Raw genomic sequence first — 72,089 nt, forward strand, 5'->3', positions numbered from 1 at the left:
AAATCAACCCAACCCAACCCAACCCAACCCAACCCAAAGAAGCCGGTTTGTTTCAGTTCTTTGGTTCACTGGTAATTTAAACATCCTTAGACACATCTCTATGACATATAATATATTAAAAAAAAAAAAAAAGAGACACAACTTGAAGGGGCGGACCTCTTTTTAGATCTGTCATTACTTCAAGTTGTGTTCCTACATTATGAAAATATATTCTGAATGGGCTAACTTCTCTCCGGTTCGTAATAGACTGGAGAGGTATTGTTGGGTTTATTGGGTCTACTTTTGGGTTCCATTTTAATAATTTAAATTGTTCATATTTTATGATTCGTTGAGTATATCATTCCTACAAAAAAACTAATTGATCGGATAACGGTAACCATGTGTTCGGATCAATTTTGTATAAAAAAAATGAATGATGAGAAAATAAACGATTCATACAAAATTGATTCAAATATGTGATTTTTGTCATCCAATTGATTTATTATTTGCAAGGATGACGTACTCAATGAATTTTAAAATATGAACACACGACATAAAATCAGCCCATTAGGCCAAACTAGATTGTCTAGTTCGATTTGGAATTAGAGACAGCCCAGGTCCATTCTAAATAATCTCTTATTAATTGAAAATATATATATTCTAAGATTTACATATTTTCAAACTAAATCACACTAATAGAAATATAAATTTTCACGCTTGACAACCAACGCTTCAGTCAGTAATCCCCCAAAAAGAATATTCCAGATCTCACATTTCCATTCTCATCCTAAAAACAAATTAAAAATTTGAAAAAATGAATCACAAAAGGACATTAATGTAAACTCAAATTAATGGCACCAAATCAAACAAATATAACTTTCCAAAATGAAAATGACTAATTAGATCATAAATAAAAAAATAAATAAAATCTTAGGACTAAATAGATCAACATTCCCCCATATAGAATTTATGAGTAAATTTTCCTAATAAATGCTTAAAATTTATAAGCAATATCTCATAAAACTTCTAAGTTAGCTTTAATAAATGACTTTAGTTGTACGGTACCCTTTCTACTAATCAAAGATTTATGTCAAAAAATTCTAATTTTGTAAGCCTTTAATTAAATTCCAACATTTGGGACATGTCAATTATTTTATGTTTCTAAAAAATGGAATGGAATGGAATTAATGTGTGGGCAACTGCTCCCAGTGAGTTTTGGAATTTTTTTTTTTTTACTTCTGATTTTGTATTTTTTTTTTTCAAAATGACCCCATTGCAATTTTTAAAATAATATTTTTAAATATATATTTTTCTAATTTCCCTATTAAAATTATAAAAAATATTATTTTAAAAACTATTTTTCTATTTAAATAATATTGATCATCATCTTCAGACTTGAATAATTTTGATTGAAGAAAATCATTATGAGGTGCACAAGAAGTGCTTACCAATTATTCAGTTGAACATCTATATAATAATACACTAATAATTTGTAAAATAAAAGGTAATCTATATAATAATACACTAACAGATCATTGCGAACAATATTCGTGGACCAAATCATCCACAAAATCTCCTACGTGGATCCTTTATTTAAGCTAAATATGTGAGGAAATTTCCAAGAACCAAGCATCATTAGTTGAAAATTTCAAGATTAATACATTGACAATACAAGAGCTTTCAATTTTTCTTTGGGTTGCTTTTCATTTTGCCTAATGGTTATGTAGTGGTCTTATTTTTTTCTCATTATGAAAGTTGTATTATGCGATTGTTGAGTTAGGTGTAATTATTATGTAGTGATTGTTGGGTTTGGCTAATGTTAGTAAACTTTTTTGTTAGGTTTCAACCGATAGTACATTCACAATCTAAAATTTTTGTTGGCAAAACCAATTAAAGAACAACCCAGAAGACCTAAAGTTTGTATATATAATACAGTGTGTATATATATGCATTTATGTGTAATTAAAAATGTGACTAAATTATTAATTAGTTTAACAAAATTAGAAATTATGTTCTAAAAACAATGATATTTGCATTAATATGTGAATTAATTGATTAACATGTGATTAAGAAACAATTTTGTGTATAATATAAGGACGAGAAAGAGAGGGGTAATAAGGTCAATTATCACTTGTAATTAACGGAGTTAGTATTGCATTTTAATCCAAAAACATATAAGGCCTATTTGGCTATTTTTGAATGACACAAGGGTGAAATGCTCCAAGGCTAAACTTGAGGAGCTATAAATTAGATTTTGTCCTTTTTTTAAGACAAATGTAATTGAAACATATAGCTACCGATATTCAATAATTTTGATTTTTTGGATGAATATTTTACTCAACAAATTCTAAAAAGTGAACAGTTTAAATTACCAATGTTGACCCCAAAATAAGCTCACTAAGCCCAACTAGTATCTCAAGTTGAATGGCCAACTTGAAAGAATCTAACCCGGTTAATTTATTCATATATTGATTGAGAAGGGAGGGTTTACACCAATTAACATCCTATAAGTTGCACCAATGAACATCTCATAAGAAACTTCCTTCTTCAATTCTCTCATTACTCATTAATCCATCCCTTCTTCAATAATGGTGTACAATGTTTTGAAAGGTTTTCACAAAGAATAATGTTTTATATATATATATAATTTTTGTAGAAAAAATTCATATGAAATGATATGTCATTTTGTAGTCCTTTTGTTTCAAGCAAAAAATACATAATGGCAGTTTATAATTGCAAAAATATCATATTAAATTATTGATTTGTTTTATTTATAAAAATTATATTTTTGAATAACTTTATGTTTTTTATAATATAATTAAAGCTTATATAGTTTATTAATTTTTGTCTGAAGAAGGCTCGATCCATTAAGAAATCTGATTCAAAATATCACTTTGTAAATGTATTATTATGGGCAACACTATTAAATCTATTAATTTTAGAAAATCAAAAAACCCTATGAAAATTAAATGAAAAATGAGGAATCACTCGTGATGAGTAAGAATGATTTACTAGGACTTGAAATATAATAGTAGATTAAACTATTAATTATTTTATGTTGGGAAAGGTTACAGGACACACCCTTCAAAGGATGTGTATACCTTATAACTAAAAAAAAAAATGACATAACTCTATACTTTCTTTGTCATAACTAGAAAAAAGTGTCATAACCAAACACTATATGAGACATGACCAAAGATCTCACGAGTCATAACTAATATAATATCATAACAGAAGAAGAAAATTAATTATAACTAAAGAAGAAATGGTATAACTAGAGGTACATATGATACAGTTCTTTCAAGGGATGTGTATAATCGAATTTTCTATTTTATATACATTAGATTATTTCTTCATTTCAAAGTAGATTTGACAATTTTTCAAAATAAAAATAATTTTGTAAACCTTTTCTTACCACTAATTTAATCCTACCTTTCTTCTTTAGAAACTAACAAGACCTTATATATGAAATAGGGCCTTAGGTTTGTCATTTTACTCTCTGAGATTGGTAGTGTGTGTATAATGATATTATTTATATATATATATATATATATATGAAGAGATAAATAGGGCAATGTAATAATTCCAAGTTCATAGAACCGGAGATTCAACACGGATTTTGTTATTTAGTCAAGCTTGCTATGCACACAAAGCACCAAATAAGAACAATTATGGGTCAACCCTTTGTTTAGGCACTGTTTGGAAAATGCCTAAATCATTCATGAAAAATAAATCTTTTCATATCAAAATTTAATGATTTGAAAAAAAAATGAGAAAGTTGATAAAAAAATTTCGCTTCTATTTTATTCATATATATATATATATATATATATTTTGCCTTTCTCTTTTTAAATTTTGTCACCAATTAATGATTCAAATATAATTTTATTCATAATACAATGTGTTAGATTTTTATTCTTGGCAATCCCGTTTGACAAAACTCCTTTCAGTTGTATTTGTTTTCGCACTTTTTATTTCAGTGAGACTATGAGTTTTTCGATGCGAATCCAATCCAAAGTGTGCCTCGCAGAAAAGTTTGTGATGTTAATTCTTTCAAGATTGCCACTTCACTGAAGTTGCTTGTCCGCCCTTGCTCGCTCGAGCGAAGGCTGCGTCTGTAAAAAACTTGAGAAGGATGATTGTACGCTCGTGTGCAGGTAGTTTGGCTCGAGCGAAGCCACTTATGGAAAACACGCGTTTTTGATTCCTCGCTCGAGTGAGAGAGTCTTCGCTTAAGCGAGTTTCGCAGTCCTAGATTTCTATAAGTACTTGTTTTAGTCCAAAACAAGGATTACGTTTTTGAGATCTTCTTCTTGGATATTAGAGTTTATATCTGGAACTATTTTGTTAGTTTTCTTTGATATTTGATTGAGTATTCAATTCATGGTTTAAAGAGTATATATCAAAGGATTATTTGTTTATTCTATACAAAAGAGAGAGTTGTTCTTCGGTGGATTCTGAAAAATTCGAGCCTGAAGCTTTGGTGGATTCTGGAGTGGCTCATTGTCAAGACAATTTCGAGGTGAAGACGGGAGTGGAAGATGCACATACGGGTTGGTTCAATTCGGGCGTGGATTTGTTAGGTAATTGAGAGTATACCTGTGTAATTCCTTTATTTCTTTTTAGTGGATTGTTTTGTCGCTTTTGCCCGTAGTTTTTTTTATCACAATTGGAGGTGTCCGATTGTGGTTTTTTCACGTAAAATCGTTGTGTCGATTTGTTATGATTATTTGATTGGGATTGTTATATACTGCTTAAAATTGATACATAATCACAAATCAACATTTAGGAGATTTCTAGATTTTTCACAATGATGATTACATTTGTTTACCATAAATTATATATCACCTCATATGTTAGCATTATATTACTAGCAATAAAAATGAGCGAGTGTTGGGACTCATTACCTAAATAATACTATGTTGAATACTAATTACATTTATTCAATAAAAATAATTTATAATCTTATATATTATCTTTATATTAATAATAAAATTGACCGAGTGATGGAATCAATTAAACTAATACAATAATAATATGTGAGACTATACAATGACAATTTTCAGTTTATATTTTTTTATTATTGAATTATTATTAAGTTATAAAAGGGGGAGTGCATATAGAAGAAGCATCCTATCCAATTCCCTCTCTACCACCCAATACTGGTGTAAGAATGGGTTTCTTACTATCCAATTATCAACTCACAATATGTATCCTCCTGTATTCCCTAATTTTCTGCTTCTCTTCTTCTGCACATCTTTGCCATAATGATGAGAGTACTGCTTTGCTCCAATTTAAGACACTCTTTTCCTTCAATTGCTCTGCTCTCGATTGCAGCACTGTTCTTTCTAATCTATATACTAATAATTGGAAAGAGGGTACAGATTGTTGTGCATGGGATGGGGTCACATGTGATAACACCACTTCTCATGTCATTGGCCTCGACCTCAGCTGTAACTGCCTATATGGTACCATCCATCCAAACAGCAGCCTCTTCAATCTTGTTCACCTTCAACACCTCGATCTTTCTCACAACAACTTCAATCACTCTCAAATTTTACCTTCATTTGGCCGTTTCACAAATTTGACCCATCTTGACCTCATTTCCTCCCATATTTCTGGCCCAATACAATCATCATCAGAAGAAGAAGTCTGGCAAGGGAATAACTTCTACAATAGCATTTTCCACTTACAGAAATTGCAGGAGCTGTCGTTAGGGGGTAACAGAGAACTCACAGGTAAACTTCCGAGTTTTATTAATGGAACTCTGCGGCACCTTAGGCACCTTAGGTTGTTGGATCTCTCTTTTACAGGTTTCACCGGAGAGCTACCTAATTCCATCGGCCATCTTAAAAACTTGGAGGGGCTATACATCGGTGACTGCAATTTCTTTGGTACGATTCCGAGATCGCTTACAAACCTCACGCGATTAGATTCGCTTGATCTTTCATACAACAATTTTGAAGGCCCAATTCCTCAACTTTTTTCCAACTTCTCGCAACTTTATTCTATAGATTTCTCAAACAATCAACTAACAGGTCCCATTCCATCATCAACAACTGGCCTTCCACATCTACAGCATCTAAATTTAGGTAGTAACTCAATCAATGGGACAATACCTCCTTCCTTGTTTCATCTTGTGAACCTTGCCTCTCTTGATCTTTCGTCAAATAATTTAAGCGACACTGTTGAGCTGGACATGTTTGCAAAGCTTGAACATTTGTATATTTTGGATCTTTCAAACAGTGGTCTATCATTGACCACCACCAACTCCACTCCCTCCTCTTTCCGAAACTATAGGACATTACTATTGTCGTCTTGCAACTTAAGAAAAATTCCTGAATTTTTGAAAAACAGAACGGGATTTTTGGAGAGGCTAGACCTTTCGAACAACCACCTAAATGAAGAACTCAATCCACTCTGCAATTTTTCTTTTAGATATCTTGATCTGTCCCATAACCAATTTGTCGGATTAATTCCTGCCTGTTTGTTGAGCTTCAATGGAAATTTAATGTGGTTAAATTTGCAAAGAAACAATTTCAATGGTAGCATCCCTCAAACAATTGGATATCCATGCATGTTAGAGGAACTTGACATTAGCCACAATGGATTGCAAGGGGTGCTTCCACGATCATTGGCGAATTGCAAGAACCTAGAAATTTTGAATCTGGGTCATAATCGCATAGAAGATGCTTTTCCATTTTGGTTGGAGAACCTGCCCCAATTGCAGATTCTTGTCTTGCGAGATAATAAATTCCATGGTCCCATAGAGCAACCAAGGAAGAGATTAAACTTCACCAATTTACATATCATTGACATGTCTCACAATGAATTTACAGGCACTTTGCCATCAGAATACTTTGAGAGCATGCATTCAATGATGGATGATGAAGACAAATCCTCCTTAAATTATATCAGCGATGCTTATGGTTATGGTTATTATTCAGTAACCATAATGAATAAAGGACTGGATATGGAACTCACAAGGATCATCACCATCTTCAAAGCTATTGATTTCTCGCACAACAAGTTTGATGGAAATATTCCAAGATTCATTGGAAGACTTAAAGCCCTCCGTGTCCTAAATTTTTCAAGAAATAGCTTCACAGGTCCGATTCCATTGTCCTTAGTGAATCTAACTGAGCTTGAGTCCTTGGATCTATCCCAAAACAACCTCTCTGGTGAGATACCTCAACAACTAACCAGCTTGACATTCCTTGAAGTTTTTGATGTCTCGCAAAATAATCTAACTGGGATTATACCACGAGGCCAGCAGTTTGAAACATTTTCAAACACTTCATATGGGGGAAATGCAGACTTGTGTGGTTTTCCCTTGTCGAAGGAATGTAAGACTCCCAAGGTAGCAGAATCACCATCTTTACCATCTTCTTCAAGCCACAATTATAAATGCAGACTTGATGGTTTTGGATGGGAAGCAGTGTTGATGGGATATGGATGTGGAGCAGTATTTGGTTTGGTGATAGGAAGTTGCATCATTCGAAAGAAAGAAGAATGGATTGCGAGAATTTTTAGAGTGAAAATGCATCATCAGAAGAACAGATCAAATGTGGTGAGATACCAATATGGACCAAGATGACACGTTCAGAACTAAGTGGAGCTTGTTTGAAGTAAAGGTACTACCATGTTTTCCTTTTCATTAAAGCTGTTTGTTTTTAATTTGATTGTGAACCATGATATCCCTTTTCATTTCCTACTTCTATGTTTCAAATTTGACGCTCATGATTGACTGCTAGAATATATAGTTAGTTACATGCATGTATGTAAGTAGAAAGATAATAGATTACATGAAAAAAAAAAAAAACTCTTTTGTAAAATTTGAATTCACAAACTTTGTAATTCTAATCGCCTTAAATAACAAATTTAGATCCAAGTCGAGGAGAAGAAAACAAAATGGTAAAATAATTCATGCTAACAGTAGAAATTATGAACAACATGTTTTCAATACGAATTTATATACATGTTTTCAAGTCAAGTTAAATTTTCATAAATAGGTGTTCATTTTTTCTTTGTTGATTTTAGTTTTTCTTTGATTTATATACATTTTTTTTTTTCAAAATTTTAAATTTTTCTAGATTAGAAACACTTGAAAATAATTAAAATAAAAAAAAACTTCTAATACAAATTTTTTAAAGATTCACTAAAAATAAAATTTCAAAAAATGTGATTTTTTAGCATTTGCCAAACATGGATGGATTTTTTTTTTAATTTTTTTTTTATGATTTATTGTCAGCTAAATAAGTTGTAACTAAGGTGGGTGTCGTGTAGTGTTAGGTCGTAATTGTGTCATGTTATTTCGAGTTTGTGTCAAAATTAACTCAACACTAGCACATTCCACTGGTTTGTTGCATGATATTATTGTGTCATGTCATTTTCAGTTTGTGTTTGATTCATGTTGTGTTAATATGTCATATCAAAAAAATTATCCATAATCAAAAGTATCAAGTGTATGAAAAAATTAAAAGTTTTTTTTTACAAATTAAATTTAATGAAAATAATCTCTACTTGATGAAAAAATAAAAAATCTATAGATGAAATATTTAATTTTAACTCAATTCTATTTCCCTAATTTACAAAATTAAATCTATGTTGTATTTGTTCTACTTGATTACTTCTAAAATAGTTGACAAAAAATACATTATATTTTATTTTTATTTTTTTTTAAATACTAGCCTTAAAATTTTAATTTAGGTTGGATGGAGTTGCATAAAGATTCAATAATATCATGATAATCATTAGCGCCTGTTTGGGAAGGGCTATTTGGGTTAAAGTAGCCAATAAAAACAAAATAGACTAAAATAACTAATAAAATAAAATGTCACATTCAACCCATAATCATTTCATTTTTTCTTTTACAACTATCAAATCAACTACCAAAAAAAAAAAAAAAATTTCAAACGCAACTTTTTTAATCACGCTAAAATAGAAAAAAGTCATAAAACCAACTAAAATAGCTAACTTCTTAAATGAGACCTAGTAGAAATAACCTTACAATAAAATGAATTTGTACTATACATAAAAATTTTCATTGCAAATGACACATGTATTTTTGTGTTTTAAAAAAAAAAATTTGAATAAATTGTCCATGTTATGCATAATATTTTTCATAATAAGAGCTTATTTCTATAAAAATAAAAATAAACATGAGTTATTTTTTAGTATAAAGAATTCAAAAATATCATGATGTGATATATCCATGTGTATACAAACATTACCATATTGATAATAAATTATTAGATATAAATGTGTTTTGAAATTAATAATTATTGAAGCCTAGACAGTTTCTTAAGTGTTCATGAAGACGATACTTTTGTGCTAAGCTGAGTAAGATTTTAGGTTCGAATCTATGAAGAGATGTTGACCTATATTGTAATCTAACTACTAACATATTAACCGACATCTTAAAAAAAATAATTAATAACAACTCAAAAATAAATTCACTTTTCAAATTGTAGAGATATGATAATTATTACATATGAATCAAATAATCAATTATTAATTACATTTGAAATGCAATAAACCAATGATTGAATGGCATATGCATTTATGAGCTACAACTAATAATCAATTATTAGTTACAAACTTTGTAGTTCTTAGTTATAGTCATTATGGTGTTGGTTATGATTTAGTTATGATCTATTATTGTTATTTTAGTTATGTTTGAAGAGGTATTTAGCTATGCCTGAAATGATATTTGGTTATGACTCGTTATGACCTATTACGATTGGAGAAGGAAAAGAAAAAAGAAAAAAGAAAAAAACTGGCCAATCATGTTGAGAGGGGGTCAAAGGGGTTGGGGGGAAAGGCGGTCTGAAACATTTTTCTTAATTATAATCATTTTTTTAGTTCTGGCATTTGTTATACTAGCATCACAATTATGATAAATTATAATACACCCCCCAAATAGTGGTGTGTATGGTAGAGGAACCCATATGAAGCCCATCTTAAGAGTTCTCTTCGAGGCCCAAAATTTCAGGTCCGACCATGTAGCATTGCATTGCATCCAATCTTATTACCCAAAGCCAATACTTGAGAAAGCCCATACGATTTCTCATGATAGAAGAAAAATAGAAAAATAACTAATAAATTTTATTTTTCTTACACAAAAATCATTAAGACCTATTAATTTTGTATTAAGATAATTCAGTCATATTTTAAATAAATTATTTTGAAATAGTTCAACACTACAGTAATACTATAATTTTTCCCACTTTTGCCTTTTTCCATGGATATCAATTACATTTGTACTCATAATTTAATGGTCAAGTTTAGTAAAAAAAAAAAATCATAAATAGGGTCTCAAAAATTATAATTAAGATTATTCACTCTATTTGGTCCTGAATCTTTAAAAATAATTTTGAGTTTTTTATTCTGTTTTTTTACTGAATTTGTTTAATATTTTAGTTAATTTTATTTTTTATTTTTAGATGCACCTGATAGATGTACTTGAAAAGTACGTATTTGTTAAAAAATCATAAAAATTTCAAAGTATACAAAAACATACTGAATTTTTGTATTCTTTTATATTTTTTAGTGTATAGTGAATTTTTCTTGAAAAAAAAAAGTCAGAAATTTTGTATTTTTTAAGTGTATCTAAATTAAATTGATATAAAAAAAATTTAAAAATGACTAAAATTCACAAAAAAAAATATGGATGAAAAAATCAATTCTTTTTAAATAAATAAAATGATTAACATGTCGACTTTTAGATCAATACCTAATGCATCAAAAAATTAATAGTTACTTGAAAAAAATAATTCAACTGAAATTGCAGGGGTTTGGTAATATTCTATAACAATATTTGGCTTTAGCAATCACCTCATTAAGGAAAAATTAAAAAAAAAAAAACTAACAGGATCAGCAAGATAAATATTTTTCTAAATATTAACTCTCTTAAATGTCGTGAGTATAAGAGGAATATATGATAAATAAGACTTTGTGGAAGTGTTTTATGCAAAATACGACTGAATTGTTCTAATAGAAAATTGATAAAGGTTGAATAATTTTTTTTTAAGAAAAGTAAGGCTGATTTGTTATTTTTCCAAAAAAAAAATTGACCGACGAAATTAAAACCATAAGCTAGAGTTTTTTTTTTTGTTTTGTTTTATTAAAAACAAAAGGTTTTGTTTGGTATTATTTTCTTCTTTGATGTTTTCATTTCTAGTTTTTTACTTTTAAAATATTTCAATTTTTTTTTTTATGAAAATTAAAGGGAAAATAACAATTAAGTGGTAAATTTAAAAAAATAATTTCAGATATATGATAAAGTTTATAAAATTGCTTTCTAATGTTGGAAAGTTTTTCATTAATATGTAAGTATCTTTTTAAAATTATACTGAAATGAAATTCTTCCAAAATTAAACTCATTGTTTTCATATTATTTCCAGTAAATTACGTTATATACCCTTACACTTTACATCAATTTCATTTTGACTTCTCATTTTTCAATTGAAACAATTTATTCTAAAAAGTTTATAGTTTTAAAAAGATAGGGATGTTCTTGACATGGTGAATTGTGTGCTGACCAACATATCAAATTTTAAAATCATTTAACGTAGTAAATAAGAGAGTTGTGTGTTGAAAATTTTCGATGTGTGAAATAGAGAAACTCCCAAAATGAGGCCATTCATAATAAGCAAAACTAATATAAAAATGAGACAATTTTCTCAAAAAATTAAAAGTTTTTACTTTGATTCTAGTAGTTTTAATTTAAATAATTGGATCTCTATAATTTTAATTTTATTGCAATGTGGTCATTTTCTTTTTCGTTTAAATTGTTAACAACGCATAACAAATAGACCACAATACAACAAATAGAAAATGTAAGAATTAAATTGTGTAAATTAAAAATATAGGAGCTAAAATGACACTTTACTCAAATTATAAATACTAATAATATAATTTATTCTTTTATTTATTATTAAAATTGACTCAACATACCGCACAACATAATCAACTTATCACATGATCTCATGATGCTTATCACACAATGTGACCTTCCGCTCACCACTAGAACAATGATTTTACTTATCGTTAGGGGTAAGCAAAAAATCGTAAATTCATCGGTCTGATTTTTTAGTATGAGGTTCGATATTGAATCTTAAAGTAAGTGAACTGCATTCTTTGATTTTATTAACGCTGTGTTTAGTTGGAAGATTTGAGAAATGATTTAGAAAGGTAAAGGGAGAAGATAGAAGAAATGTGAATAAAATATAACTACATTTCACTTAGTTTTACACATTTTTTCTCTTTCCTTTTCCAAATTCTTCTCTAAATCTCCCAACAAAATATAGCGTTAGGGATATTCAAATTATCTAATCAATCATAGAACTAAATAATCGAACCAAATTGACCACTTTGGGCTAAGTTGGGATGGTTTTTAAGGACATTGGTTTGGTTCTGTTTTTTCAATTCATCAAACTTATAAGATTTGATTTGTTTTTTTGTTTAGGCCATGCTTAAACCAAACTAGCCCAACAATCAAACCTATATATGTATTTTTAAATTTTATTTATATTGATATGTCTTCATTTAATTGGTCTATTACGATAGACTTGATTGCGTCTAATAATTTTCTACATACAATTTTTTGTTTTTTGTTTTTTAGGTGAAAGAAGGAAATACTAGAAGCTTGAGTTGGATTTTGCAATTTATTTAATTTGTATTGATTGTATTAATGGATATGGATTTAATTTGTATCGTTATGTTTAAGTTTGAGTTGAATTTAATTTGTATTGTCTTGCATTAAATAATATTTTGCTCTTCATGTGTGTTATGTTTAAATGTTAAAGATATTAGGGAACATAGATGATTTCCCAAAAATAAATCAATTAAAAGAAAATAAAACTAATGCGAAAAATTTCAATCATCGACACAAGAATTTTACGTAGTTTTCTCAATATGAAATACGTTCAATGGATTAAAATCTAATTCAACTATCAACCAAGAGTTTGCAAATAATTACAAACGAAACACAAATGGTCTCACAAACTACCTTTAGGTGAATTTCAAATAATCACAAATAAATAAAAGAAAAATCTCACCAAAATAGATTAACAAATTGCCTTCAAAACAAATTATAAAAGACCCAAAATAATAGACCCAAATCAATCTCTATTGAAGTAGCCAAATGTGCACCAAATGCAACAGGCACGTTTTGCGAGGAAGATAACAGCACCAAGCTCCGTATATTACACAACAAGCTTAGTAAATCAAGAACTAAAAACCACCTATGGTTGCTGCACACATCCGAAGAATAACAATACAAAAAATATATTATTGATTCTTAGGTTTTTTATTAAAATCTTAACTGTCACCAAATATATTAAAAAATATTCATTAGGCCTCCAAAAGTCAGATATAATATATATAAATATATTATAATCAATACCAAATCAAATTAAAAAAAAAATTAATAAACTAATTGGGTCTCATACTCCACTAAGGAGGTATACCCAACAATTCTCTCCCTACTGACTTAGATGGACACATTAACCATACCTACCAAAGTTTGACACTTCAAATGTTTGTCTCTCGACGAAGTCTTAGTCAACATATCTGAAATATTATCATCCGTGTGAACCTTTTTGAGTTGTAACAATTTCAAATCTAACACATCACAAATCTAATGGTATTTTACATCAATGTGTTTCGATCCCCGAATGCAAAGTGAAATTTTTACTCAAGTGAATAGCACTTTGACTATCACAATAAAAGCACATACATTTCTTGCTTCAATCAAACCCAACTCTTGTAAAAATTTCTTCAACCATAACTCTTCCTTGCAAGTTTCCATAATGGCAATAAATTCAGCTTTAATAGTTAAGAGAGCAACACATCTTTGCAATTTAAATTTCCATGCCACAGCTCCCCTTGCAAAAGTCATCAAATACCCTGAAGTAGATTTCCTAGAATCAACATCACCAGCCATGTTAGAATCTGTGAACCGATCGAGCATCGATTTACCATTTTTAAAGCACAAACACACCTTCGAAGTCACTCGAAGATACCTTAGAATTTATTTCACCACTGCCCAATGTTCTTTAGCCTGATTAAAGAGAAAACGACTTACCACACCATTGATATGAGCAATATCCGGCCTTATACAAACATAGCGTACATCAAAGAATCAACCGCTGAAGTATAGGGAATTTTCAGCATGTCTTCCTTGTCTTTCTCACTTGTAGGACATTAATTCGAACTAAGTTTGAAGTGACTCGCAAGTGGACAACCAACCAGTTTTGCTTTATACATGTTGAATCTCTCAAGAACCTTCTCAATGTAACTTTCTTAAGACAACCAAATCAATCTCTTCTTTCGATCACAAATAATCTTCATACTAAGATTTTGTTTTGTCGATTCCAAATCTTTCAAAGAAAATGACTTGCTCAACTCCAATTTCAACTTGTTAATCATGGAAGAATTTTGACCCGCACTTAACATGTCATCAACTTAAAGTAAAAGAATAATAAATTTGCCATATGGAAAATATTTCACAAACACACAATAGTCCGAAGTGGTTTTAAAAAAACCATTATTCATCATGAAAGAGTTAAATTTTTTGTACCATTGTTGCGGCGCTTTCTTGAGGCCATACAAACTTTTCTTCAATTTGCAAACAAATTTCTCTTTCCCCTTTTTTCACAAAACCCTCCGGTTGCTCCATGTAAATTTCTTTTCAAGATCATAATAAAAAAATGCGGTCTTCACATCAAGTTGCTCAACTTCAAGATTCATACTTGCGGCCATGCCAAATACAACCCGAATAGAAGACATCTTCACAACCGGTGAGAAAATCTCATCAAAGTCAACACCGTTTTTTGCCCAAAGCCTTTCACAATAAGGCATGCATTGTACCTTTGATTCTTGCCATTATTCTTCAATTTGAAGACCCACTTATTTTTCAGAATTTTCCTCCTCTTAGGCAATTTCACCAAGTCGTAAGTGTGGTTTTCAATCAAAGAATTCATTTCCTCTTCCATGGCCTTTTTTCAATTACCTTTATTTGCATGCTCAATTGTTTCTTGGTAGCTCTCGGGCTCCCCTTGATCGGATATCAACACAAATTCATTGGGAAGATACTTTTTTGAAGGTTGTCGGCCCCTTGTAGATTTTCTCAACTCAAGTTGTGGTGGCGGTTCTTGAGTTGGATGCTCTTCCTCAATTTCGGGCTCAACCTTATTAGGATTAGTTTTATCCTCCATATCTTCAATAAGTGGCAGCATATCTCCCCTATTTTTGTCATCCACCGATGATAAAGGAGATGGATCCATGTCAACGAGATCTCTAGTTTTAGGCTCTAGTTGACCACCTTTGTCAAAGTCTTCAATTGTTTGGTCTTCAAGAAACACAACATCACGGCTTCGAATAATTTTCTTATCAACCGGATTCCACAATGTATAACCAAATTCATCACGCCCATAGCCAAGAAAAATTCATTGTCTTGACTTACTATCAAGCTTGAACCTTTCATCCTTTGGAATGTGAACAAGTGCCTAGCAACCAAACATTCTCAAGTGCTCATAAGACACATCTTTGCTAGTCCAAACTCTTTTGAGAACATTAGCATTGAAAGGATAGAAAGAAGACAAATTAATCAAATCAACTGATGTCCTCATTAGCTCACCCCAAAATGATCTTGGCAATTTAGCATGTGAAAGCAAACACCTTGTTCTTTCCACAATGGTGCAGTTCATCCTCTCGGCAACACAATTTTGTTAAGGAGTAGTCTTCTTAATTGTCCTTTGATGCCAAATACCTTCGCTGCGACAATACTCATCAAATGGCCCAATATATTCACCATCATTGTTCGTCTGGATACACTTCAATTTCAGCCTCGTTTCTCTTTCAACCATGGCCTGAAAATACTTAAACACATCTAAAACTTGATTTTTAGTTTTTGGTGCAAAAGCCCAAACTTTCTTTGAATAATCATCAATAAAAGTTATAAAATAAAGTGTACCACTATGTGTTCTAACTTTCAAAGGACCACAAGAAACAACATTTTTATGAAACGAAACTCTGTGTTGTTGTAGACACCCAATTTTTGACCGATCTTAAGACTCAGACGTCATCGATTGAGCGCTCGGTGATAGTGCATGTTGTGCTCGTTTCGAGGTTTCGGAGTTTTGGCTGAGAGCCTTGCCTCCGGGCCTCTGAACTCTTTGTGCTTTGGCTCAGTTTGCGGACCAGGCCTTGTTTTCCTTGCCTGAGGGAGGGAGAGGTTTTGTAGACCATCTCTTTGTGGTCGTAGACCACTTTTTGCGGTCGTAGACCACTTTTTGCGGTCGTAAACCACTTTTCCCATTTGGAGACTAGTTTCTGATTTTTGGAGCCTTCGGCTGCGCGCCTTGTCTCGAGACCGCTTAACGTTCTCCGTTTGGTGTGGTTTTTGAACCGCACCTTGTTTCCTTGGCCTAGAGGGCCACTGTGGTTTGGGAGACCACTTTTGTGGTCGTAAACCACTTTTGGTGCTTGTCAACTAGTTTTCGAGGCTCCCGGCTGCGCGCCTTGCCTCCCGAACTTTCATCTTGCATATGTTTTGGTTTGTTTTTGGTACAAACCTTGTTTTCCTTGTTTGGAAGGTGGTACAAGGGTAAGAGACCAGTATTTCCTCTTGGAGACCACTTGTCTTCCCGCCAACCAGTTTTCTGATCTGACAACTGGTCTCCTAGGTCTTTGGGCCACCTTTTCTAGTCGGCCACCTCACTCCTTGCTTGTTTTCAGTGTGCTGATCTTCTTCCACCATGGCCGACCACTTTTTGTCTTGGGAGACCACTTGTGGTGGTCGGCCAACCACTTGAAGTAGCTGGCCGACCACTTCAAGTGGTCGACTGCTTTTTGTCACCTTTTTGAAGATATTTTCCTCCAGCTAGCACAGCTATCTACCATACACGTGTATGGAGGGATTACATTGAACCTTAGCTTCCTCAAGAAGCTTTGCTTTTGGTTCTCTAGAAGAGAGAACCATCTCCTCCCTCCTCTAGGTTCAAAAAGAAAAGTTCTTGGAGTGATACATATAGCTTTGTAACTATATCTCCTTGTTTGATCTTATTTTGTGCGTAAAAGTGTCATTTTGTCTCACTTTAACACACAAACACACACTCAAACACCTTGCTTGTGTTGCTGAGGCTTCTTGAAGTTGTTTTTGGTGTTCTTGGGCTGGTTTAAGCACAAAGAGGTTGCTGGAATTGCAGTAGTAAAGAAGGTCTTCAAGGGTGAGTCTTTAACCCTTAAATCCCCCATTCTTGCTTAAGATTTTGGACCCTTTTTCATGTTTTTTTTAAGACTAACTTCCTACTATAAAAAGTTCTGTTTTTTGGTCCTTAAAATGTTTGTTTAAGGTCACTTTTTCATTGGAGGTGATCTACCCTTTCTTAGGCCTTGTTAGGCCTTGTTTTGAGCCATCCCTTTAGGCTCTGGTTGTAGCCTTTGCATGACCTTTCTACCACTGAAATCCAGAGGATTTTTAGTGGTGGAAATGTGGTTTTGGGGTCCTAAATAGGAAAGGGTCATCCCATCTCCTTGTATTTTGAATACTTGCCATATATGCCTCATGTTTGAGCATGTGTTTTAAGCTTGTGTTAGCTTGTTCTTAGCATGTATTTGTGGTTATTTTCTTGTGGCATGTCATTGTTTTTGTTTGGTTTTGTCACTCCATGCATTCCTAATACACTTGTAGTGTAAATCACACAAACTAGTCTTGTATGTTTCATGAAGTAGCATGTCATTCTAACTTGTTTTTTTTTTTTCTATTTCAGCATGTTTTTGGTGATGTCTTGCCATGTCATACCTCTGTTAGGGTTTGGTTTGGTTAGCCTTTGCATGCTCCATGCACTTGTAGTGCAATTCCATGAAATAGCCTCGTGTATATCATGCTTTGACATGTCATTCAAGCATGCTTTTGGCTTAACTTCAAGAAGCTTTTGTCCATGTTTTAACATGCTTTAGCTCTAATTTTGGTTGTTTTGGCCATGCATGACTTGTTTTGTATAGCCATGGTTCAATCTAGCTTGTTAGCTTTGTGTATCAAGTCCACTAGCATGCATTGCTTGGCCTATTTGAATGATTTGACATCATTTATAATGTGATTTCAGTCCATGTTTCATGGTCTTGCACTTGCATTTATCACTTATTCAATGCGTTGGAGGGTTTTCCCCTTTATGCCTTAACATGAGTCATTGTGTATGCCTTCACGCTTTGGCTTGCGAGCCATCATTTAAATATTTTTTTGGGGGTTATTATGCCATGATATAACTCTGATTTTTGTCAGTTAAGTCATCCCATGCTTGGTCTTAATAGGTGTAGTGTAATCCACCTTATTTACCTTGTATGCATCATGTCTTATGCCCCTCATGCTAGCATGTTTTGGCTTCCTTCCATGCATGTTTTAGACTCATTTTGACATGTTTCAGGACTGTTTTGGGTTGCCTTAGCCATATGCTTCATGTTTTGTATAGCTATAGTACAAGTGCTCTTGCTTGCTTCAAGCTTTGAGCATCATAGCATGCTTCATTTGTGTTGTGTAGATGATTTGGCATCATTTAATACTTCATTTCAAAGCATTTAGGACTGCCATGTTCCCACTTCTTTCATGCTTTGAATGCCTTTGAGTATTGTGCATTGTTGCCTAACTTGTAGCCTAGCTTGTATGCTTGCATGCCTAGGTCTTTGAGCCTCCATCTTAGCATGTTTTGGTCCATGTTTTGACCTATTTCAGCTCTATCCATGGTTGGTTCATGCATTTGTGCCATGTATTGCATGTCCCTAGAGTAATCCTCTTTGTTAGCTTTCATGCTTTAGGATTCTTGCATGCTTCACTTGCTTTGTTTGAATGATTTGGCATCATTTCTTACCTAATTTCAGTGCACTTAGTGTTGCTACACTTTCACTTTTGCCACTCTTTGAGCCTTCTTGAGGGTTGTGCTCTTTGGCCTAGTTGAATGGCCAATGCATTGTGCATGCATACATTGCCTTTTGTGCTTTAATTTTATCACCAATGGCCACTGATTTGGGCATGACTGAGGTTTACCCCCTTTTGGTTTAAGTCCATTTAGCATGTTCACTTGCATGTTGCTTGCATGCTCATCTTACTTCGCATTGTATATGCTATGTAGTCCTTTACATTGTGCATGCCAAGTTGTTCCTTGCATTGAGTATGCATGTTCCTAGCATTGCTAAGTTGCCCTTGTAGCATTGCATTGTGCATGCATGTGTTAGCATTGTTTGCATGACATTTACATTGGTAGTTTGATCATGTTGTATTGCATGTTGTTGCATGCTTGTCCCTTGCATTGTGTATGCCATGTAGTAGCATTGTGCATGCCATGTTATGTGTTGCATTGTGTTTGGAATAGGTGTCAGTCCAAACACGGAAAACGAGGGGCGTTTCATACTTGAAGTGATGAAACGTGCCTTAATTCCCGGTCGCCGACGTTCTTGATCATACATGATAGAGTTCTAGGCCTTATGTGTTTATGTGTGCATTCATTTTCATATTGAATTGTGTAACTTCGCCTCTCGGCCATCATGCATTGAAATGCGCGATTGGTGGTCTGAGGGTCGAGAACCGCACTCCCTTGAGTTCATGACATGATAGGGAGGGTGGTTGTGCACACATACCTTGCAAATACATTGCCATGCCCTTTCTTGCTTTCTGTTGCAGCAGATTGGAATTCAGCAGCAACAACTGGTCAGCCAGCTAGAAAAACTAGCTGGCCGACCACTTTTCCTGGCTTTCAATAAAGATAGGTGGTCGGCCATGACTTCAGATACCAACAACTAGTCGACTACCCTCCCACAGGTCCCCAAGATGTGTTAGAAGGTATCTAGAGCTTGGTGCAAGATTCTGAGGACAATTGAAAACAGAGGCAAATCGGGGCATCGCATTGGATTTCTGAACGAGGCGATCGGGCATGCATCCAGTCTTCTCCCTTTGAGAACCTCCTGCTTTATTACTTTCCTTAGTTGCCATGCTTAGATAGCTAGCTTATGCTTTGGTTTGTACCTTTAATAGTTAATGCGTTTAGCTAGCTTATGCTTTGGTTTGTACCTTTAATTAGTTAACTAGGATTAGTTAATTAATTTGTTGTGTGATAATTAGTTTAATTAGCTTAGATTAGCTAGTTAGCTTCTTATTCGGACTCTCCCTCGAGAGAGCCTACTGTTGTAACAAACGTACGTGTGTGTGATGCATGTCATCCAACCCCCATTTCTTTCTCCCTTTTACTTAACCGCTTACAATTGTTAGTTTTAGGGCATATTTTGTTTAGCATACCTTATGCTGTGCATGTTTGCATCATTCATCTATTTTGCATGTACCGGGCTCGGCGCATCATACAAACTGCATTGTATTTTCAATACATTTACTTGAATACATGTTCAACAGCATGCTATCAAGTTGCATTTCACATGACATTCTAGATAGCCGAGCCTATTTTAGCTGCATTCTGTATTTGTTGCATTAGCCATCATAACATGAACTAGGATCATATATGATTTCTAACTAGTTCTTTGTTTTTGCTCAGAGTACATTGTGAGTATTTACGCTTTAGCATACTGCATGTGTTATTGATTTCCATGAAAGCATGCTTGCCATGAGGCTAACTGCTTATGTGATTAACTGTCTGAATGCCTGTGGGTGAAGGTTGGATTGCTTGAATTGGAACAATTCATCAAAATCCCTAATTTAGCCTACTTGCGAGTAGCAAACTTCAAATTATTTTCACAAACGAATATGTGATGTTTTGTTCTAAATTAGGCGATCTAGTCTATACTTGTATGCTGTGCGCATCACATAGTAATTCTAGGTTTAATAACCAGAATAAGAACACATGTGTTTTCAAAAATAAAATATCATATTAGTAGCGGCCGATCTTTGATCGGAAGAGCGGGGGTGCTCATTGCATGACCTTCCCCTCTCGTACCCAAGTTCTCGAGCTGAGACAACTTTGGTGATGACGGACACGTGGCCTTAGGCACGAGTCAGGGTTTCCTAAATTTTTCAAAATAAAACATTTAGGTGGCGACTCTGTATCTGGCAAAGTAGTCCATGTTTGGCACTTTTTATAAAAATCAATTTTCTAAAACGATTTGTCGGATTTGGACTCTTTGGTGATTTATCGGTCTTACATCGCACATTGTAAGATTAGATTCAGAATCGTGACATCGAGTCCGAACTTGTAGTAGCTAAGAGAGCAAACCAGAATTTCGCGCCCTCATAGTGTGGAGCCCCGGGAGTGTTCTCCGGGCAGTCTACAGTTGTTTACTCGCCAAGCAATGAACACGAGTTTTAAGATGTGTGCCTTTCAAACCGGATAGAATCTATTTCTTGAACAAAACTTGCAACCCTTTTTTCACTAATGTACCCAAGTCGCTTGTGCCACAATTCAGTAGAGGTATTGTAACGCCCTCAAAATTAACCCATTAAATATATCATTGACATGCATTAATTAAAGAAGACAATTAATTAATTCATTCATCAGAGTATTACTAAATGAAGCATTACATGTAACATCGAATCAAACGCCCTACAGGCTTACATCTTTCCAAGCCAACACTTGGATTCAAAAATATGAGTTCTAATCTCAATACAAGAAAAGCCCTAGGCTTGAATGTTTACATGTACCAATAAATAACAACTAGTAACTAAAGGTAGTCTTCTTCAATCCAGAAGCCAAACCCTCCCAAGCTAAGTCTTTGGAGGTAGTTTATCACCTGAACCTGAAAATGATGTTCCCATAAAGGGTGAGCCACAGCCCAGTAGAAATATACTAAACCACATATAAGCAATGAATAAAGCAATAGCATTCAACAGATGGTCAACCAAAATAATCAATTACTTCATTTTACAGTCTTATGACACTATTGCCAAAGATACGTTTTACTTTCCAATTTTATCAACATGGCTCAGAACCTGGCCAAACTTACAACAGTGAATCACATATATAATATTCACATCCTTCCAATATCAACAGACAAATGAGACTCAAGCTCAAATCAAACACTTCATACTTCCTGATTGATACACATTTTAGTGCTGTATCAATAAAACACTTCTATATAAATAAGCACACATAAAAGTGATGCTAATGGAGTCCATCCCCTATCTCCTCCCAAACAAAATCCGGTTTAGAGGTCCATCCCCTATCTTCCCCTAAACCGTGGAGTACATCCCCTATCTCCTCCCACACACAAAACAATGTATGCAAATGCAATGCTCAATCAATACACGTATTTTCTGTATCAATGCCATAGTCAAAATTAATGACTTAACCAATGTGATTAGTTTCAGTTATTCCTAATCCACATGCAATGTCTACAACAATCACGACTATCCTCCACCGATAGCCCAAAACAGTTATTTCTAAACTGAAAATAATTATGCCAACAGTTCAATAGACAAATGATACCAATTACCCAATTACGCCATTTAATCAATGAATTTCATGAGTTTAACCCTCTTTTCCCAATTCCATGATTTACTTATACAAATTAATTCAGTAATACAACTAGGGTTTTTCCCAAAATTTACCACAGTATTCCCAACATATCAAAATACCAAAACTTAGGACAAAACCTATAAAATGGAGTAGGAAATCCCTACCTCAAAGAAAACAACCCAAATGATGAAGACAGAGATGAGTGCCCAAATTCCAATGTGCTCCAAATCACCAAATGTTCAGATTAGAATGAAGCCCAAGCCGCCCTCTATCTTTCTTACAAAGAACTTAGGATGGATTCACACTAGAAGTAGATGAACACCTAAAGAGAAGATGAGTTTTGAGGGAGAGAAGTCGGACCTAGGGTTTAGAACCAAAAAGAATAAGAAAAGACTGATCAAAACCCGCTGCTGAAAATATATACTGGACAGGCTCGCTCGAGCGAAGACTTGGTCGCTCGAGCGACCAGACACAGAGAAACTACGCTCGAGCCAAGGAAGCCTTGCTCGAGCCAACAACCCAAAAGCTCGCTCGAGCGAAAGAATGCTCGATCGAGCGAAGAACTCAAACCCTCAGATCTGTAACCAGACACACGCTCGAGCGAAGGAACTATAGCTCGAGCGAAGGATGAACTAACTCGCTCGAGCGAAGAAAAGCTCGCTCGAGCCAAGAATGCAAGGCTACAGGTCCAAACCAGATGCAAACTCTCGCTCGAGCAACCAAACCCCGGCTCGAGCGAAGAACCAAAAACAACAGCTCGCTCGAGCGACAAACTCCTCGCTCGAGCGAAGAACCAAAATACTGGACAGCAACACTTGATTTCTAAACCCAACCAACCTGAAACAAACCTACCCAACACATCCTATAATTCCAAATGAGAAAATAAAGGACAACAACAACCATTATACAATGACAGAATCTACGGAACCTAAGTCCGGATACAATAATCAAATGGAAAAAGACCGGGGTCGCTATAGGTATCATCTTCAAGTACATTGATAACACCTTTACAAATTTTTCTTTACTTCAAATAAAGTGTATGAGTCTTCTTGCACTTGGCCACCACCAAAGAACCCTTTGTGAGCTTCCATTCTCTATCACCAAATTTGTTGTTGTAGCTTTCATCATCTAGCTTCCCAGTAGAGATCAAATTGAAGCAAATGTCGAGAACATGCTCACATCTTTAAGCAACAATTTACAGTCCAAATTTGTTTCCAAGCAAACATCATCCATGTCAACTATCTTGGACAAACCTTCATTTCCCATTTGAACACAACCATACTCTACTTTAGTGTAAGAAGTGAAGAAATCAACTTGAGAAGTTACATGAAAAGAAGCACCGGAATCAATCACCCAATTTCTCTCTTAGCCCACAAAATTGACACAATCATCCTCAGAAACAATCATGAGATCATCATCGGTAGTAACCGCCGTTGTGTCTTCTTGCTTCTTCTCCACACTTTCATTACATCTTTTCTCCTTATTCTTGAGCTTTCGGCATTCCCGTTTCATGTGCCTTTTCTCATGGCAATAATGGCACTCAATATCTTTCTTTGGAAAAGAATCATCTCTTAATTTGTCACGGCTTTGATCATGACTATGAGGAGTTCTACTCCTTCCCCTGGTTTTGCTTTGGCCTCTCACAATGGCCTCTCACAACAAATACCTCCGAATGAGAAGAACCGGATAATTTTCTTTTAGTTTCTTCATTCAACATGCTACTAGTGACTTGGCTCATTGTGACAACTCTATCAAGTGTTGAAATACTAATCGTCACAACCAAAGTCTCCCAACTTTCAGGCAAGGAACTAAGCACCATCAAAGCCTGCAACTCATTATCAAAAATAATTTTCATAGAAGCAAGTTGCTTAACAATACTTTTCATTTAATTCAAATGTTCCAGAATGGGGCTGCCATATTTATATTTTAAATTAACCAACATTCAAAACAGAAAAATTTTATTTGTAGCTGATTTTCTATCATAAAGACCTTCTAATCTTTCTATAAATCATGTGTCGAAGTTTCAGTAGCAACATGATGAAAGACATTGCCATCAATTCATTGATGGATAACACCAACGACTTTTCGATTAAACTTCTTCCATTCATCATTTTTGATACCCTCGGGTTTGCCACTATCACCCACAATAGGCCTATACAACTCTATACAAAATAATAGGTCCTCCGTTTTAGTTTTTCAAGTTACCCAATTGCTTCGATTGAAGTTAGACATATGACCAACCACTACTAAAAATCGGAGCTTTTGCGACGGTCTTAAACGTCGCAAAAGGTTCACATATCGTCGCAAAACACTTTTTGCGACGGAGTAGCAACGGGAAATGGGGGGTGGCGAAAAGGGGCGTGACAAAAAGTATTTGCAACGGTAACAAACCGTCGCTTTCTTGTAGTGACGGCTAATCAATGGTTTTTGCGTCGGTTTAACCTGACACAAAAAAGGAGAAAAAACTTCACTTTTAGTGACGATATTGGTTGCCGTCGCTAAAACTTTTTTAGCAACGACATTTGACGTCATGAAAAGTATTATTAGTGACGGTCTAAAACGTCGCAAAAAAAGTTAAATTAAAATAATATCGTATTTGCGACAGTTTAAACCGTCGCCAAAAGTATTATTAGCGACGGTCTAAAATGTCGCAAAAAAGTTGAATTAAATTAATACCATATTTGCGACAGTTTACACCGTTGCAATAAAATTATTTTTATAAAATCAATATATATTTTATTAATTCATTCCCTGTACAAATTATTAATATTTTCTAAAATAAAATACATTCACATCCACAAAATCATACATATATATGTACCCCATAACAATTGTCAACAAAATATTCTTTACAAAAGTATATAAAACATCCTCTAACAATACTAATAATTTTTTATATTCAAGAACTTAAATTTTTGTATCTAAAGCAAAACAAAAGTATCGACAATACAAATAAAAATATATATATATTATAACTTGTTTTAATGTCAATAGTAAACTCTAATAACGATATGTGAAGATATCATCACATACTCAAAAGGGGTCGCATCTGCAAAAAGAAACCCAAAAAAAAAATCATTATTTACAATATAATTAATTTCATACCTACAGAAAATGTAAAATATTTGATATTTCAATAAATAAAAAAGATTGTAAGCTACAATATCGATATGCGAAGATATCACCACATTCAAAAAAGAGTTTATAAAAGACAAGTTTTCATAAACGGAAATTAGGCTCCAAATTCAAAACCGAGAAACGGTTTCGAGTCCCATCTTTTTCTACGAGTCATTTGGGCCTAGTTAGTCATGTGTATCAAGTTTCATTGACATCCAACGCGTTTGAGCATTTTAGTGAGTCCACCGGTTCAGAAAAAAAGTTTATAAATAACAAATTTTTATAAACGAAAATTAGGCTCTAGTTTCAAAATCGAGAATCGGTTTAGAGTTCCGTCTTCTCCTACAAGTCATTTGTGCCTAGTTAGTCGCATGTGTCAAGTTTCGTTGACACCCAACGCCGATTGAGCATTTTGGTGAGTCAACCAATTCAAAAAAGAGTTTTTAAAGAACAAGTTTTTAAAAAACAAGTTTTCATAAATGGAAATTAGGCTCTAGATTCAAAACCGAGAATCAATTTCGAGTTCTGTCTTTTCCTACTCGTCATTTGTGCCTAGTTAGTCGCGTGTGCCAAGTTTCATTGGCATCCAACACCGTTTGAGCATTTTGGTGAGTCTACCGGTTCAAAAAGAGTTTTTAAAGAACAAGTTTTCATAAATCGAAATTAGGCTCTAGATTCAAAACCGGAAATCGGTTTCAAGTTATGTCTTCTCTTACAAATCATTTGTGCCTAGTTAGTCGTGTGTGTCAAGTTTCATTGACATCCGACACCATTTGACCATATTAATGAGTCAACCGGTTCGGAAAAAAGTTTTCTAAAGAACAATTTTCATATAAACGAAAATTAACCTCTACATTCAAAACCGGGAATTAGTTTTGATTTCCGTTTTCTCCTTCAAGTTATTTGTGCCTAGTTCGTCAACATCCAACACCGTTTGACCATTTTAGTGAGTCAACTGGTTCCAAAAAAAAGTTTCTAAATGACAAGTTTTCACAAATGACAAGTTTTCAAAGTATTTGAAAGTTTTAACTCATCATCTGGTGGTGGTGGTGGTGTATGGGGGTTCTCATCGGCCTCATAATCCGTAGGTTCACGGTGGCCACTCAATGCATCCGATACCTATGATATTTATGGTATTCTTTGTTAATCGTATTTATATACAATAATAGAATTGTGCTTAAGTTAGATATTTATAAACATAATTTATACCAAACCTGTTTGTTGTGGTTTGTACTCCCTTCCTGAGACACAATAGCCAACATTTCAGCTTTCATTTGTTGTATTTGTGTCGAAAGCTCTGCTCACATCTCCTTCCTCAATTCATCTCTAATCTCATCCCTTAGCTCTTGTCTCAACTCTGTACGAACTTTTGAAGCATCCCAATTAGCTTGCTTTATGGTTGCATTTGACATTAACGAATCATAGTAATGAGGTAGAAATGAGTAGATTTTGGAATGCTAGCTACCACAATTTGAATACTAATGAACAAAATATTTCAATTAGCAATAGTAATAATGAAAGACATTGCAACTTTAAGACTGGCTACAATAACAATTCAATTATGTCAAATACACAAAGGCAGTCATTATACTATCTTGAGCAACTAAAAGAGAACAGGTTAACTGCTAAAAAATTTTGCATTAGCAAAATTAACATCATGATAAGCATCACAACACAACTGACAACACAACATCAGCAGTTGAATTATGTCAAATAAATGTACTAAAACTGGTCATTTTAATATTTGAAGAAATTGGAGGACAAGTTCAAACCCTCGCAATCTCTGGATGTGATTGGCATTTCTATTTTAAGAAGTATTCCACTGCTTTCACATCATGGTTTGTCACTCTCTATATTTTTAACTTCCTAGGCATCATTTATGGTAAATCCATCAATCAATCCTTGCAAGTAAGACTGTGCTTCCCCACTGAAGCTTGGAACCTCGGTAACTTCAGGAATTTTTTAAAGTAGCTGGAGTAGAAACTTGCTGAAGTCAGCATATACTTTCCACTCACAAATGATGACACCCTGTAGAAATTTAATGTATAAAGAGAAATAGAGAATTGTATTATTGATTGATTTATATTACAATGATTCATGATTCCTATATATAGAAGAGGGTGAGTGTGTAGTAGGTAAGGAGTAGGTGAAGTGGAGGTGGTAGTGGTGTAGTGGGTTAGGTTTAGTGGAATAGGTGAGGTGGTAGTGGTGTAGTGGGTTAGGTTTAGTGGAGTAGGTTTAAGTGGGTGAAGTAGGTGGAGAGTAGGTGGATTTTAACAGCCCCCCGCAAACTCAAGGGGGATAGGAACTAACCAACTTGAGTTTGGAGAGAGTAACAAAACAAGAAAATACATAAAAATAAAAGAGGATAGGAGACACTGTATGGTCGTGTCAGACCATTGGTGAAGACACTGGATGGTCGTGTCAGACCATTGGTGAAGACACTAGATGGTGGTGTCATAACGTTGTAGAGGACACTGTATGGGGGTGTCATAACGTTGTAGAAGACACTGTATGGTGGTGTCATAACGTTGTAGAGGACACTGTATGGGGGTGTCATAACCATGTAGAGGACACTGTATGGTGGTGTCATAACGGTGTAGAGGACACTGGATGGTTGTGTCAGACCGATGTAGAAGACAGTTTATGGGGTCATGTCGGACCGTTGTAGCAGACAATGTTATAAGAGTGGTTGTGACAGTTTACGGAGTCTTGCTGGACCCTTGTAGAAACGAACCGAAATCAATGTCGGGACAGTTTACAGAGTCTTGTCGGACCTATGAAGGAGCTAACCGGAATCAATGTCGGGACAGTTTACAGAGTCTTGTCGGACCCTTAAAAAATACACTGTATGATGGTGTATATAGGCTGCCCAAATATATATATATATATGGATATATATAGTGAGCCCTCAAAAGTCGCGCCCTCAAAAGGCGCGCCCACTTCATCAAAAGACGTGCCCGACAGAAAGCGTCGAGCCATCAAAAGGTGAGCCGGAGACGCGGCGAGGCACGTGAGCGACAGAGTGGCGTGTCGGCCGCGTCGTCAGTGTCGATATAAACCAATGCGGAGGCTGTGCTTGAGGCAGAAGCGAAGACAAAAAAAAAAACCTGGGAAAAAACTTCTGAAAAACTCTTCATTTTCTGAGAGATTGCCTCTAAGAGCTGCAAATCTTGAAACACTCCCCTTCCGAACATTATCAGTCTGAAATTGCTATTTCGCTGAAACACTCAGCAACCCAAAAAACATGGCCTCTTCTTCCCGTTCAGCTACCCAGAATATGGCATCCTCTTCCCGTGGTCTGCTCACGCTCTTTCCAGACCTGAACGAGTCCACAAGAGAAATAACTGGTGCGGTGGCACTGGAAACTCAACCAAGCGCCCCGGAGTTTGCTCCGTTGAACTTTCCTATGCGGTCTGTGGAGCAAAGAATGACAGTGCAGTCGGATGTGGAGGCCAATCAGTATACATTGAAGTCATGTGTGGAAACCATGACTGCGGTTACAAATTTGTCGAACCGGCTGCAGAGTAGGACAAATGAGGTGCAGCAGTTAAACGCCCAACTGGCTCTGCTCCAACGCATGTATAAGGATGTGCGAGCAGAGATAAGTGTGCTAAAGGCGGAAAACAAGGAGCTGAAACGGAAGGCCACCGTTATGTTCCGATTTGGAGGTCCGCCATATGCTGTAGTGGAGGAGCAGGGTGGAGTGATCGTGCCCAGTGGAGTGGGAAACACGGAGGCAACACCGTCAAGGGCCGCCCAGGACGGAGGCAAGAAGAAAAAACCGGCGGAATAGGCGAAAAAGTGAGGTCGGTGGGTGGCCGTCTGCAGAAAAGAAAACAAATCTTGTGGTGTTGTGGTTTGTGTTGTTGTGGTTTTTTTTTTTTTTTTTGTTAAAATTGTGATCGGGGTTGATCCCTGAGATGAATAAAAGATGGTTTGGTGTGCAAAGCTATATGGTATGAATGGAATTTGAAAAAAATTAAAAAATAATGTGAAAGAAAAATAAAGAAAGAAATAATAAAAATATATTTGAAATCAAAATGAAAGATGGGGGAAATAAGGAAAGTGATTTGGAGAAAATAAATAAAAATAATGGATTTTGAAATCAAACGGAGGAGAGAGAGGGGACAAGCCCATGTGAGAGAAAGAGGGGAAAAATGATAGCCGATGCACCCAAAAATAATCTAGCTGCTATCCACAGGCGCTTAGGGGAAGGAAATGGTAGCAAGAGACGGCCAACACCGTATATGGCTATAGCAAAGAAATGGAGTATCAAGCTCAATGGGCTAGGATTTAGACTAGAGAGTAAAGCCACTGGTCCTGTTGAACACACACCTCCAAGGCTCAAATAATCAAAACATGCTTCACGCATTTCCTTCCTTGCTTGATCAGGAGATGCACAAAACACCTCATACAGGGCTCCAGTCATTCCTCCACCAGTTAAAGGATGACGCATGTTGAAAGCATCACCTATTAATAGTGCTCCAGGAGTAGGGTAAGGAGCAGCTGGCATACTTCTATTGGGCATTGTTCTAATACTTCCCTTATCAATTGCAGCTATAAATGAATCATGCAGCTCAGGTGGAACCTGGGGAGCCACCAGAGGGAAGCAAAGCTGAAGGCTGCTGCAAAGCCGAAGGCTGTAAAAGCGAAAAAGGAAAAGAAGGCTCCGGCTAAGACAAAAGCTGCTGCGCCAAAAGCTAAAGCCGCTGTGAAGCCAAAGCCAGCGGCAAAGGCCAAGCCAGCTGCGAAGCCAAAAGCTGCTGTGAAACCGAAGGCTGCCGTGAAGCTGAAAGCTGCAGTGAAGCTCAAGGCTGTGGCGAAGCCCAAACCAAAGCTGAAGGCGAAGGATCCTAACAAGAGGCAAATGAGCATGGAGGAGAAGCATAGATTGAGTGTTGGGTTGCAGAGTTTGCACCAGGAAAAGATGCCACAGTTAGTGCAGATTATGAAGAAGAGGAATTCACATTGGCCTCAAGAGAGGATTTAGGCAGTGATGGGAAGGTATGTGTAGAAAATAAGCGGAATAGGTTGAGATCCGGCGGGCGGCCAAGGCGAGGTTGCCGCCCGCCGGTGAAACGAAAAATACTAAGTGCTTAACCTTGCTCTGATACCATGTAGAAATTTAATGTATAAAGAGAAATAGAGAATTGTATTATTGATTGATTTATATTACAATGATTCATGATTCCTATATATAGAAGAGGGTGAGTGTGTAGTAGGTAAGGAGTAGGTGAAGTGGAGGTGGTAGTGGTGTAGTGGGTTAGGTTTAGTGGAGTAGGTGAGGTGGTAATGGTGTAGTGGGTTAGGTTTAGTGGAGTAGGTTTAAGTGGGTGAAGTAGGTGGAGAGTAGGTGGATTTTAACACACCCCAAAGTTTGTATTAGGACAAAAAGGGATTTCCTAGTCCCAAAAATTGTTTGCTTTATGTTTTCAGAGTCTAAATCCTTCAAAAAGTCTGCCCTTATAGCCACTGAAGAACTCAATCCAAATATCTAAGTCAAATCAAAGTGCAATTAGTCAATTGACTTTACACGTAAATTTGTAAGATCCAAAATCAATCAAGCAATGGGTCAAGTACAGTGACATCATCTAAAAAATGATCAAATCTTGTTTGAATCAGCATAGCCAATTAGTCAAGTTACCACACTCCAGTGGATAGCTCAACTAGAGAGAAATTCTAAGTCTATGCTTATAAGCTGCTGCAGAATAATTCATCATAGCAGCAACAGCAGCATCCACACTTTTTGAATTGCATACAGCTCACTAGTTATTATTCATAAACTTGTAGCATTCATCTGTCTATCCGCCAATCAATCCACCATCTTTCTCTCTACACAGACATAGAAAGAGACACACAGACACACATACACTCTGCAATGTTTTGCAGCAAGGATCACTTGACAGTTATCTGTTGCATACTAGTTCTATATCAAAATGATGCAGTGTCTTGTAATTTTCTTGATGTATTATCAGCTAATTCAGCCTATATACCAATCTCAAAAAAACATTCTGAATTGATGCGTAGCATGCCAAGAAGAATAAGGTCAAATTAGCAATTTCACACAAGCCTACCTTATGTAATCAAGTTTCAAGTTATTTTGAGTCTTCATTTTATGTTTTTATGAATAAGTATGTTTCTCAACAGATTTGGTGGTAATTAATTCAATAGTGCTAAATTTCCTAACATATAAATATGATTATGAAGCTCACTGAAAATATTCTCAGAGACAAACTTGCCTAAATGATTTGAGCATGGTTTAGAATGTGATGTTTTCTAACAACAAAATGCCGTAAAAACCATCAAAGGACAGATGAATTTTATATAAAATTTCAATCATGGGCATCTGAAAACTCCTCAAAAAGGATTCCCATCAATTTTGGCCATCCAAATGATATCAATCCTCATTCGAGGATTCCAAAACCAAGTTATCAAGACTCATTGACTATTTATTAATATACATGGTTGAACAATGCTAGAGTTTAGCTTTAAAAAAACACAATTTACAATATTTTAGCTGAACCAAAATTTTTGCACAAGCACAAATGATTTGAATTTAAGCACAGTCCGGTTCCAAGCAATTGTGGAGATACTTTTTTCCAATAAGCTGCACAGTGATCTTAATAGTATATAACATTCAATAAATTTCAAGCTCAAGTTTATTAACTTGAGAGCCAAGCTAGATAACTTTGTCAAGACCACCACACAACACTAATTATCAACCACAGTTTTCCAATTTGTACAATCAAGCATATATGCAAAATAATTCAAGAAGAGCTAGTAGCACAGTTAACAGGTTTATTGTCATTTGAAAAAAGGGATAATTGTATTGCAAATAAGCAAATGCATTGCCAAGCGTTTGAGAATTTAGGAATTTGCCTATCTTTTTTTGCAGGAGGGTGGTTTGTGCAAGAGAAAACTGACACTTCATAACTATTTCATAGAACACGACAGAGAATATTAGCGTGGCCAGAAAGGCTAATGACCATAATGCATAAGTTGCATACCAAATTGAGAGAGAGAGAGAGAGAGAGAGAGAGAGATGACCACAAACTCAATGTAGTCTCAACATGTGCAAGCTTAATGGTCTGTTAAAAAGTAAACAAACAGTTATTTATACCAAAAATCAGCTAAAATAAGAAGAAGAAAAAAATCCCCCTCCATACATGCATGTGTGAGACTGTCAATGTCTGATTTGAGCGCATATTCATGAACTAGAACTAAAGAGGTAGCTTACCCCAAAAAAAAAACAACAAACAGAAGATGCCTCTGAGAATGTTCAACTGCATTGAAAAGTACTCTTATAAACCTCCTGCTCCAGCTCTACTGGATAAAACTGCACAACTCCTCTCTGACTCCAGTGTAATGAATTCCATGGAGAAAAGGTTCAATTTAAATAGTGGATCATGCCATATCTTCATTCCAATTACACTGAGAATTTATAAATTTTTCTATGAACTATCACATAATAATAAATATGATGCAGCTAAGTTGGGCATCTCTTCCACTATTGTGATTTATTAGAAGTTAAAATCAGTTCAAGTTTTTACAACCTTCAAAAGATTTGGTATACGTTACTAGAACCTAGAAAGCTAAGTGAAAATTTGACAGAAGGATCATCTTTTATGTCTCCATTTCAACCAAGTGGTTAACTACTACTTACTTACCACAATACTAAAATCTAACAGGGAGTTACACAAAAACTAAACTTTTTAAAATGCTTTAAATAGTTTTTCTATGGTCAGTTACTAATACAGAAAGCACTCATGGTCATGGAGACTTGCTCAAAATCACAATCAGTAGCATGTATCCAAATTATTCAAGCCCTTTAAAAGGCTATCAACAAGCCCCAAAAACAAAGCTTCTGTTTAGAAATTATTCAAATTATGTAAGCATATGAGGCAACTCAGCAACAATGACATATAGATATCATTACTAGCAATTTTCAAATTAATTTTTGTGCCACCAAGATTAGTAATTGAGATTGTAACTTGTAACAGAGTAAGAATTTAGTATTAAGGGACTGAGGCAACACACATTGATTGAAACAGAGAGCAAGAATTTCTAATGGATTTTCACTAGCTTGTGGAAATTGGCATACTTTCATCTCTAATCGAATGTTGCTAGAGTTAAAAGAAAATTGAAAAAACAGGGAGGAAGAAAAATAGCTCATATAGTGATATATAGTCTACAAATTTTTATTTTTATTTTTTTTAAAAAAAAGGGTAATAAAACAGCATCAATTTAAGGAACACCAACTTGGCCCATTTTACAAGACTACATATTCCATGACAAAAATAGACATGATTGGCAAACCATATATTCAGATAAATAAGATTTTCGAGAACAAAATTAAACAAAAAATGATATTTACAAAAATAGGTTCTTGAATAGCAAGTTTTTTCCTTCTTATTTTGAATTTTTGGTAAACAAAACACAATAACCTTTTATATTATGTACACATTTCCAATTTAATTTACGGGCACTAGAGTTTCTATACAGAATATATACATATAATTCGAAACATGGTAATCTGATTCTGATCCACAAAATAGCCAGTACAGCAACCAAGGTAACATGAAGAGGCCATAAATGTTGTGGAGAAGATACTGTGAAATGGCAACAACCAAATATAAAACTGAAATTCAGGATCATAAAGAGAAGAAAGTTTCCATTGCTCGGAATATCATATTAGTGTCAAACCAAAAATTTCTTTATCAAATCAACCTTGCATAGATTAACATGTTCCAAAGTGCCCATGTACAACACACACAGAGAATCGATATTAAGGTACATAGCCAACTTCATTCATAGAAACATTAATTCCATCCATCCTTAATTTTTGATATTTTACAAAGATTATTTACTTCTAGTAATTCTTAACAAATCATGGAGATTTTCCTGCTTGCATTGATATACAGAACTCCAAACATAATAAAAATATACATCAAAACATTCTCCCCAAACTATAATCTATTTACTCAGCACCTTCTAGAAACCCCATCAAAATGGCATGGGGACATGAGGGCTGCCCTCATTGGGGATTGGAGTGGAGAGAGGAGCTCTAGTAAAAAAATGTTTTACAAATAGTATAGTTTCTTAACAAACAACAAAGAATTAGATTTGATTGAATAAACAAAATTAGAAAATTAGATTTGATTAGATCACAAAATTGGAAAGAAAAGTGATGAAGCAGACCATGTATGTAAAAAAAGATAAGGACAGACAAAGATCTCAGTCAGAACCTTGGATTTTGCTGGATTTATATGTGAATCGATGAACGAAACGACATCAACTGTGATAGATATGAATGTTTATAATTTGGATTTTGAGCCAAAAACTTGCGTATAGAACATCAAATGTGATAGATATGAATGCTTATAATTTGGGTTTGAGCCAAAAACCTACGTATAGATCTCTTTAACTCCGTCATCATCGTCTCTATGACTTGGCTAAAGGGCTGAAGACAAAACCAAAAGAAATTTTAAAAAAACTGGAAATCGAATATATGGAATGGAAAGAAAACAGAGAGAGATACAGAGATCTGACTTTAGAGGGCTAAATCGTTGAACAAACCTGCACATAGATCTCCTCCTTTATTTCAACATCATCAAGTCTATCAATCAATTACGGTGATGAAGATATAAACAAAGAAAACAAAACAAACAAACAAAAAAAGAAAAGAAAAAAAAGATCAAAGATATGAAACTGAATCAAAAAACAGAAAAAGGAAAACTAAGTTGCTTCTAGCACAAATGTTCAAAGGTCAAAAAGATCACACACAAAAAACAGATCAATAAAGAGAAAAACTGAGATTGCTTTATTTTTATAGATATACTACAAAAATTCAGACAAAAACATATCAATAAATGACTAAACAGAACAACAAATACAGAAGGGTTATTATTCTACGATGATTTTAATCTGTAATACAAATTTCGAATGCAGAGAGAAAACCCTTACCCTTCAAGCTCTAGGTTTTTATAAATTTCAAATTCGTAGTACAAATATCGAATGCAAAATTCCTAAATTAAAATAGAGAGAGAGAGAGAGTCATTACCTTCAAACTCTAGGGTTTTTGAATGAATTAAAAGAGAGATGAAAACAGATGAGTGCAAACTGCAAATAAAAATGCAAATTTTGGATTTGTAAGACCATTGAGAGAGGTACCAATTGAACGTTGATGACTTCTAAAGCTTTGAGAGAGGTGATATCCATGTACTGACCGAGATCAATGGTGAGATCAAGAGAGGGTGGGCGGCGATGTCAGCTTGGTGAAGGTGGATCAACAAACTGATGTCGGCGGGAGTGAACTCGTAGATGAAAGAGAGAGAGAGAGAGAGAGAGAGAGAGAAAGTGAACTCGAAGATGGAAGATGGAAAGAGAGAGAGAGTGTGAGAGAGAGAGAGAGCGAGAAAGAGAGAAAGTTGTGGGAAAAATGAAAATGTCAAAGGCGCCAAGCGTTTGACAATTTGGGAAATTTGGGTGTTTTGTGGCTATTAGCGACGGCACAATGATGCCCATCGAAAAAAAAAATTAAAAATATATATTTACGTCGGGCGAGAAGAACCATCGCAAAAAATGAGCCTTTTGCGACGTATATAGGTTTGCTGTCGCAAAAATCATTGAACATATGCTTCCTTCTATTTGAGGCAGAAATTACCATTGCAATAAGTGACGACAATATATACCGTCGCAAAAATCTCCGTGTCATATACCCCTTTTTCTAGTGGTGTACATTTTTTTCTATTGATTTACACAAATAAATAAACCGTAAGCTCTGACACCAATTGTTAGGAAAAATTAATCAAAAGAAAATAAAACTAACGTAGAAAAATTCAATCAACAATGACACAAGAATTTTACATGGTTCCTCAATGTGAGGTACGTCCACGGGACCAAAAATTCGATTCCATTATCAACAAAGAGTTTTCAAATTATTACAAACGAGATATGAATGGTCTCACAAACCACCCTTAGGTGAATTCCAAATAATCACAAATAGATAGATGAAAGATCTCACCACAATAGATGAACAAATTGCCTTTGAAACAAATTGTAAAAGACCCAAAAAAATAGACCCAAATCAATTTCCACTAAAGCAGCCAAACATGCACCCAATGCACCAAACACGTTTTGCGAGGAACAAAAACAACCCTAAGCTCTGTATATTACACAATAAGCTTGTAAATCAAAAGCTAAAAACCACCTACGACTACTACACACATCTAAAGAATAACAATACAAAAAAGATATTGTTAATTCTTGGGCTTTTTATCAAAACCATAGTTGTCGCCAAATAGGTTAAAAAATACCCATTGGGCCTCCAAAAATCGGATATAATATATATAAAAATATATTATAATCATCACCAAACCAAATTAAAAAATTTTTAATAAACCAATTGGATCTCATACTCCACTAAGGAGGTATACCCAACAAAAAATTTGTTTATTTAATTAATTATTCATTATTGATTGATTCTCACATATGTTTAATACAGTAGAACCATGGTTTCCACCCAAGCTACATTGGGCTGGGTTCAATGATGGATCTAGGGGTAACATATTATTCAATGCTCCTGGAGCACTATTTTATCCCATTTACAAGTTGATACCTAATCAGTTGTTTCCTAAAACTCTAACACAAAAGTAGTGCATCCTATAAGTTAGACCAATAACTATTACTTTGAAGCACCACTAGGATTTGCTCTTAGAACATTGAATAACATCTCGGGTGCATGGGGGCGATCACATCCCAAAAGATTTTAAAACTCTATTTACTATAAGTAAATACTAATATAATTTTAAATTAATATATTTCATATCTCCAAAAGTTTAGTAGTTCACACTCTCAAAATTATAAAAATTCACGCCCCAAAATTATTTACATAACTAAATTTTGAAAATGATTTTTAAGTTGTCAAATATTGATAATTTCTATTTGTTATCTATGTTACTTGTTATATTTTTGCATTGTCTAGAATTATTTATATTCTTCTATTTATTCTTATTTGTTACTGATTCTTATTTTATGTTTGTATGTCATTTATGTTTTTTTTTCTTCTTTTATAAATCACACTTTAATTTTCTTATACACCTTATTTTACATTTATTCTTGTTTATTCATTATCTAGAAATGAGAATATGTCACGCCCCAATTTTTAATTACTCAGAAACATTACCAAGCCTGTAATTTAGGTCCATTTTTTTTTTTTTTTATAAGTATCCATTACCCTTGAGTAATGGGAATACAATCATACAAGTTCTCTATCTCTCAATGAATACAATAATACAATACATGCCAATCTCTTACTGAGAAGCTACAAATAAATAAAATACAAATATAAGATCCATTACATCTACAATGAAATTACATATAAAAGACACATGCACTTCTTAACCCTTCAATCACAGAATCCGCACTTTCTTCCTGTAAAAAAGGAAAAACAACAGGGGTGAGCACTAATGCCCAGTAGGAGTCTCATAGTTCTCAATCAATAACTAACACATAGATAGAAATGATCATGCATGCAGAGTAATACCATATAGTAGGGTGATATTTTATAATTTCAAAATATCATAAGTAAAGTACATTTTTCTCAAAAACTATTTAAACACTTTTAAGAAAAACCTTTAGCCATTAAAATCATCCCTTAACTTTAGAAAATCATAGATCCTTGTGAAATGAACATATTTAAGAAACAACATCATTTAAAAGTTATTAACCAATTTTCAAAATATTTCTCATTTAATTTTCATTTTTAATATTCCTCATTGTCTTTCATTCTTCCTTTCTACTCATTATATTTATTTAGAACTCCATAAATTCAAGTTCAAGTTCCCTAATTTATTTACAAAACAACACTCACAATTTACCTTTATTGCCACAACTACTTCATTAAGTTCACCATCACCAATCCAAATCCCCTTACCCATTTTTGGGTTCCATTCTTCACCAATAAAGCCTGCGTACATTTCCTCTTTAAACCAAATTACACATCAATATGCAATTTCACAAATTCATCACAAGTCACAAATAACATCATCAACTTAACACGCTTCTCAACACAATCTACCTTTTGCCAACTTACTACGGCGGGATAGCGGTCACCCAATTCATAACACTTTCCACCTTTCGCCGGCTACTATACGGCGGGAAGTGAACTCCCAAAAACCATTTTCTTCCAAAAATCATATTTTTCCAAAAAAACATTTTTCAACTTTCTAAAACCATCCGTTTTTCCACTTTTGCCAGCTACAATACGGTAGGACTATGTGGGCACCCAAAAATCATTTTCCACTTTCGCCGGCTACTATACGGCGGGACTGTGTGGACACCCAAAAACATTTTCCCACATTCGTCCAGCGATAAGCCTAGATAGGGCAATTGGGCACCTTTAGTTCAAACCACCCCCACATTTGTCGGCTACTAGATGGCGGGACGTGGGCTCCCAAAAACCTTTTTCTTCAATTTTTAAAATCATCCCCCACATTTGTCGACTATTATACGGACAGTCGTGGGCATCGAAAAACCATTTTTTTCAACTCCCCACGCGGGTACCAACACAACACCACCCAACACAACTCAATTCAAACTCAACATGATTCAAACACAATTCATCATAGTCCAACACAATTTGATTCAACATTATTCAACACAACTCAACATCATCAACACAATTCAACCTAATCAACACTATTCAACATAATCAACACAGTTCAACATAATTCAAGGTGAACTCTTAAACCTTTATTTCATCATTTCACCCCAAGGCCCATGTCATCCATATCATTAATAAATCATTTCCCCAATCTTCCTTTCCTATTATAGCATGATTTACGATGTCCATAATAAAGGTTCAATCGCTAATTTTTAACATAATTTTCAAACACTTCCGAAATTCAATTAAACTTATATATATATATATATATATATATATAATTCAATACCTCAATTTCATGATTTTGCATTCAATTTGGGCAAAATCATTATTTATCAACATCAATCAACTTAGGGTTTTCAAGAAAAATCAAGAATTTCAAGAAAAATTCAAACTTCTTAAACCATTACTTTTTATTCCAATTTTCCCATTGATTATACACCTAAGGTTCATAATCCACAAGATTAACCCAACAATTGAACCTCAACATTTCAAACCCTAAACCCCCAAATTTCATGATATACACTATATGCTCAAAATGTAGATTTTGTATTTATAATAATCAAAGTACCACAAATCTATCTATTAATGCAAGTATTGAGGAAGAACTAGGACCCCTACCTCAAGATTGGAAGCTAAGGGTGAAGATCCATCTTCAAACTTCAATAAATCACAAAATAATCGATCAAAATCTTGATCCTTACTTTTTCTTCAACCTTGATGCAAGATCCATGGTGGATTTGTTGGTAAAAAGGGATGAAATCAAAGTTTTGGGGCCTAGGTTTTCGGACATGGAGGAGGGGAGAGGAAGAGAGGCTGAAAAGGTGAAGTTTTTGGGCCAAAATGTCACTTTATAAGTCTATTAGCGACCTGGTCGCTTGAGTGAAGGAAGCTTGGATCGAGCATGGAAGAGAAGCTCTCAGGTTTCTGAAAAACGCACCCTTCGCTCGAACGAAGAAAGTCTCGCTCGAGTGAGCATGTTTCCAGCACAGAAACTCAAAATTCAAGCATGTATAACTCTCTTGTTTGGACTCCGTTTTAGGTCGTTCTTGTGTCCAAATTGAAGCCCCGGAAACAAGCTTTCCAATGGTTCTAGCCTCACATTCAAATTCAAAGTATGGAAGGAGACAAGGGCAAAAGAGTGAATGTTGGTCAAAAACTCAAACTCAAACTTGGGGCTTTTTATCTAATCTTACCTAAATACCTTGTTAAGGCTTCAATCAAGGTTCCAAACATCACCCAAAGGTCCTCAATTATAATATTTAAAGTTCACTTGCCAACCCATCAATATCAAGAGTCCGACAACCATACAAGTTTTAAGATGACAGCACCACTTTACATCAATTCAATGTGAATTAAAATCCGAGTCATTATAGAATATTGGTTAGAAATGAAAATATTAACTACGTTCATCATAGCATTTGTAAAAGTAAGTTCATAAAACTTAATATCACTTATTGAAACGAATTATCATTTTATATATAGATACATACATTTTCAATTATGAAAATTTTAAGACTGAACTGCATAATAGAACGGGAGATGATTTTGTAATAAGTTAACATTTATTGAAAAAGATAGAGCAAATTTCATTTTTACCCATATACTTTGCCTTGATTTTTAATTATAACCCCAGACTTCGAATAATTTCAATTTTACCCCTAAAGGTTTTGAAATCGTATCAATTTTGCCCTAGTTATCACATTTGAAATGAAAAAGTTTTTAAAAAATTACATTTTGGCCCAAAATTTCAAAAGAAAAATGCAGACTCACCCTATCCTACCAGCAAACCACCACCACCACCAACCACCACTTCAAGCTTTTCTATCTCCTTTGTCATAACTCTGTTTTGCCTCATTTTTACGTCGTTAGATTCATCTCACGGCCTAGTTTTTGTATCACCTCTCACACGTCGTGTTCTTTTTCTTTTTGCATGTCGTTGGAGCTTTGAAAGTTGATAAAAAGAATAAAACTTTTGTTCCCATTTCCAACTTATCTCAAGCCATCTTTGGAACTTCATATCTTTCTCGATTCTTGACGGTTGTACTGTATTCTTTCGCCATTATCTTCTCCTCACTTCCTACTTTGTCCTACACTACCTCGCTTTCTCACTTCTTCCTGTAATTGGCGATTTTAGTATGCCAAAAGTTGCTTGAAAACTAACTTTGAAAATTTTGAAACATTTATCGTTTGTTTCTTTCTCCTCCTTCTTTCTCATTCTTCTTCACTTCTAACATGATGTGGAGCATGGTTCTACGTAGTAACAGAGCTGGTGATGGTAGTGGTAGTGGTCCGGCAGAGGCGGCGAAGCCCGCGATGATGGTGGTCGTGGAGGTTGATAGTAGTGGTAATGGAACTTGGTTGTGAAGGAGGTGGGTTTGGTGTTGAAAGGTGGTGGTGGTTGTGGTGGTGATGCTCATAGTGGCGGTAATGGAGTTCAGCGGCGGTGAAGTTGGTGGTTTGGGTGGTGATGTTGGTGAAGTTGATACTGGTGATAAAGTTGATGAAGAGATGGGATCAAATGCCATCAAATGCCGTTTCTCCCAAACATCAAATTCAATGCCATCAAATGCCCCCTTCCAAACACCTTCTAACTGCCATCCTCATACCAACACTAAACCACCTCTAAACCCATCCCCTCCAACACCATTTAGACCAACCTCCAACATCACCAAACCTATTATCAAAACCCACTGCCATTTTTGTTAGAGAGAAAGTATGTCACTACCACGGACAACATAAACCCACCTCCATACCCAATCCTTCTCGTAATGTAGGAATTATTTCTATGGAACTTGAAACATTTTAAATTGTTTTTAGAATTCGGTTAGAAAACTTTTCAAATAACAAATAAGTTTCTTAGAGAGCTTGGTAGTGGCCATTTTTTCATCAACTTCATCACTTTCATCAACTTCACCAACTGTGAGAACCTGTATTTAATTAATCTTATAAATGGATTATATGAAACGAATAATAAATGTAATCTTATTTAAACAATTTAATAAAACTAATATTAAGTAATTTAGGTAAAAAAAAATATTCCAATTTAAAACGCAAACAAAAATATTACTAAGAATAATATTGTGGGTATTCAATATTTATTATTATAATTATTTTTTTGACAAGGATTCAACCTAATAATTACCCTTACAAAATACCTTAGTTGAAAACCTTAATTACTTGATTTTAAGAAACCCACACAAATACACAATTATGTAAATTTATCGTTCAAAAAAAAAATTTCAAATTCGGTGGCTGGTGGGGTGATTAGTCACCCAACACATGTTAACTTGCATGCAATGGTAGGAGGGATAGGCTAATTATTAGCCTTGGAAGACGGATCAACACAAAGACAGAGACAAAACACATGCTGCCAACACTGCCCAGCACACAAGTGGATGGCAGGCCAGAAAGGAGGCCTGCCTGTGACACCCCAAAATTTTAGGACATCATAATAAAGTTTAAAACTTAAAATCAATTTTCTTAATTAAGAATCCTCATCAATGTTGCCACCAAATTTACCATCATCCATTAATTAACAACACGGAAACTAAAGGTTCATAAATTACAACTCCAATCAAACTTAAAACTTTGTCTTAGTACACAAATATAAAAAGAAACTAGAGAAAAGCTAGAAAACTCAAAAAAAATGGTTCATGGAATTTTGGCACACTTCAAGCTAACCAAGGTTGAATGTTGCCTTCCAACACCTCAGTGTTTCCTTCGGTTTCTTCGGTACCTGGCATAAAATGCTAGGGCAACGGGAATGCCAATGAGCGACGAGCTCAATAAGATACTACAACCCGAAAATACCCACCTCGATAATAATACTCACAATTAATGAATACTATGTAGTTAACAGAATAACAAGCAGCATTTAATAAGCATAATAGGAATGCTATCAGTTGAAGTAATAACAATAGATAATAAGAACAATGGTAAGCGGAAACAGTATTTCATCATAAAGGAAAATGCCAACTTTTCTTTTAAATTCATATATATTGGGTTTATCAGATAAGTTTAAGTAACTCCCCGTGGAGCACTATTTCCACTTAACCGCTAAACAATGGCCATGGGCAATTCTGACTCCCCCTTGGTCAAATATTCGAATGTTACTTACTGTAACTACCAATGATGCCCACACACCAGGGTTACGTACCCGAGTCGTGACATCACGGTCTACCCCAAGGGAACGGTCTATGTTGTGACGCCCGCACCACCAACCTTATATCGCCTACACCGATAAGAACCGAAATACCTTCCTGTGCCATGTTAGGGTTCGCAACTCGCTTGCGCAAGATTCTAAACCGGGCTCACCCCATCACTTGTAAACTTTAATGCATCTATTCAATTTCGTGTTTCTTTACTTCGTCGAATTCATATTTTGATGCATGTGCGAGTTTTAGTTTGAAAATCACAGTGTCATAATGTTTATATAGAACAACACAATCATGTATGGCAACCAAAATAAATATGATAGAATGTCTTAGGACTCATCACAAAGTTTCTTAGGAATTCACACACTTCTTCTTTTAGCATTGTATGGTCAGACAAAAAAATATGAAACCCATAGCAAACGAAGTTCAACCATTATAATATTTTAACTGGTGCTAGTTCATTAAGTTAGGAAAATATTTTAGAGGAATACCAGGGCTAAAAATAATTTTAAAATGGAGAAATAAAATTTGGAAGAAAACTAGTTTTTCTGGGACAGTGAGTTACATAACTTCCAGCACAGGTGATCTGTGTTTGAAAAATAAAAACGGGCCTCAAACGGTGCCAAAAATAGGTATGGTTAGAACGGATTGCTCGATATTTGAGTTTAGAACATTTCTCTAGAAGAGTTTGAAGACTGAAAACCAATGTAAGATGGTCAAATAATTTTTCTAAGAAAACTGGACAGATTCTGTTGCATTTTAGTAAAACTACAATTTCTCCTTTTAGACTTATCCATTTTTTGTGAAATCAATAGCGAATGAAAGATAACTCTTATATCTAAATAACCCAATGGTCATGCAGAAAAACACCATTTGCAGAGAAAATGGGACCGGTTTGAAGTCACTGTTTCTGTTGTGTTATGAACAACACTTAGGACAAATATTTGTTTCGATAAGAAAATGGTGTCCAATGATTTTATAAAAATTTACACATGCATAGAACACCTATATATACTCTTAGTACCAACATATTTTTGACACAAGTTATTTTCAATTTATTAAAGCATTTTTCCTCCGATAAAATTTGAAATAGTGAAAAAAATATAAGTTTTGAGTAAAAATGAACCAACCCTATCTCATTTTACCCCCATGCAAAATTATTTCAAACAATGGAGAATATTTAAACACATAAGAAGATAAAATCAGTTGCTAAACCATCTAATCTATGCTTGCAAGAAGAATAGAAATCATATAATCATAAGATTGTCATTCTATCAAAATATAAACATGCATTGAGCTATTCTTGCTAGGTGTGTATGAACAATGTACACTTTTGCATATTTTTAATATATAGATTCAATTAAAAAAAAAATAGCTAAGGGAGGATAGAGGTTGAGTATTCTTACCTCAAGAGCTTTTACGAACAATTCTCAACACTAGTTTTGAATTGGTAACCACCAAGCAACCCTCTCCTCTTCCCTCTCTTTTTCCTTTCTTTTTCTCCTCTTTTTTTTTTTTTTTTTTTTTTTTCAGCTAGGTGTATGTAATGGAAGGGCTGAATAGTACTCTTAGTTATAGGAGTTTGAGGACCTATTTTATTTTATTTTTATTTTTCCTCTTGGCTTGGGAATTATTATCTACAAGCATAGGCTTAGAGTGTAAAGGTATGCATAGGCTTAGAGTGTCAAGGCATGCTTGTCCACCTTTGATGAAGTTGTGTGTGTTGTTAGAGAAGCATGCTCTTACATATGTATGCACAACAAAGCCCAAGGAAAGACCTTGGGAAAGGGCCAGCTATTCTCTCAATTTCCTTTTCTTTTTTTTTCTTTTTTTTTTATATATATATGATTTTCAGTCACTTTAATATTATAATATTATTTTATGTAACTTAAAGACATGAGATTGAACCAATTAATCTCCATGGGTTAATTTTCTTGTGCAGAAATTATTAATGCAAAACTTTATACAGAATAATATATATTAAGAATTAGATTTGTGTAGTTATAAAAGTGACGATAACGACGATGATGACGACAACAACAATAATAATAATACTATGAAGATAAAAATTGCACTAATTAAATAATTAAAAGTTAATTATAGAATTTCGTCATAAAATGTTGTTATGGAATTGGATTATGGATGTTGATTACAAAATTTAAGTAGCTAAATATAATTGTCAAAATAATTTAATATGCAAAAATACGGGTTCTCACAACCTATCCCCCTTAAAATAATTTTGTCCACGAAATTTTAACGCAACTGAGGGTAGTTGGCTCGTATTGTATCCTCTCTTTCCCAGGTAGACTCCCCCACTCCTCGGTGTTGCCACAACACTCGCACCAAGTGGATGACTTTGCCTCTCAGGTTCTTTTCTTGTTGATCCATAATCTTTATAGGCCTTTCCTCAAAGTTTGAATCTTTATTGAGATCAAGATCTCCCAAATTGATAACATGGGAAGGGTGTGGCTCATACTTTTGTAACATTAAGGTGTGAAAAACATTGTGCATTATTGCGAGTTGTGGTGGTAGTGCTAAACGGTATGTCACTTCTCCTACTTTGCTCAGAATTTCGAAAGGTCCCACATAATGAGGTGCAAGTTTTTGTTTCTTCCCGAATCATGTAGTACCTCGATGAGGTCGAACTTTGAGAAAGACATGATCCCCTACCTCAAACGTTTTTAAGGGTTCTCTTCTTTGATCCACATAGCTCTTTTGTCGACTTTGGGCTATGATTAATCATTGTCTGATCAATTTTATCTTCTCAGTGGTCTCCTAAACCAAGTCTGGTCCTAACAAGGCTGCTTCTCCTACTTCAGTCCAACAGACTGGTGATCGACAAGGTCGTCTATAAACTGCTTCATATGGTGCTATTCCAATACTAGCCTAGAAACTATTATTGTAAGCGAACTCAACGAGAGGTAAGTGTTTCTTCTAACTTCCATTAAATCCATAATGCAAGCTCGAAGCATATCCTCCAAGGTTTGTATTGTTCTTTCAAACTGCCTATCGGTTTGTGGGTGAAATGCCGTGCTAAAGCATAGGTTCATTCACATTACCTTCTGCAAGCTCTACCAAAATTGAGAAGTGAATCGAGAATCACGATTAGACACGATGCTAACTGGTACTCCGTGTAATCTGATCACTTCTTTGATGAACAATCTACTAAGTGAATCTAACGTATCTGATGACCCGATAGGTAAGAATCGGGCTGTCGTAGTCAGTCGATCTATCACTACCCATACACCGTCATGCCCCTGTAGTGATCAAGGCAAACCTGTCACGAAATCCACGGTTATGTGTTCCCATTTCCACTCCGGGATTGGTAAGGGTTGAAGTGTCCCTGTCGGTCTTTGGTGTTCAGCCTTTACTCGTGACATGTCAAGCATTATGACAAAAACTTTGCTGCATCCCTTTTCATTCTGCCTCGCCAATATTGGCGTTTTAGGTCTTGGTACATATTAGTACCTCCTGGATGTACTGCGAATACTGAATGGTGGAATTCCTTAAGTACCTTTTCTCTTAGTGAGTCGTCGTTTGGCACGAACATTCGACCTTGATATTTCAAACTCCCGTCTGTGTGAATTTCCCAACTAGGCATGGTTTCACTAGACTCCATTCGTGCCTTGATGAATGCTACCTCCTAATCGTACTTTTGTGATTCTAATATCGCACTCAAAATTTTAGGCGTAACAATCTGAGCACCAAAGTAACCCTTTTCATCTTGAACCTCCATTTGTACCCCAAATTCATTGAGCGTTCCAACCATATTCCATTCTCTAAGTGCTAAACTAGCAACAATCCCTCTATTCTTGTGACTTAGCACATCTGCCACCACGTTAGCCTTGCCAGGATGATAGGAAAGGGTAAATTGGTAATCCTCGAGATACTTCATCCAGCGTTTTTGACGCATGTTCAGGTCCTTTTAGGTGAACAGATACTTCAAACTTTTGTGATTAGTGAATATTTCAAACTTTTCACCATACAGGTAGTGTCTCCAAATTTTGAGTGCATAAACTATGGTTGCTAACTCTAAGTCATGAGTGGGATAATTCTTCTCATGGTTCTTTAATTGCCTTGATCCATATGCCACCACCTTGCCATTTTGTATCAATACGCACCCCAGACCTTCTTTGGAAGTATCACAATACACATTGTACCCAACGTTATGTTCTGGTACTATGAGAATAGGGGCACTCGTCAATCTTTTCTTGAGTTCTTGGAATGAATTTTCACAAGACTTGTTCCATTCAAACTTAACTCCCTTTTGAGTCAAATATGTCATTGGTTTGGCTAATTTTGAGAAGTATTAAATGAATCTTCGATAGTAACCGGCTAATCCTAAGAAACTACGAATCTCAATGTGTTCATAGGTTACTTCCATTTTTGTTACTGCATCTACTTTAGTTGGATCCATTGATATTCCATTCTCGAAGACGACATGACCTAGGAATTTCACCTCTTTTAGCCAGAACTCACACTTACTGGCCTTAGCATACAATTGATTCTCTCTTAAAACTTGCAGTACAATCCTTAAGCGTTTCTCATGCTCCTCGTCGGCATACGAGTAAATTAATATGTCGTCAATAAATGCTACCACAAACTGGTCCAGGTATGGTGTCAATATTTTGTTCATTAAGCTCATGAACACGTCTGGCACATTAGTTAGGCCAAATTGCATCACTACGAACTCATAGTGGCCATAACGGGTTCAAAACACAGTCTTAAGAATATCTTCTTCCCGAATACGCAACTGGTGATATCCAGACTTGAGGTCTATCTTTGAGAAATACTTGCCCCTCTAAGCTGATAAAAAATGTCATCAATCCTAGGTAGTTGATATTGATTCTTAATGGCGACTCTATTGAGTTGTCGATAATCAATGTACAACCTAAGTGTGTCATCTTTCTTTTTACCAAATAAGGTTGGTGCTCCCCACGGGGACATGCTTGGCCTTATAAATTCCTTGTCCAATAATTCTTGCAACTGTGTCTTTAGCTCTCTCAATTTAGCTGGTGCCATACGATGTGCTGCCATTGAGATCGATGATGTACTAGGTTGTAGTTCAATGGTAAAGTCTATTTCTCGTATTGGGGATAGTCCTGGTACCTTCTCTAGGAATACATCAGCATACTCACACACCACACGAGGTAGCCCTAGTTCCATACGATCCTTGTCTTGCAGAACTAAGCTGGCTAGCCACCCAGCTAAGTGATCGGGCCACTTTGATGTTCCAAGTATCAGTGATAGGGAATCTCGTCTATCCATTGGAATCATGTTCCGTCATGAGAGTAGGCAGTCATCGTCTTTTGAAAGAAATTAATGGTGGCTCTATGTGATGATAACCAGTCCATTCCTAGGATAACATCAAAGTCTTATAGTTCCATGACTCGTAGGTCGCAAGTTAAATGCAAACTAGAGACTCCTAGTTCACATGATTTACATATGAGATCTACTTGAGTTTGACCTCCTAACGGTGAAGCTACACTTATAGGTGCTTCTAATCATTCAAGCTCTAATCCTAAGATTCACACAGTTGTAGTAGAGAAGAAAGAGTATGATGTGGCTACGATAATAGCATAATTAGCATAAGAATTCAAATTGAATTTAAACAGATGGTACAGTCGGATGACATGATGGTTTTGAAGTTTTAATAGGGTTAAGATTATGGAGCTGGTGACCAAATTAGATATTTGAATTGAAATTGTGTTTGGCCATACACATTTCAAACCAAATACCTAAGATTTTCACCCTGTAAGGATTAAAAGAGTGCAACTGGTTTTCAAGAGAACAACATACAAGATACAATAATCAAGGCTCAAAAATTTCCAATTGATCATCTTAAGGTAATACTTTGTCGAATTGGAAAGGTTCAATGAAGATACAGAAGTGGTGATTTTACACCAGACAAATTTGGTGTCAAGCTAGAGTTACAGTTAGGTTCAAACATGGATAGTTACTGTGATTAGCATAAAGCTCGCATAAACTATGAGTCACATAACTCTATTCCTTCTAACACATGACACTACTCAATTGACATTAAACCTCTTCCCACCGTCTCTAGGTATTCTAACCTAGAGCTCGGATACCATGTTGTGATGCCCCAAAATTTTAGGACATCATAATAAGGTTTAAAACTTAAAATCAATTTTCTTAATTAAGAATCCTCATCAATGTTGCCACCAAATTTACCATCATCCATTAATTAACAACACGAAAACTAAAGGTTCTTAAATTACAACTCCAATCAAACTTAAAACTTTGTCTTAGTACACAAATATAAAAAGAAACTAGAGAAAAACTAGAAAACTCAAAAAAATGGTTCATGGAATTTTGGCACGCTTCAAGCTAACCAGGGTTGAATGTTGCCTTCCAACACCTCGGTGTTTCCTTCGGTTTCTTCGTTACCTGGCATAAAATGCCAGGGCAACGGGAATGCCAATGAGCGACGAGCTCAATAAGATACTACAACTCGAAAATACTTACCCCGATAATAATACTCACAATTAATGAATACTTTATAGTTAACAGAATAACAAGCAGCATTTAATAAGCATAACATGAATGCTATTCGTTGAAGTAATAACAATAGATAACAAGAACAATGGCAAACTGAAGTAGTATTTCATCATAAGGGAAAATGCCAACTTTTCTTTTAAATTCACATAGATTTGGTTTATCAAATAAGGTTAAGTAACTCCCCACGGAACACTATTTCCACTCAACCGCTAAACAATATCCACGGGCAATTCTGACTCCCCCTTGGTCAAATATTCAAATGTTACTTACTGTAACTACCAATGATGCCCACGCACCAGGGTTACGTACTCGAGTCGTGATATCACGGTCCGCCCCAAGGGAACGGTCTATGTTGTGACACCCGCACCACCAACCTTATATCGCCTACACCGATAAGAGCCGAAATACCTTCCCATGCCATGTTAGGGTTCGCAACTCGCTTGCGCAAGATTCTAAACCGGGCTCACCCCATCACTTGTAAACTTTAATGCATCTATTCAATTTCGTGTGTCTTTACTTCGTCGAATTCACATTTTGATACATGTGCGAGTTTTAGTTTGAAAACCACAGTGTCATAATGTATATATAGAACAACACAATCATGTATGGCAACCAAAATAAATATGATAGAATGTCTTAGGACTCATCACAAAGTTTCTTAGGAATTCACACACTTCTTCTTTCAGCACTATATGATCAGACAAAAAAATATGAAACCCATAGCAAACGAAGTTCAACCATTACAATATTTTAACTGGTACTAGTTCATCAAGTTAGGAAAATATTTCAAGAAGAATACCAGGGCTAAAAACAATTTTAAAATGGAGAAATAAAATTTGGAAGAAAACTGGTTTTTCTGGGACAGTGAGTTACATAACTTCCAGCACAGGTGATCTGTGTTTGAAAAATAAAAAGGGGGCCTCAAACGGTGCCAAAAAGAGGTATGGTCAGAACGGATTGCTCGATATTTGAGTTTACAACATTTTTCCAGAAGAGTTTGAAGACTGAAAATCAATGTAAGATGGTCAAATAATTTTTCTAAGAAAACTGGACAGATTCTATCGCATTTTAGTAAAACTACAATTTCTCCTTTTAGACTTATCCATTTTTATGAAATCAGTGGAAAATGAAAGATAACTCTTGTATCTAACTATCCCAAGTGGTCGTGCAGAAAAACACCATTTGCAGAGAAAATGGGACCGGTTTGAAATCATTGTTTCTGCTATGTTATGAACAACACTTAGGACAAATATTTATTTCGGTAAGAAAATGGTGTCCAATGATTTTATAAAAATTTACACGTGTATAGAACACCTATATATACTCCTAGTACCAACATATTTTTGACACAAGTTATTTTCAATTTATTAAAGCATTTTTCCTCCAATAAAATTTGAAACGGTGAAGAAAATATAAATTTTGAGTAAAAATGAACCAACCCTATCTCATTTTACCCCCATGCAAAATTATTTCAAACAATGGAGAATATTTAAGCACATAAGAAGATAAAATCAATAGCTAAACTATTTAATCTATGCTTGCAAGAAAAATAGAAATCATATAATCATAAGATTGTCATTCTATCAAAATATAAACATGCATTGAGCTATTCTTGCTATGTGTGTATTAACAATGCACACTTTTGCATATTTTTAATATATAGATTCAGTTAAAAAAAAAAAAAATCTAAGGGAGGATAGAGGTTGAGTATTCTTACCTCAAGAGCTTTTACAAACAATTCTCAACACTAGTTTTGAATTGGTAACCACCAAGCAGCCACTCATCTTCCTCTCTTTTTCCTTTCTTTTTCTCCCCTCTTTTTTTTTTTTTTTTTTCCTTTCTTTCTTTCTTTTGCTCAGCTAGGTGTATGTAATGGAAGGGCTGAATAGTGCTCTTTGTTATTGGAGTTTGAGGACCTATTTTATTTTTATTTTATTTTTTTTATTTTTCCTCTTGGCTTGGGAATTATTATCTACAAGCATAGGCTTAGAGTGTAAAGGTATGCATAGGCTTAGACTGTCAAGGCATGCTTGTCCACCTTTGATGAGGTTGTGTGTGTTGTTGGAGAAGCATGCTCTTACTTATGTATGCACAATAAAGCCCAAGGAAAGACCTTAGGAAGAGGCCAGCCATTCTCTCAATTTCCTTTTCTTTTTCTTTTTTTTGGTATATATATGATTTTGAGTCACTTTAATACTATAATATTATTTTATGTAACTTAAAGACATGAGATTGAACCAATTAATCTCCATGGGTTAATTTTCATGTGCAGAAATTATTAATGCAAAAATTTATACATAATAATATATATTAAGAATTAGATTTGTGTAGTTATAAAAGTGACGATAACGACAATGATGACGACAACAACAATAATAATAATACTATGAAAATAAAAATTGCACTAATTAAATAATTAAAAGTTAATTATAGAATTTCGTCACAAAATGTTGTTATGGAATTGGATTATGGATGTTGATTACAAAATTTAAGTAGCTAAATATCACTACCAAAATAATTTAATATGCAAAATTACGGGTTCTCACACTGCCGGCCGCAAAGGGAGATTGCCAGCAACAATTAGTGGCCTGCCGGCCACTAATGTGAAAAACCACCAGAAAGCTGACAGCTGGCTTCCACTCAGTCTTATCTTCTACAAAAGGCTTCTCTTCGTGATTTCTTCTCCAGAACTTCATTTCATGTAGCACTCTGTGCTTCTTATTATAATTGAACTATATTTGAATCTTTGATTATCTTGGTTGAGAGCCTTCTTAGTTGATATTTGAGCCTTGGTTGAGGTGTTACCATAGTGGTTGGGTGAGATTGAATCATAAACTCCAAATTTGAATAATTGTTATTGAGTAGTTTTCACTCTTTCATCATTTTCTCTCTCCATACTTTTAATCTTGATATGAGACTAGAACCATTGGAAAGCTTACTTCCGAGGCTTTAATTTGGACACAAGAACAACCCTAAACGGAGTCTAGACGAGAGAGTTATACCTGTTTGAATTTTACGTTTCTGTGCTGGAAGCATGCTCGCTCGAGCGAGCTTTTCTTCACTTGAGCGAACTGCACGATTTTTAGAGATTCTAGGAGCTTCTTTTGTAAGCTCGAGCCAAGCATCCTTAGCTCGAGCGACCACGTCGTTAACAGACATTATAAAGTGACTTTTTGGCCCTAAAACTCTATTTTTTCTCCATCTCTTCTCCTCCCATCCTCCAAACCCGAAACCCTAACCTTCCAAACTCTTGATTTCTCTTCTTTTTACCCAAGATTCACCCCAAATCTTTCAAGAAGGTTGAAGAGCAAGCATAGATCAAGACTTCTACCGATTGTTTTGCGATTTCATTAGAGTTTCATGTTGGATCTTCATCTTTAGCCTCAAATCTTGAGGTAGGGATTTCTTTGCTCCTTTTCAATACCTCATCTATAGATAGATATGTGGTAGATTTTATTGCATAAAAATCATATCCATTATGGATTTCTTTGAAAATCATGAGAAGGGGATCTAGGCTTTGTCATTTGGGAATGAGATTGTTAAATTGATTATTGTTTGGGTTAATTGGGGAGTAATCTAGCATGTTTATGTTGAAAGAAGAAAAAGCCCTAATTTAATGTTTTGACTTGGTGAATTAAAAAAGGGTAAAGTTGAATAATGTTTGTAAATTGTTATTATGGTTTGTGTCAATGTGTTAATAGCTAAAAGGAAGAATTAACTATAGCATTGGAATTATTTTGGATTGATTATGGCCCCGTTTGGTAGAACCGTGGGAAAGTGATTATAACTTATAGCCTAACAGCTTATAGCTTATAGCTGTGAACATAAGCTGATTTTTGACTTATAAATTAAGCTTCTCCTCCCCCACTCAAAGAATAAGTTGATTTTTGACTTACAAAAAGCTATAAGCTGTATTGTTAAGCTGAACCAAACATATCAAAATAGCTTAAATTAAGCTACAAACTGAAATAAGCTGGAAATAAGGGTGGAGTATGTTAACTTGGAAATAAGAGAGTTGATTTTTGAAATGGAAGAATGAAATGATAACACTATGTGAATTTCAAAAATTAGCTTGACGTTGGATTATGAATATTTTATTTTACTATTGTCATTGTTGGATTTAAAATCTCATGAGAGTTGAATTATTATAATACGTGTGCTGAATACATACATTTAGAGGTTTTGTCCTTGGTCATCGGTGGAGGATGACATTGCTGTGTTGAATAGTTGTGTGTATGCATTACATTTGTGTTGGTTGTACTTTGTTGAATAGTTTGTGTGTATGCATTACGCTTATGTTGGCTGCACTTTGTCATGTGGTGATGATTGGTAACATATACTGCACTGAGAATGAGAGGTACCATTACCTTTAGCTAGCGCCTGGAGAATTGGCCGCTCTTAGAATGAGAGGTACCAGTACCTTCCAGCTAGCGCCTGAAGAACTTGGCAGAGATACCATTACCTTCCAGCCGGTGTCTGGTAAATTGGCATTTCATTGTGGAAAGGTGTATCCTTGGCCTACCGTGCTTAAGGCAAGTAGAACAGAACTTATTTATCATTATTGTCTCAGTGTATCTGGGTATATTATGGGTTATGATGGTTATGGTTCTGGAAGGCCGAGTTGCCTCATTTGTTGAGTAGATAGTTGTTGGTTGCTTGTTGTTTCCTTTTGTACTAAAAGTATACATGAATAGATATGAATGTGTTGGAAATGGACATAAGTACTGTATTGAGATTGTGAATAATGTGAAGGACATCGGATACTTGCGAACATGTTTTGAAAAGGCAAATCAGGTGTAAGTCTGGAAAATGGAAGAAAACGAAATGTGCTTGGTGAGATTGTTTTCAAGAATTTATTATTGTCATATAAATTTTTGAAAAAAGGTAATAAGAAGAAAGAAAAGTGAATTGCTTACGTTATTGAATGAAATGAATGATTTTGAGAAAAATCCTTATATATACGTATATTTCTGTATAAATTGTCACATTATTTATATAGTATGACACTAAGCATTCATAATCATAGCTATCGGTATGTTGTTATTGTTTAGGATCATGTTGAGATCCCTACTGGACTTTATGTTCATCCCACATTGCTAATCCTTTTTCAGGTGAACATCGAGAAGTGTTTCGAGGTCATGGATCTTCTTTACTTGTTAGCCACGGGGCCTTTTATTTGTGGGCGGAATGCCATTGATGTAAAAGGGTTAAAGCCTTTCTCTTAATTTAAAAGATGTAAGCCTACGGACAATTTATTTAATTATAACTCATGTTGCATTCATGTTGTACTTAAATGAGAGAATATTTATTCATGTATTCTTGTAAATATAAAGACTTTCCATATGTTTTCTCTGAAATTGAATCTATAATAATGGTCTGATAATGGAATCTGAGTAATAAAAAGGCGGGGCGTTACATTTCAGCTACTATTTCTTCCACAAATGGAGCCATTTCTTCTTGAAAAACTCACGGATTGGATAGCGACCTTAGATGGTACGGAAAAGGTAAATTTCTAGGGTTTCGACATAAACTCATTATTTCTGTTGAGCCATACTCCATTTTGTTTTCCGTTCCTCTATGTTGCGGTCCCATGCTGGGACCCGATTACACATGTTTTTTGCTTCGGAGCACAAGAAATATGCCTGACTCTTGAAGAATTTCAAACACTAATAGAGTCTCGGCGCAATGAGGAAATCATACTTCAGCCTCGTTTTGGCCATGCCTTAGCCTTAGGACGGATATGTGGGCTTACTTTGCACGAAGCTCGATCCTTGGCCCACGACGAAGAGCTAGATCTACCCAGCGTGATTCATTGATTTTCTGACATCGGTGATAGAGGCAACCTCCTCTAGCGAGGCTTTCGACAATATGCCCTCTGTATGTGTATGCTTGCTCATCACCTTCTTGGCCCTAGTTTCGGCGGAGCCAATATCAAGTTGATTGAGGTAACCCAACGCCTGAAAGAAAGAAAGAGTTGCATTGGTCTGGTCTTGGCTGAGACCCTTATGGGTTTGGACACTTTTCACCGGCGAGAGACCACTAGGTTTACTGGAAGTCCACTACTACTCCAGGTATTGCTTCCCACCCTATCTTATATATATTTCTCACATCACTTGTCATTCACACTCTATTTTCTCTTAAAGCCCTTTCCTTATTTTTCTCTCAACATACATCTCTCTATTATTTAATCTCTCTTATTTTTCATGCCTTCCCAAGTTTGGTTGATAGGCAAGTTGAGGATGGTGTACCCTTGCCCAGTTTACTCAGCTCAAGCGTACTTTTTTGCCAACGCCTAGTGGACTTCCCTAATAAGAGATGGTGGTGCAACTGGATGTGCCACAGGTCTGCAGTCGAGATAGCTTGGCGTTGCCCCTAGCTTGACTTGGCTTAGATGAGCTATAGCATGACCCGACAACTAGGTGTTCGGTTGATTAGCCTCACACACTATGTGTTCTATTTCTCCTTCCAGTTCAAACGCCAATTCGGGCATGATCAAACCTGCCTAGAGGAGGGGGTGGAATACCCGGTTCCATTCCTGATTCGTGCTTCGCATTTGGCTAGGTACCTCACTGCTTGGAGGATGAGAGAGCTTCTGGCCCCTGCCCTTAGTTTTAGTCATGCCCTTTCTTGCGAATGTTTGGCTTGGCTTGACGACGAGGCACAAGCTGGACCAATTTTAGCTGCATGGACTTCTGCTAGTACGAGCGGAGGGCGCATGAACACCTGACTCATGTGCCCCGAGTTTTATTCCTTTGATCTCTCTTTTCAAGTTTTTTGTGATGTAAAAGCAACTTTAATTTGTAACAAAGAGTTGGAGAATGTACTAGATGTTGAAATCAATAAAATTAAAGCTGCGAGTACTGAAAATTTTCTTTTCGGTCCCAAAAATGGTCCAAGTTGCAAAAGGGTAAAATTTTGAGAAAAATCAACTTTTATTAAAACTTTTCAAACTATTTTCAAAAACGATCACCACCTAACACGCACAGAATCGATCCTCAAGATATACAACCCCAAATCAGAAGATCATTACTGCCCCTGATTGAATACCATCACTGCTATACATTGTACAACAAGTCTTCTCTCCAAAGCGAAGATCACAACCAAGCTTGTAAATGTCGAACAAAGATGACCTAATTAAACAAATGGACAGGACAGTTGAGTTGGAGATGATTATGGTTGAACTTCAGGATAAAGTTGCCTACGTATCCCAAAGATGGGAATCAGGCCTTACATAGATCGGTTCAAGTTCACTCGAGTATTAACTCTCTCCTTTTACACTCTAACTTTTTGCGAAAGTCGCCCTTTAGGGTTTTCAACCTTGCGCGCTCAGTTTTTCTTTATTTCTAATTTTTCATACTCTAACTTTTGCCTAGGTCGCCCTTTTAGTTTTTCAGACTAGTGAGCCTCTTAGGGATAGTATTTCTTCAACTTGTCCATATTGATCGGCTATGAAAATTCCAGGCTATCTAAGTCCATGAGAATAATCACCCCTCCTGACCAGATTGACTTGATGATGTAAGGACTAGTCCAGTTGGGTTTGAACTTGCCCCTACGATCGTGGATAGGAGCCCGGTTGTCTTTCAGTACCATGTCCCCTTCTTTCGAATTTCTGGACTTAAAATTCTTGTTAAAAGCCCAGGCAATTCAGCATTGGTAGCCTTGAACATGATACAATGCTCTTAGTCTTCTCTCATCAAACAACATCAATTCTTCGAATTTGCTCTGTTGCTAATCTGCCTCTGCTATTTGACACTCGGCCATAACTCGTAGCGAGGGTACTTCAATTTCGATTGGCAAAACAGCCTCCACCCTGTAGACAAGAGAATATGGGGTTGCCTCGGTAGATGTTCAGATTAAGGTTCTGTAGCCCCAGAGCGCAAATTGCAATGTATCTGGCCAGTCCCTATAGGTTTTCACCATCTTCTGCAAAATTCTCTTAATATTTTTGTTCACAGCCTCGACAGCTCTATTGGTTTGTGGCCTGTTGTGGACCCGACTTTCTTCGCGCACCCCCCTCTCGGAGAGACGTGAATTGGTCTCCTATAGTTCAGACTCCTGTCACGGTTCTGAATCTAATCTCACAAAATGTAATGTGAGACTGATAAACACCAAAGAGTCCAATCCGGCAAATCATTTTTGGAAAATCAATTTTGAATCAAATAATGCCAAAACTGGACTGCTTTTCCAGATTACAGAGTCGCCACCTAAATATTTTGTTTTTGGGAAATTTAGGAAACCCTGACTCGTGCCAAAGGCCACGTGTCCGTCATCACCAAAGTTGCCTCGGCCCGGCAACTTGGGTACGAGAGGGGAAGGTCCTAAAATTAGCACCCCCGCTCGCCCGAACAAAGGATCGGCCTCTACTAAGCAAGATATGTTGTTTTATAAACACATGTGTTCTTATTCCGGTTATTAGCTAACTTACTATGTGATGCGCACAGCATACAAGTATAGACTAAAATCACGTGAATTGGAACAAAACAACTCATGTTTGTTTTTTAAAATGATTTGAAAGTGCCACTTGCAAGTGGGCTAAAGAGCAGATTTGCCACCCTCAAGTGGGCTTTAAAACATGATTTTTCCACTTCGCAAAGTGGGCTTAAAACTCACAATCATCAAGTTGTTCCAATTCAGGCAATCAAGCCTTCACCCACAGGCATTTAAACAGTTAAGAAGCAAATAGCATCATGGCAATCATGCTATCATGGCAACACTCACACTCATGCAAGGATGCTAAAGCGTAAAACTCACAGTGTACTCCGAGCCAAAACAAAAGCTAGTTAGAAATATGCATGATTCTAACTATGCTAGATGCCTAATGCAATGTATGCAATATGCAATGAATAGGCTCAACTATCTAAGATGGCATATGAATGCAATAATTTGATACACGTATTCAAATAAATATTGAAATACGATGCAGTTTGTATGATGCGCCGAGCCCGGTGCATGCAAGACATATGAATGATGCAATCATGCAAAGCATAAGGTATGCTAATCAAAACGTGCCCTAAAACTAACCATCGTAAATGGTTAAGTAAAAGGGAGAAAGACGTGGGGTTGGAAGACACGCACACACACACGCACGCTTATTACAACATTGCGCTCTTGCGAAGGAGGGTCCGAATAATTAAGCTAAGCTACACTAAGCTAAGCTAATTATTACAAACCAAATTGAATAACTAGTAAACTACTTACTAATTATTACAACACTTAACTAATTAGCACACTAATTAATTAAATTACAAAACCAATGAATACTAACTAAACATGCAAAACAAACGTTAAAACTGCATTGCTTCTCTCTGCCTTGGGAAGCGGAGGATGCATGCATGCGGTTTTTTTTTCCCAAAAAGCCTTCTGGTTTGCTCTTGAGAGGCTCTGTTTGCAGGGTTATCCCAAGAACTTTCTGCTCCACCTTACCAAAACAATGTTGGGGAGTGCACCAGTGGCCTTTCGGCCATGAGGACTTGCTGCCAGCCATCTGCCAGCCAAGATTGGGCTCTGCTGGCCAACAATGAAGCACTGCCGGCCAATGATGAAGTACTGTCGGCCACTGGTGTACTGATTCACCCAACTACAACAGAGCACACACAAAGGAAAATTGAGGTTTTTTCTAGGACATGTTTGTACTGCACCCTCTCCTTATCATCTCAAAACATCAAAGGAGGGGAGCTATTGGGTCTTAAAACCACCAATAAAGCATTTTCAATGCATGATGGCTAAGGACCCAACTTGTACACATTCAATAAATGCACAAAACAAAGACTCAAATCCACTACCTTATCATGGATGATCAAAGGCAATAGAGACAAGGAGATTGGCCCATTTCATCATTTTGAGTATGAAATGGACCAATCTACCTTGTGTTCAATATAACGTCCGATTGAACACAATGCAATGCACACAAAACATGCTTATCTTGGTCATGTTTTACTTGGTTAATTTTATTTACTCGTTTTAGCATTACCAAGCCATTCTCTAATTGGTTAAGTCCACGATGAGTGTCCTCTAATGAGAGAGGGGTCAACCAAATGATGGTTTAAGACATGAGAGAGATCATGGATTTGACTAGTAGAAACCCTCAAAAGAGAGTTAAAGCCATTGAGCATAAGTCTCAATCCCAAGCTTAAACACAAACTTAAGACTAACCAACCCTCAAAACAAATGAAAAGTGAATAAATGAGGGAGGTTGCAGACTTTTTAGTGCTGGAATGGCATGAGAAATAAGGCTAAAACATGCAAGCAACACACGCATAACATGTTAAGGGCCAAAAGTATTGAAACTAGTGAAGAGCACCACACTAGGGGCATGCATTATCAAACTTAAATGACCAAACCAACTCTGGACAGAGCTACAACATGCCAAAATAATGGCTAAAACATGTTGAGAATAAAGCATAAAAGGCAAGAAAAATATGCTCGCATGTTGGCTCACAAATAAGACACAAAGCACAACTCTTAAAAGCCATGAAAGAGTGGAATATGTGAGAGTGTGACAAAGATATATGCACTGAAATCATGTGAAAAATGATGCTACAGTATGCAAACATCTCAAGCAAAGCATGTTAAAGACCTTAAAACTCAAAGCTAGTAAAGGCTTTTGCAGTAAAGGCTTTTGCACTACAACCATGCGAGATGAAGCTCATGTGACCAAGACACCTCAAAATAAAGCTAAAGCATGCTAAATAAGTAGCAAAAACATGCTGAGATAAAGCCTCAAGGAGGTAGAAAAAAATGCGCATATGTTAGGCCAACTGCACATGCAAACAAGATACAAGGAGGGGAGGCCACCCCCTCTTATTTTGGAACTCAAAACCAACTTTTTACCACTGAAATTCCCTTGGAATTCAGTGGTAAAAGGGCCAAGAAAATGGTGTTTTAAAAGCTTTGAAAGATGGCTCAAAAGGCTTTGCAATCCAAAGAGCAAAGAGAGGAAACCACCCCCTAACTAAACAAGGCTCAAACCATGATTTTAAAACCTTAAAAACAGAGTTTTTTAGAGGTTAAAACCAGCATCAAAGTATTGTAAAAAGATGGCCAAACACTTAACCAAAATGAAGCTTAAAACGGACAAGCTTATACCTTTGAAATACAGCAACAAAACAGCTGAAATTCTGAGCCAAAACCAAGCTCAAGACCTCAAACCAAGCCTCAAAGAATCTCAGCTCCATGGTGAAGGTGTTTGGTCAAGGTTCTTAGAACAAATGTGTAGAGAATTCCCACATTCAAGCACAAAATCAAGAGAGAGAGGATTCTATAGAGAGAGAGAGAGAGAGAGAGAGAAATTTTGCTCACAAAATTTTGTCAACCCCCAACATGCAAGAGGATGGCTTCTATATATAGAGGACACAAGAAGCCTTCAAAGAAATCCAGCCATCCACGTGCAAGCAGATGGGTCAATCTGTGCAAACATTTGTCAAAAATATCACAAAATATCTACTGATGCACTGGTGGCCGGCCAGCCATCAGTGATGGCCGGCGATGGCCGGCAGGGTCTCATTTTTGGCCGGCAGGGCTCATCAATGGCCGACAGGCCAAGATGCATGGCCGGCAGTGCCCAATCATGGCTGGCAATGCACCACAAAAAACAAGCTGAAAGGACCAAAACAACGTCCAAAAAATGAGAAAGAATGGATGCAGGGTTTGGAAAGCTCAAACCTGTGGCGTTCCGCCGCGGATTTCGAGTACTCGACAAGCAATCAAACTTGTCAATGGATGTACCTGCAAGAACATCCAAATCTTAAGGACGGTCAAAAATCGGGTGTCTACAGTTGCCCGTCTTTGATAAAACTCGGAGTCATGATGACGTGAGTGAATGTCAAAGCCTAGAGACGACCCATTTTGACAAGGCCAAAATACTTAGACTGACATTCAAGATAGCAATATATAGATGTGCCCACAGGATAGGGCAAGATGCAAATGATATGCACGATGCAAGTACATAACTTATGATCATACAATGAGGGTTGTAATGAAGCATTTAAATGCGAGTTTTATGCCAAGAAATGCTACATTTTAAACAAACCAACAAGGTATTGAAACCTCACTCATGAGAAGAAGTAAGCAAATAAGCACGCCACGCGTGAGAATCACAAGCCGAACCGCACCTCGTGCAGAAAGGATGTAAGAAATTATGCAATGTTAACTGCGTCTCACGCAGGAAAGGTAAAGAACAACAACCGCGAGCGCACCCGAGGCGACAAACAAGATCCCAACGCGTGGCACACGCGAGGAAAGAAGTAATGATAATAAGCAAAACACATCCAATTATTATGCAACCAAAGCAAAGAGTGGTAGAAGCATTAAAATCTACCCAAATGCATTTAACCAAAGCAGCCTAATGCGCCACGCGCGAGAGGGAAAAAGGAGCGGTGCAAACACCAGAGGGTGGTATAAACATCAGAACACGTTCCAATGTTTCTAACCAAAACAGAGTGGTATAAGCGTCGAAACACGTTCCAAACACTTCTAACCAGAAAAGAGGTATAAGTGTCGGGCACACGGTCCAAATGCTTCTAACCAAAGGATGTGGTATAAACATCGGGCACACAACCCAATGCTTCTAACCGGAAGGGTGTTATAAACATCAGGCACACATCCCAAGTGTTTCTAACCAAGGGAGTGGTATAAACAGTGGGCACACAACCCGAGTGTTTCTAACCAAAGGGATGGTATAAACACCGGACGTACCCGAGTGTTTCTAACCAAAGCAGGGCGGTATAAACAATGGGCGTACCCGAGTGTTTCTAATCAAAGAAGGGTGGCTTGAAGGACAGGAATGATCTCACCTGGAATTCCTCCGAATGAACCATACATACAATATCGTCTGGTTGCACCAGCTTTGAATGAATCGTACATACAATATCGTGCCTCTCAGAAGAGTTGTGACATGTCAAAAAGGATACACCTTTGTTCAAGTTGATGAGTGATGACCGCCATGCACTGGAAACGCAATTCTGAGCTTCCGCGAAAGCATTCTGAATCAAACTTTGAGCATACCTTGCATTTCTTCGAATCCAAGGACACAAATCAAGGCAAAAGAGGCAAAGGAAGCTTGTGAAAGCCCGCCGGCCATCGATGGCAAATTTGGACAATTTTGTCTTTTCACCCACGGGTCTTTAAATACACATCTCTAAACTTCATTTCCCTACAACCTCTTGCACGAAATCCTTTCTCTTACTCTCTAGGTGTTCCTTCTCTCTAGATTCGCGCATTTTATGCGTTTTCCAACACCCTAAAAATATTTTCTTCGCTAAAACCCTCTTGTTCTCTTTACTTTGAATCGATCAGAATTTGATTTCGACGCCTCTTTCATCATTTCCACTGTTCTAGGCTCATTCCCCTTGAGTTTCTCCCAAGGTTAGTACACTTTCCCGGGTTTCGACTTTCTTTGACTTTTCCTCTCCCCTAGGGTTGACTTCTTCAAAGTTTCACCATCTTTTGCATTTTTTCTCACTTTTGCTCATTTTGCACCTATTTCAGATGGCAGATAATGTCCCTCATGACGGGGCCTACCCCGCGCTTCCTCCAGTAGAGTTTGCAGCAGACTTTGAGGCTAAATCGGAGGCCAAGCTAGAGCCATTGCCACCGAGCATACGTCCTTTTGACCCATCGAGGTATCATCCGGAGACTCACATAGTACCTACCACGGGAGGCATCAAAGCCTTCACTGACTTCACTGAGGATGTACCAGACGACCTGTTATTGAGAGAGCCTGCGTCTTACTTGTCAGCTATCGCCGTAGAGGTACGAACTTCACTTTTCTGCAGTACTACCTTTAACTGTTTGCATTTCTTGCACTATTTTGATCCGATTGCATTAGCTGCCTTAATCTAATTGTATCTCATACATTACTGCTCTACATTCAACTGTACTTTTACTACTTGATCTGATTGTATCACACGCATTACTATAAGACGGATCCCGCTCCTTTAGAGGCTATGGCACGAGATAGCCCAGGACTAGTATGATGAGCCCCAAGCCAGGGTCCGCGACATTATCGACGAGACAGGTTTTGGTTTGTTCTGCTCCAGCCTGACACGGATTGAAATGAGCCGCCCTCTCTTAGGGGCTTTGGTGGAGAGGCGGTGGGATACCATCAACTCCTTCCACTTCTCCACTACGAGAGAGATGACGATGACTCCCTACGACTTCGCCATGATCACTAGCTTAGGCGTGGGAGGTGATCCGATCCCTCTCGACCTTGACATGGGAAAGTGGGAGGCTGCATGGACCGCACTGCTTGGGGCACACCCACCGATACTTCGGGCAGGCATGGTCAGATATAGTTGGTTCGAGGAGCAGTTTAGAGAAGGAATTGAGCCCGAGATAGTTGAAGAGACAGAGCAGTATGCCAGGGGCTTCCTCATGCTCCTTTTCAGTACCACCTTGTTCTCGAACAAGTGGAATAATACCATAGGTTTGTATCTGTTGAGCGCATTGGTAGTGCTCCAGCGAGTTCAGTTCTACGATTGGGGCGGAACCGGCCTCACTACTCTGTTTGGATACATGAGCTCGACCTCTCGCATGAGAAGGGCCTTAATTGGTGGCTACTAGCGGGCCTGGGAGGTACACAGCTTAGTTCCCCCTTTTGCTTTACATTTTTTGCTTAGTATTTCATGCTTTTCATTTGTTCAACACATGTACCTTTTGCTTTATATTCTCTATATCTGCTCATACACTGTATGCTTCCTGCTTTGCATTTTCTGTATCTGCTCATACACCGTATTGATCACATTTTCCCCACAACTGTGGGTGTACGCATACTTCCCAGCTCTTGCTCTAGAGCCTATAAAGGAGACCCTGGTGACAGTCCCATTTTCTCGGGTATACAACGGCCAGCTCCGCCATAGGACCCGGGAGAACTTCATGTTTTTTCGTCAGTACTTCGACACGGTCACGGCACACGAGGTAATCCAAAACAAAGTCATGCTGCTTTTTAATCAACTTGATACACTCATTAATCAATGGACAACAACTGATCATCTGTTCAGTCTCTCATTTCAAATCACATGCCAACCGTGGGATGTGATACCCTAGGGGCTCAGATTCCTATATGAGACAGCTAGGGTCGCCGCTCACTATCATATCCTCCTCGAGGACCCGATCTGACGGGCTGGGTTCTTAGGCGAGTGTTTTGCGCACTAGACTCTAGGGCTGCTTGCCCCATTCATACCGATGGCGCCTCCAGTATCTATGAGAGAGACACACAGACTTTTTGCTGATGAGGTGATCCAGTTTATGGTAAGGCTGAAGGCGGTTACCTCCGTGTAGAGGGCGACTATGCGACCTTCGTCCAAACATATCTGATGCCGCCTCTGACCAGCGTCCGCGGAGGTAAGGGAGCGAGACCTCCAGCTGCGAGGGAGAGAGCCAAAGGGGCCAAAGCGGCTAGGACTCGTGGCAGGAGGGATCCCGGAGCAAGACAGGGGCAAGGATGGCCAGAGCTTCCTACTTCACTGACTTATCGGAGACGTTCTGGGGAGACTTGCCAGATCCCTATTGAGCCTGCACCAACCGGGCATGCGCTTGTGGGGGTTCGAGGCCCGACTCCAGTATGTACCAAACTTTGCAATTTGCATATTTACTTCATTTCAATTATGCTTTATAGAATACTAATCCCTTCAATGCACTTGCAGGCACCCATAGAGTACATAGGGCAAGCCCTTGAGCTAGTGGCTTCCTTGATAGAGATGGTACTGACGAGCCTGGATCTGCTCAGCCTCTACGGGATTTCGGTAATTTCTTTCAATTTGCACTTCATGTCACGAAGTTTCTTGCTGACACATTAGCACTTCAACTGTTCCATGCCATACTGATTTAATACATTGCACTAAAACACTGCATTGATACACTGTTCCCATACACTGCCCACGGCATACATACACTGCAATCATTTACTGCTCACGGCACATTATCTTTTGCATCGAATACACACTACAACTAATACATCTTAACAAACTGCCCTTTTCAAATTCCTTTCGAGATGCCAGCCCCATTGGATTCCCCAGCAAAAGCAGCGGCAGGACCTTCAGCACCTTCTCCATCAGCAGAGAGGAGAGGGAGACAGGCTCCAACACACAACCGAGGCAGAGTTAGGGGGACCCGTGGCGAGGGTGGCCCTTCAGAGCCTATTCTGGCAATGATGATGACGAGACGAGCGAGGAGGAATGTGAGGCAGCGAGTCCACAATCAAAGTCATCTGAGGATGGAGATGACGACGCCGGTTCGGATTCTGCTAGTGGCGAGGCTGGAGAGACGGAGGAGGGCTCCGGTTCAGACTTTGATTTAGATTCAAACAGCGGTGTCGATGGTGACAATGCTCCAGAGTCTGCTCCACTAAGGAAGAGGGCGAAGAGGGCCTCTCGAGCTTGAGATAGCCAGCGCTCTTTTAGATGATTTTTGCTTTGTTTTCTTTTTTGCTAGTAGTGTTAGCACATTGTACAGCCTTAGGCAGTTTTATTTTCTTTGAAAACTTTGTACTCTTTTGCAAAAAAGAAAAAATGATTGGAATGAAAACTCAACTTTGGTTTAAAAAGTGTTGCATTTTGCATTCTAAGCATCGCATAACATCGCACAACATGAAAATGAGATTGATCTTTATTTGAAAATTGCACATCCAAATGGCATTGTTTTAATCAGGTAGTGAACCAACTAACAACTAAAAGAACAAAACAACTGGATAAACAACATAAATACAACTCGATAAGAAAATCGCAACAACTCGATAATCAACATACATACAACTCGATAAGCCAATCGCAACAACTCGATAAACAACAAAATGCAACTTAAACAGAGTCAGACGATTACAACTTGAACAAACATGCTCAAGCCCGAAAAGAACCAAAACAAGACCTCGAAAGGTGCCAATAACAGAATACAACTGCTAAAAACAACTGAATCTTCACACAGGAGATTAGTGAGCATGAAAGGGAGGCTGCTGGCCATGGGGAATGGCCTGCCGGCCATTGATGAGCCTCTGCCAGCCATCAATGAGCCACTGCCGGCCAGCGATGAGCAGCACCTCCGAAACGTTGACACTTGTCCTTCACTCACTGCCTTATCTTCTACAAAAGTTTCAGCTTTGTGGTTTCTTCATTTCAGCTCCATTTTTGCCCCAAACGAAACCATTCTTCACCAAAAAACTCTCCAATTGGATTACGACTTTAGACGGCTCGAAAAAGTTAACTTTCCGAGGTTTTGGGCTAAACGCACTATTCCCATTGAGCCATACTCGGCTGTGTTTTCCGTTCCTTCATGTCGCGGCTAGATATTGGAATTCGATTACGCACGTATTTAGTTTTGGGGGATAAGAGGTATGCCCCACAATTGAAGAGTTCCAAGCTTTGATAGAATCCCGGCGTGATGAGGAAATCTTGCCCCAGTCTCGTTTTGGCCACATCCAGGCTTTAGGAAGGATGTGCGGGCTCACTTTGCAGCATGCCCGATCTTTGGTTCACAATGGGGAGTTGGACATCCCCAATCTCATTTATCGGTTTTCTGATGCCGACAACCGCGGCGACCACTTTTGGCAAAGTTTTCGGCATCACGCCCTTTGATTGTGTATGTTGGCTAATTTTCTACTTGCCCCTGGCTTCGAAGGGTCTAGCATTCGTTTGATTGAAGTTGCTCAAGGCTTGAAAGAGGGCAAGAGCTGCATTGGCTTGACACTAGCCGAGACTTTGATGGGCTTGGATGCTTTCCATCGTCGGGAGACAACCAAGTTTGCAGGAAGTTCACTATTGTTGTAGGTAATGTTTCCCACCCTTCTCACATGTATGTCTCACATCACTTGGCCCTCAGGCTCTGTTTTTCTCTCAAAACCCTTTTCTTACTTTTTTTCTCTACGTACACCTCTCTATTCTTTAATCTCTCTTATTTTTCATCCCTCCCCAGGTATGGTTGATGGATAAGTTGAAAGTAGTGGATGCTTGTCCTGTGTATTCAGCGCGCGGTTATTTGTTTCGCCCTCGGCTAGTTGACTTTCCGAACGAGGGATGGTGGTGCCACTGGATGTGCAGCAGGTCCGCTGTTGACATCGCTTAACGTTGCCCCTGGTTTGATCTACCTGAAATGAGCTATAGCATGTCCCGGCAGCTTGGCATTCAGTTGATCGGCTTGACACACTGTGTGTTCTATTTTCCATTTCAGTTTCGGCATCAGTTTGGCCATGACCAGACTTGCCCAGAAGAGGGGGTAGAGTACCCAGCTTTATTTCTGATCCGAGGCTCACAGCTAGTTCGGTATTCCACGGCATGGAGGACAAGAGAATTTCCAGCTCCCGCTCCCAATTTCAGTTGTACCCTTTCTGGCGAATGAATTTTTGATCCATTCAGGTCAAACCAGTTGATGCTCACATCCCCCGGATCCTACTCATCAAAGAACTGCAAGTTGCTGATATCCTCCTCAAGCTCAACCGAATCATCTAGCCCCTGGGTCGGCCCGTCCTCCCGGACTACATTCACCTTAGTTTCGTTCAGCAATTCCATACTCGGCTTAGCCTGATCAGCTGGCGCGATAAAGCGGCAAGGGTTGTATGCTTCCTCAATTAAGTCCACAGAGCTCTCATGCGTACTCTCTTCTACTATAGCCGCCGCCACCACGGGTTCGGGTTGAGGTATTAACGTGCTCATAATGCACAAGTTTGTGCTTTCTGGGATGAACAGCGCCGGCTTAGGCAGGTGGGAGGGAGTGATGTATATGCTGGGGTTGTATGGGATGGCCATTGTTTGAATCTGGTTTACTTGCCTAGGTGGAGGAGGGGATTGATTATGTGGTGGGAGAGGATTTGTGGTGACATTTGGCTTCTCAAGAGGCGCTATTACTTTGTTGTCAATGAGATCTTGAATCTTATGATGGAGCCTAAAGCATTGGTCGGTATCGTGTCCATGCTGCTGATGGAAGACACAATACTTGGTTGGGTTGTGTGTAGGAGGGAGAGGATTTGGCAATGGGTGTGGCTCCAGGGGCTTTAGATGCCCTTTTCTAATCAGGACCCCCAAGGTTTTGGACAGAGACATGTAAAGTGGGGTGAAAGTCCTCTGGCCTCGGGGTAGGTACTTTGTAGGTTGTGGGGTGGCTCCAGATATGCCGGTAAAGGGTGTGGCTGTTTTTGGCGTGGTGGTGACCATACCGATGTCAGAAGTCCTTATGGCTGCGTTGCTACTCGTAGCTGCATTCGAACCGCATGTAAACACCCTCTTGGGCTACTCCTTTTCCTGGTCAATCAGACCCTGTTTCATAGCATCTTCTATCTGTACCGCAATCTCATGCAAGTCAGCAAAGGTGGGGAGGGGTAAGACAATCATCCTCTACATCAGCTTCGGTTGCAGGTTGCGAACAACCATTCTTATCCGATCTTTTTCGGCTGGCCAAGTTGTCATCATGCAGGCCTTGGCCCTCCATTGAGTGATGAAGTCAGAAAAGCCCTCCTTTGCCTCCTGCCGGGTCACCTCGAGATCACAAGTCGTGACCTCGATTTGAGTATTGTAAGAATATTGGGCAACAAAGGCCTCAGCCATTTCTTCCCAACTCCTCTTTACTGAATCCTCCAGGTTAGCATACCAGATAGTCACAATACCCGACAGGGTCCGGCCAAAAAGGGATAGCTTCTGCAATCTAGTCAAGCCCATCGGGCGTAGAATATCTGAAAACAACCTCAAGTGGACCATAGGATTGCCCAAGCCGTCGAAGCGATCTATGTGAGGCATTTTAAATCTATCCAGCAATGTCACCACTGAATCTATGTAGCTATCCTCTATGTCTGGGATCGAGTTGACTCCCTGAGCTCGCTTGAACAGCTTCTCGAGCTTGCTAACTTTCAAAGCTGTAGGATCGACCTCAAACTCGAACGGCGTGTCCGTTGGGAAGGCCGGTACTTTAAAGGTCTGAGGTGGGATTGGCTCTGCTGGAATGTTCGTATTCTCCTGGACATTAGCCGTATCCCCGAGTGTTAGAACCCTAGGTGGGGGTGGGTGCGAAATAGAAGCTCCGGCTTGTTGTGGTTGCTGCTGCTGTTGAAGCTTAGCAATAGCCTGCTGGGCCACAACCTCTGTCTAGCAAGCAGTAACCTCCGCTTGGCGGGCGGTATCTCGCTGCATGGCCTCTATAGTCTGTTGGAGTTGACGCATCATTTCCTCCATGCTATCTAAGGTGAGTTGATCTGTCTGAACAGGTGTATACTCTCTGTCTGAGGTAGAAACTAAAAACTAATCCCAACTGCGCACAGGTGAGGTAGACAATGACCGTTGAACTGGCGATTGTTGTACTAGTAATCTATGCCTAGCTTACCTCTGTCTCGTAACCGGTTATAATGCAGCAAGCACTGGTTATCCTCCGACTAGATCCTCAGATCGATGAATCCTCCTAACTCTGGTCTAGAGTGCTCGGGGGGTATCTGCCTTGTCGGAAGCAATGATGAAATACTACCTTGCAAAAAGAAAAATAAAGTAGAAAAAGGAAACAACAATCAGTAAACGCACAGCACCTCGGCTCAAATAAAGACAACACGCAGTTGAAATCATAAACTGGATAGTCTGCACTCAAACACTGATTTCTGCCCCCAAATTTTCTGCCTCAAAACTAATACATACTCAAACACTGATGTCCTCAAACTGATACCCAGACTTGCAACTGATACATGCATTCCTGTAGAGACACACCCTAACAGCACATAGCAAGCAAGTGAGAACCAAAACACCCCTATGATGGGGTAGGGTTTCCCTGTCCTAGTTTCGTCAAGAGCTAGGGTTTCACTACGCATGCATGCGGTTTCAAACAATCCTGCATTCGGGTGAGCAACATGTCCTAGTTTGGAACAATCTCTATGGCTTCCGATATGTAACTAGGTCAAATGGTCAAAAAGGGTGCCTCAGCAAGACCATCTAATATACCTCTTGCTCCTAACATCGAGAAGTGAAAGGAGGATCAAATCGTACAACGGTGATCGAGATCCAAGGTTTGTGTTCCCATCGTGATAAAGCCCACAACCGGTCAATCTTATGGCACACTTTTCCAAGCAAGCCTCCAACAAACCATTCAGGAATAGCACATGGCAAATACTGTGACTTAAGCACACCAATGCAGATGCAATGCAAAGAAACACATAAGTGTAAATAAAATAGCATATCATGAGTTCGAGTCAAGTTCTCTAAGTCCCCAACAAAGTTGCCAGAAACTGTGGACCCGACTTTCTTCGCGCGCCCCCCTCTCGAAGACGCACGAATTGGTCTCCTACAGTTCAGACTCCTGTCACGGTTCTGAATCTAATCTCACAAAGTGCAATGTGAGACTGATAAACACCAAAGAGTCCAATCCGGCAAATCATTTTTAGAAAATCGATTTTGAATCAAATAATACCAAAACTGGACTACTTTGCCAGATTACAGAGTCGCTACCTAAATATTTTGTTTTTAAAAAATTTAGGAAACCCTGACTCATGCCAAAGGCCACGTGCCCGTCATCACCAAAGTTGCCTCAGCTAGGGAACTTGGGCACGAGAGGGGAAGGTTTTGAAATTAGCACCCCCGCTCGCCTGATCAAAGGATCGGCCTCTACAAAGCAAGATATGTTGTTTTATAAACACATGTGTTCTTATTCCAATTATTAGCTGACTTACTATGTGATGCACACAGCATACAAGTATAGACTAAAATCACGTGAATTGGAACAAAACAACTCATGCTTGTTTTTTAAAATGGTTTGAAAGTGCCACTCGCAAGTGGGCTAAAGCGCGGATTTGCCACCCTCAAGTGGGCTTTAAAACATGATTTTGCCACTTCGCAAAGTGGGCTTAAAACTCACAATCATCGAGTTGTTCCAATTCAGGCAATCAAGCCTTCACCCACAGGCATTTAAACAGTTAAGCACTTAAGCAAATAGCCTCATGGCAAGCATGTTATCATGGCAACACTCACACTCATACAAGGATGCTAAAGCGTAAAACTCACAGTGTACTCCGAGCCAAAACAAAAGCTAGTTAGAAATATGCATGATTCTACCTATGCTAGATGCCTAATGCAACACATGTAATATGCAATGAATAGGCTCAGCTATCTAAGATGGCATATGAATGCAACAATTTGATATACGTATTCAAATAAGTATTGAAATACGATGCAGTTTGTATGATGCGCCGAGCCCGGTACATGCAAGACATATGAATGATGCAATCATGCAAAGTATAAGGTA

General features: G+C 37.1%; 1 protein-coding gene and 1 long non-coding RNA gene across 6 annotated transcripts; one reads left to right on the plus strand and one right to left on the minus strand.

Moving 5' to 3' along the window:
• The first annotated feature begins 5,127 nt into the window (after nucleotides 1–5,127).
• LOC114291218 (receptor-like protein 6) lies at nucleotides 5,128–12,772 on the plus strand. Of its 2 annotated transcripts, none has more exons than XM_082898895.1 (2): nucleotides 5,128–7,613; nucleotides 12,605–12,772. In XM_082898895.1, the coding sequence occupies exon 1, from the start codon at nucleotides 5,153–5,155 to the stop codon at nucleotides 7,574–7,576; it is 2,424 nt and encodes an 807-aa protein (XP_082755021.1). In that variant the 5' UTR covers nucleotides 5,128–5,152; the 3' UTR covers nucleotides 7,577–7,613; nucleotides 12,605–12,772. The 2 variants fall into 2 exon arrangements, with proteins under 2 accessions (XP_082755021.1, XP_082755022.1); XM_082898896.1 differs by lacking the exon at nucleotides 12,605–12,772 and having other exon boundaries at nucleotides 5,128–5,717; nucleotides 5,793–7,719.
• Nucleotides 12,773–26,578: 13,806 nt separating this feature from the next.
• On the minus strand, nucleotides 26,579–36,063 carry LOC114284744 (uncharacterized). Of its 4 annotated transcripts, XR_014346539.1 has the most exons (7): nucleotides 35,783–36,025; nucleotides 35,617–35,675; nucleotides 35,106–35,172; nucleotides 34,965–35,016; nucleotides 34,802–34,851; nucleotides 26,768–27,014; nucleotides 26,579–26,672 (listed from the first exon to the last, which is right to left on the minus strand). It is a non-coding gene; the product is annotated as an uncharacterized LOC114284744 (long non-coding RNA). The 4 variants fall into 4 exon arrangements; XR_014346540.1 differs by lacking the exons at nucleotides 34,802–34,851; nucleotides 34,965–35,016; nucleotides 35,106–35,172 and having other exon boundaries at nucleotides 35,783–36,063; XR_014346541.1 differs by lacking the exons at nucleotides 34,802–34,851; nucleotides 34,965–35,016; nucleotides 35,106–35,172 and having other exon boundaries at nucleotides 26,768–27,010; nucleotides 35,783–36,026.
• Between the last annotated feature and the right edge of the window lie 36,026 nt (nucleotides 36,064–72,089).

Source organism: Camellia sinensis, chromosome 12 (assembly GCF_055761805.1).
Source record: "Camellia sinensis isolate YWXY chromosome 12, ASM5576180v1, whole genome shotgun sequence".
NCBI classification, from domain to species: Eukaryota; Viridiplantae; Streptophyta; class Magnoliopsida; order Ericales; family Theaceae; genus Camellia; species Camellia sinensis.

Bases quoted from the DNA above. Each gene is read 5' to 3' on its own strand.
- LOC114291218 (XM_082898895.1), top strand. From the start codon at position 5,153: ATGGGTTTCTTACTATCCAATTATCAACTCACAATATGTATCCTCCTG.